General features: G+C 39.4%; 1 protein-coding gene, 1 non-coding gene and 1 pseudogene across 11 annotated transcripts; all 3 read right to left on the bottom strand.

Moving 5' to 3' along the window:
- Positions 1-24067: 24067 nt before the first annotated feature.
- Positions 24068-39318, bottom strand: TMCO5A (transmembrane and coiled-coil domains 5A). 10 transcript variants are annotated; one of them, XM_027571411.1, is made up of 12 exons: positions 39251-39318; positions 38593-38679; positions 37286-37435; positions 36728-36866; positions 36312-36362; positions 35529-35600; positions 31868-31924; positions 31420-31479; positions 30929-30993; positions 29758-29815; positions 27926-27966; positions 24068-24282 (listed from the first exon to the last, which is right to left on the bottom strand). In XM_027571411.1, the coding sequence occupies exons 2-12, from the start codon at positions 38622-38624 to the stop codon at positions 24084-24086; spliced, it is 924 nt and encodes a 307-aa protein (XP_027427212.1). In that variant the 5' UTR covers positions 38625-38679; positions 39251-39318; the 3' UTR covers positions 24068-24083. The 10 variants fall into 10 exon arrangements, with proteins under 10 accessions (XP_027427212.1, XP_035584048.1, XP_027427210.1 ...); XM_035728155.1 differs by having other exon boundaries at positions 36743-36866; XM_027571409.1 differs by having other exon boundaries at positions 38635-38679; positions 39251-39316.
- Positions 27245-27346, bottom strand: LOC113910812. The gene has a single exon (XR_003516296.1). It is a non-coding gene; the product is annotated as a small nucleolar RNA U13 (small nucleolar RNA).
- Positions 39319-59140: 19822 nt separating the features above from the next.
- LOC113909717 lies at positions 59141-59865 on the bottom strand (annotated as a pseudogene).
- Positions 59866-72089: the final 12224 nt, after the last annotated feature.

Below are 72089 nucleotides of genomic sequence, written 5' to 3'. Positions count from 1 at the left end.
GCAGGTCAGAGGGGGTAATTACATACAATGGCAAGTGGTACCTTGTGCTATCTCCCAAATCACAGGTGTTAGCAAGCTGCCAGCCTCTAGGGCCAGGTCTGAAAACCCTCTGGACGTGTATCGTTGTATTCATGGTTGTCATTGTTATTAGTATCAGTGTCAGGTAAGGACTGACTTACAGAGGACCATTAACAAACTTGTGTCAGTTCTCCTTTTCTAAAGTTGAGAGTGTTTTTCGGTGTTGACAGGTAACTGTGTTTTTAAATTTGTTTGTTTATACACCTGGTAATTGGTTCCATTTGGCATCTTCGGTGTTGCCTAAGCAGTATTTAGCATACTTAATGAGATTCCCCTGAGCTTTTAAAACATTTTAATGAAACATTTAGATTCCACAAGAAGAGGCAGCTGGTGCGACTTGGTCATATGATCAAGGTGGAGAGCATATTTTTGGGTTTAGAAGTCAAAAACAGATTCTTTGGTCTTCTCTGTTCAGTGGCCTGGAAGGCACCCACACTGAACCTGTCTTTCATTCAGTGACACCAGTGAAATGTTTGCTGCTCCCATCTTCTCTGACTCTAGCAGCACTTAGAAGAACCCAGTGAAGAGCCTTAGATGGCTAGTTGACCAGCTCTCCCCAGGCCATCCCAGCTCCCTCTCAGGAATAATAAGTTTCTGTGCCAGGATTGCACACATCCCACAGCCCAGCATGAGTCATTATCCGCCCTGCCCCCCGCCCCCCCCCCAAGTCAGTAAAGATTGAATCAGTGAGTTGAAAAGAATGGTGATTTGGTTCCATTTATTCCCCCTGGGAAGCAGGGTGGGAATGAGGATTAGGACAAACTATTTTAGATGCTTATTTGCAGAATTAATGTATAGTCCCCTTAGACAAGTGGTGTGTTGACCACAGTGTACAGCTTTGTCATTAAGGAGAGGAAAATGGACTGTTTTCCTTTTTGGGCAATTTTTTTGAGGCTAGCACCACCATGTGGATAAAGTAGATAAAGCTTGCATAACAGGCCAGCCTTATGCCTCTGAAAATTTGATTTTGGTATCTTGCCTGTCTTTGCCTTTCTTTGTTTCTTTCTTTCTTGAAGTGTAGTTGACATAGTTATATTAGTTTCAGGCGCACAACAGTGATTCAACATTTATCTATATTACGAAGTGGTCACTATGATCAATCTAGCTACTAGCTGTTGCCCATTTCTTATATCTTTTCTGAGTCATCATAGAGCAGAATAGTGATAAAAATATTTTTGGTAGCAGTGTCCTACTCTGCTGGGCTCCTAAGGATCTTGTGCTTCTACAAAATGACTGAACTGCAGGCAGGAAGATGACAGTGGGAGATTCACAGAGTAGCTCTGTATCGGGCAGAATGTAAATTAGAGACCTTGTTTTCGATTAGCCACTGGACTTTCAAGTGGAAGTTTCTGATTTGGACTCAGAAACACTGGAGCCATTACTGAGGCAATTTTCTGATCTGGATTGCTTAAGAGATACAGGCTGAATCAGAGGAAAGGAAGAGAAGTAAAATCTGCTTGTAGGATGTAAAATAATTTTACTAAACCACATTGTTTGCCTCCTGTAGGGTGGGAAAATGAGGTGGAGTTTTTTTGGGCTTTTGGAAAGAAGAGAATAATGTGGACACTCTCCATTGACTATGGCTTTGAGTCTTAAGAACATGGTGGAGGAGTGGCAAAGATAGGAGACAGAACTTTACTTCCATAGTGTGTACTTCCATGCTTCCTTTCCTGTGTAGCAGGCATCAAGATCCCTGGAGAGGGGCAAGGCTTGCTTCTCCTTAAGGAGACTGGTTCTTCATTTCTAAATTGACTGTTATGTGTATGTTGGGAGTAGGCTTTCATAGGTGGAGTTGGGGAAGGCTGTTGCTTATAAAGATTTAGCACCGTTTAGCACCTCATAGACCACTTTTCTAGCCCTATTCTTTCCTTTGCATTGTCCTCTGACCTCGAAAGGAGAAAATTTTACCAGCACTTAGAAGATGAAGCTGTGGTTGTAGAAATTGGAGGAGTCAAAAACAAATCAGGGTGTGCTAACATTTCCCATCTTTGATGAGCTACTAAAGTGATAGGAAAATGTATAGGACAGTTCTTGCCACCCATCACTTAGTGTTGCCTTTACACATCACTTTATACCCCTTCCCATAACCGGCCTGGCTCCTACAACTGTGGATATTAATGTGTCTGGGATTTCAGATTGAAAGAGTTTCTTGTGGTTGAATATGGCATGCTGATGCCAATCTGGAAGGAGTTTCTAGGGTTGAGTTGTGGAACTTTCCTCTGTAGAGGGCCTTTTATCAAACTTAAGTGTGACAGGAAAATAGGTGACCTAGCTGATCTGTGAAATGCAGATTTTGAATTAGATTAGGATTAGAGCAGAGATAAATAGAAAAAAGAAAAATAGAGAATACCAATAAAAGCAAAAGTTAGTTCTTCAAAAAGGTCAACAACATTGACAAACTTTTAGCTAAATAACCAAAAAAAAAAAAAAAAGAAGAAGAAGAACTGAATAACTAAAATCAGAAATGAAAGTGGGGACATTACTACTGATGCTACAGAAAAAAAAAGATTTTAAGAGAGTGCTATGAACAGTTGTATGGCAACAAATTGGATAGCCTAGATGAAATGGATAAATCCTAGAAACACAAAAATCTGCCAAATCCAGGTCATGAAAGAGTAGGAACCTATGAAGGGAGACTGAATCAGTAATTAAAAATCTCCCAACAAAGAAAAGCCCTGGACTTGATGGCTTCACTAGTTAGTTTTTACAAACATGTAAGGAAGCACTAACATTAATCTTTATCAAATTTTTCCAAAAAATTAAAGAGGAAGGAATGCTTTCTAACTCATGTTATGAGGCCAACATTTCCCAGATGTCAAAGCCAAACAAAATACTATAAGAGAGGAAAACTATAGATCAATTTCCTTTATGAACATTGATGTAAAAATTCTCAAGAAAATACTGGCAAATCAAATTTAGCAACATACTAAAAGAATTATGCACCATGACCAAATGGGACTTATTCCTGGAATGCAAACATGATTCAACATATGAAAATTGACCATCATGATACAGTACATTAACAGGATGAAGGAAAAAACCTCATAATCATCTCAATTGATACAGAAAAAAATATTTGACAAAATTCAACATCCTGTCATGGTAAAAACATTAAAAAAACTAGGAATAGAAGGAAACTACAAAATGAAAGCCATATATGAAAAACCTACAGCAAGCATCATACTGTGAGGTAAGAGAATGAAGGTTTTTCCTCTGAAAATCAGAAATGAGGCAAGAATGTGGCTTTTACCATTTCCATTCAATATAGTACTGAAAATTTTAGCCACAGCAATTAGACATGAAAAGAAATAAAAGGTATTCAAACGGGAAAGGAAGAAGTAAAATGATCTCTGTTCACAGATTATATGATTTTATATATAGAAAACTCTAAAGATATCACACACACACACACACACACACACACACACACACACACATCCCTGTTAGAACTAATAAATTTAGCAAAATAGAAGGGTACAAAATCAACACACAATAATCAGTTGCATTTCTAGACATTAAAATGAACAGTTTGGAAGGAAAGTTAGGAAGCCATTTACAATAGCTTCAAAATACTTCAAATCAGCTTAACAAAGGAGGCAAAAGACTTACACAATGAAAACTACAAAACATTGCTGAAAGAAATTAAAGAAGATATAAAGGAACGGGAAGACTTTTTGTGTTCATGAATTGAAAGACTTAATTTTATTAAGATTCCAGTGTTACCCAAAGGGAGCTACAACTTCAATGCAATCCCTACCAAAATCCCAATGATTTTTTTTTTTTCAGAAATACAAAAACCCATCCTAAAATTCATACGGAATCTCAAGGGACAATGGATAGCCAAAACAATCTTGCAAAAGAAGAACAGAGTTGGAGATCTCAGACTTCCTGATGTCAAAACTTACTACAAAGCTATGGTGATCAAAACAGTGTGATACTGGCATATAGACAGGCATATAGACCAATGGGTCTGAATGGAGAACCCAGAAATAAACCCTTGCATATATATTCAAATGATTTATAAAAGATATCAAGACCATTCAATGGGAAAAGTTCAGTCTTTTCAACAAATGGTGCTGGGAAAACGGGATACCCACATGCAAAATGTGAAGTTGGATCTTTACCTAACATGATATACAAAAATTAACTCAAAATGGATGAAAGACCTAAATGTAAGAGTTAAAACTATAAAACTTTTAGAAGAAAATATAGTACAAAATCTTCACAACATTGGATTTGCAATGATTTCTTAGATATGATACCAAATGCACTGGAAACAAAAGAAAAAAACCAAATTGGACTTAAGGAAAATTTAAAAAAATTGTGCATCAAAGACACTATTAACAGTATTAACAGACACTATTAACAAAGACACTATTAACAGAACAGAAAAAAATATTTGTCATGTTTGTCAGTCACATATCTGATAAAGGATTAATATCCAGAATATAGAGAACTTCTAAAACTCGACATAAAAGCAAACAGCCTGATCCAAAAATAGGCAAAAGAGTTAAATAGATGTTTTCCAAAAGAAGATATACAAATGGTCAATAAACACATGAAAAGATGCTCAACATAGCTAATTTTTAGGGAAATACACATTAAAACAAAAAAATACCACCTTGCAACAATTAGGATGGCTACTATATAAAAAAATACTAACAGAAAATAAGAGTTGGAAAGGATGTGAAAAAATTGGAAGCAGGCACTCTTGGAATCTAAAAGGGTACAGTGGCTGTGGAAAACATTATGGTGGTTCCTTAGAATCAAAAATAGAATTACTATATGATCCAGCTATTCCACTTCTGGGTATATATGCAAAAGAATTGAAATCAGGGTCTTGAAAAAATATTTGTACACCCATATTCATAGCAGCATTGTTCACCATAGATAAAATGTGGAAGCAAACCAAGTGTCCATTGACAGATGGATTAGCAAAATGTGGTATATGCATACAATAGAATATTATTTAGCCTTAAAAAAGGAGGTATTTTGACAAATGTTACAACATGGAAGAACTTTGAGAGCATTATGCTAAATGAAATAAGCCAGTCACAAAAAGACAAATACCATATGATTCCAGTTATATGAGGTAACTAAATGTTTTATTTTTGATAACTGGGTTTCTGTGATTCTCTGAGTTCTGCCATCTAATACTAGTTATCTATATAAACTAAGGCTAATCAATTAACTTCTCTGGGACTCAGTTATCTTCGTTGCTTTTTCTAGCCCCCAAACTCTACAAATTTTGGAAGCTAAAAGATTATAAAGGCATATTACCTTTTTTTTTTAAAAGATTTTATTTATTTATTTGACAGAGAGAGACACAGCGAGAGAGGGAACACAAGCAGGGGGAGTGGGAGAGGGAGAAGCAGGCTTCCCGCGGAGCAGGGAGCCCAATGCGGGGCTCGATCTCAGGACCCTGGGATCATGACCTGAGCTGAAGGCAGACGCTTAACCAACTGAGCCACCCAGGCACCCCAGGCATATTACTTTTTTATTGATTGGTTCTTTGATTAAAAAAAGCTCCAACCAACACATGTTCTTGCTACAGAGAATATAGTAAAATTTTGTTTAACTTTGGGAAGGTTAATATGAATTAGTGAGAAACTGAGTTTCAGGTTGTATTTTGTTTTATTTATTTTCTTAAAAAATTAAAAATCCCTACACCCAGTATGAGGCTCAAACTTACAACCCCGAGATCAAGAGTCGCATGCTCTACCAACTGAGCCAGTCAGGTGCCTCTCAGGACATATTTTATTTTATATTATTTTTTTTATTTTTAAAAGATTTTATTTATTTATTTGACAGAGAGATAGAGAGCACAAGTAGGCAGCGTGGCAGACAGAAGGAGAGGGAGAAGCAGGCTCTCTGCAGAGCAGGGAGCCCGATGCGGGGGGCTCGATCCCAGGACCCTGAGATCATGACCTGAGCCGAAGGCAGCCGCTTAATGACTGAGCCACCCAGGTGCCCCCTCAGGATATATTTTAAATAAATGCAATCTCAAAAACAGTTTGATATTAGAGGGGTGTAAATGGGGTAGCTGGATTGAGGCCATGTTTCAGTTAATAGATAAGAATGAGCAAGTCAAAACTTCAGTCAGTACACATCTGAATGAACATAGATTCTGAGTTAAGGATACCCAAGGTAATATGGGTTATTATTCTGCCTTGAAATTCATGTTTTTTCACGAGTCCTCTGTGATGTCTGTATAGGTGAAAAAGTCAACCTACTTGATTATTTTCATAAAAATAGAATGAAAAGGAATTTTTAAATTTCTAAAAAATATTTACCCTGGTAGAGTACACATTTCCTATATGTATCCACCGAATTTTAAAAATTTAGTATATTGAGGGCGCCTGGGTGGCTCAGTCGTTAAGCGTCTGCCTTCGGCTCAGGTCATGATCCCGGGGTCCTGGGATCGAGTCCCACATCGGGCTCCCTGCTCGGCGGGAAGTCTGCTTCTCCCTCTCCCACACCCCCTGCTTGTGTTCCTGCTCTCGCTATCTCTCTCTCTGTCAAATAAATAAATAAAAATCTTTAAAAAAAAAAATTTAGTATATTGCTAGAACTCCAATAGAAACTTACAAACATTATGTACTTTGGATGAAAGAAGATGGAAAAAAAAATACAACTTGGTTCATTTGCATTAAAGTGTTTTTTTATAAGAACATGGAACCCAGTAATAAAAACCAGGGAAAATCATTCTAATTTTAGAAGAAAAATTAAAACTACCTTTTCCTACAACCTCACAATTAAAATCTGGTGGAATTCTATCCCTTTCACTTGGTTTGCCTTCTCTATGGTGGGAAAGTGATGGGGGGGGAGCATTTTCTGACTATTTTTTAAGTCTCCCCTCTCTCCCCGTGCCCCATGCTCTGCTGACTACCATTCTGCTCTTTGTTATTGAGTTCAATTTTTTTCTTTTCTTACTTTTTTTTTTTTAAAGATTCTACATATATGTAAGATTATACAGTATTTGTCTTTCTGTGTCTGGCTCATTTAACTTAGCATAGTGCCCTCCAGAGTCATCCATGTTATCTCACATAGGCAGGATTTCCTTTTTTTCTTAAGAGTGAATAGTATTTCACTGCATACACACACACACACACACACACACACACACACACACACACACACACCACATTTTCTTGATCCATTCGTCAATGGATATTTAGGTTGTTTCTCTATATTGCCTATTGTAAATAATGCTGCAGTGATCATGGGAAGTTCAGATACCTATTTCAAATGGTGGTTTTATTTCCTTGACTATATACCCATAAGTGGTGTTGCTGGATCATATGGTAGTTCTAGTTTTTGTTTGTTTGTTTTGTTTGTTTGTTTGTTTGTTTTTTGAAGAATCTCCACACTGTTTTCCATGATGGCTGTATGAGTTTATATTCCCATCAATAGTGTAGAAGTGTTCCATTTTCTCCACATTTGACCAATACTAATCTTTTAATGTTTTGGTAATAGCCATCCTAATAGGTATGAGGTGATAACTTTTTATGGTTTTGATTTTCATTTTCCTGATGATAATTGATGCTGAGCATCTTTTTATATACTTGTTAGCCATTTGTATGTTTTCTTTGGAGGAATGTCTATTCAGGTCCTTTTTTTTTAAAAAAAAGAAAAAAATTTATTTATTTATTTGACAGAAAGAGACACACAAAGAAAGGGAACACAAGCAGGGGGAGTGGGAGAGGGAGAAGCAGGCTACCCGCAGAGCAGGGAGCCTGATGTGGGGCTTGATCCTAGGACCCTGGGATCATGACCTGAGCTGAAGGCAGAGGCTTAACTGACTGAACCGCCCCGGCATCCCTAACAGTTGGTTTTTGAAAAGGTAAAAGTTGACAAACCTTTAGCTAGACTAAGAAAAGAAAAGACTCAAATATTGTCAGAAATGAAAGAAAGGATATTAAAACTGACACCACAGAATCACAAAGGATGTTAAGAAACTACTATGAACAGTTATATGCCAATAAGTTGGATAACAGAAAAAAATGGATAAATTCCTAGAAATACACAGTCTACTAAGACTAAGTCATGAAGAGATAGAAAATCTGAACAGTCTAATAAGGAAGGAAATTGAAACAGTAATCAAAACTCTCCCAACAAAGAAATGTCCAGGACCTGATGGCTTCAGTGGTGTTTTCTACCAAGCATTTAAAGAAGAATTTATACCAATCCATCTTAAACTCTTGCAAAAAATTGAAGAGTGAACACTGACTCATTTTACAAGACCAGCATTATTGTGATACAAAAGCCAGACAAGGACACTATAAAAAAACAAAATTAGAGGCCAAATCCCTGGTGAACATAGAAGCAAAAATCCTTGACAAAATACTAGCAGACCAAATTCAACAGGACTTTAAAAGGATCATACACCATGATCAACTGGGATTTATCAAGGGAAGCAGGTTTGTTTCAACATATGCAAATCAGTAAGTGTAATATGCCACATTAGCAAAATGAAAGATAAAAACCATATAGTCTCAATAGATGCAGAAAAAGCATCAACAAAATTCAACATTCATGATAAAAAACTCTCAGCTAAGTGCGTACATAGGGAATATATCTCAATATAATAAAGGCCATGTAGGACAAACCCACAGCTAACATTATACTCAATGGTGATGAGCCGAAAGCTTTTCTAAGATTAGGAACAAGACAAACATGCCCAGTTTTACTACTTTTATTCACCATAGTACTGAAAGTCCTAGCCAGAACAGTTAGGCAGGAAAAAGGAATAAAGGTATCCAAATCAGAAAGATTTAAGTAACATTGTCTCTGTTTGCAGGGGATATGATCTTAAATATAGAAAACCCTAAAGACTCTACCAAGAACATGTTAAAACTATTAAGTTCAGTAAAATAGCAGGATACAAAATCAACATACAGGGTGCCTGGGTGGCTCAGTTGGTTAAGTGACTGCCTTTGGCTCAGGTCATGATCCTGGAGTCCCTGGATCGAGGCCTGCATCGAGCTCCCTGCTCGGCGGGGAGTCTGCTTCTCCCTCTGACCCTCCCCCCTCTCATGTGCTCTCTCTTTCATTCTCTCTCTCTCTCAAATAGATAAATAAAATCTTTAAAAAAAATCAACATACAAAAATCAGTTGTGTTTCTATGCATAACAATGAATTATCCAAAAAAAAAAAAAGAAATTAAGAATATAATCCAATTACAATAGCATCAAAAAAATAAAATACTTTGGAATAAATTTAACCAAAGAGGTGAAAGACTTGTATACTAACAACTATAAAATACCAATGAAAGAAACTGAAGCAGACACAGATAAATGGAAATATATCCTGTGTTTATGGTTTGGAATAATTAATATTCAAAGCAATCTATAGATTCAGTGCATTTGCTATCAAAATTCCAGTGGCATTTATTACAGAAATAGAAAAAATAATCCTAAAATTTGTTTGGAACCACATAGGATACCAAATAGCTCAAGGAACCTTGGTCAAGAAGAACAAAGCTGAAGACATCACACTTCCTGATTTCAAGCTATGTTACAAAGCTGCGTTAATCAAAACAGCATGGTATTGACATAAAAGCAGACATAGATCATTGCAGCAGAATAAAAGAACCCAGAATTGATCCCATACATATATGGTCAGCTAATTTTCAACAAAGATCCCAAGACTGCACAATGAAAGTCTCTTCAAAACATGGTGTTGGAAAACTGGATATCCACAGGCAAAAGAATGAAATTGGATCCTTATTGTATACTATATAAAAAAACTCCCAACAACTAAAAATTAATAGACTGAAAAAACTCAAATATAAGACCTGAAGCCATAAAACTTCTAGAAGAAAACATATGGGAAGAACTCCTTGACATTGGCCTCTTTGGAGAGAACTACGAGGAAAGAAGAGATGTAGAAGTTTCTTCTATAATCTAGGTGCCACCTGGAGCCACCCACTCTTTGACACTAGCTAAGATTGGCTTTCCTGCCATCTTCCATATTCCATGTAGTACTGGTTTTTGTCCTTTTCCTGAGGATTTCTGCAAATCTTTTCTTTCTTTCTTTTTTCTATTTTATTATGTTATGTTAATCACCATACATTACATCATTAGTTTTTGCTGTAGTGTTCCATGATTCATTGTTTGCATATAACACCCAGTTCTCCATTCAATACATGCCTTCTTTAATACCCACCACCAGGCTAACCCATCCCCCACCCTCTCCCCTGTAGAACCCTCAGTTTGTTTTTCAGAGTCCATAGTCTCTCATGGTTTGTCTCCCCTCTGACTTCCCCCCCTTCATTTTACCCTTCCTACTATCTTTTCTCTGTTTCTCTCTCTCTTTTTTTTTTAACATATAATGTATTATTTGTTTCAGAGGTACAGGTCTGTGATTCATCAGTCTTACACAATTCACAGTGCTCACCATAGCACATACACTCCCCAACGTTTATCACCCAGCCACCCCATCCCTCCCACCTCCCACCCCCACCACTCCAGCAACCCTGTTTGTTTCATGAGATTAAGAATTCCTCATACCAGTGAGATCATATGATACATGTCTTTCTCTGATTGACTTATTTCGCTTAGCATAATACCCTCTAGTTCCAACCATGTCGTTGCAAATGGCAAGATTTCATTTTTTGATGGCTACATAATATTCCAGTGTGTGTGTGTGTGTGTGTGTGTGTGTGTGTGTGTGTGTGTGTGTGTATCACATCTCCTTAACCATTCATCTGTTGATGGACATCTTGGCTCTTTCTGTAGTTTGGCTATTGTGGACATTGCTGCTATAAACATTGGGGTACACATACCCCTTCGGATCCCTACATTTGTATCTTTGGGGTAAATACCCAGTAGTGCAATTTCTGGGTCATATGGTAGCTCTATTTTCAACTTTTTGAGGAACCTCCATACCGTTTTCCAGAGTGGCCGCACCAGCTTGCATTCCCACCAACAGTGTAGGAGGGTTCCCCTTTCTCCATATCCTCGCCAACATCTGTCGTTTCCTGACTTGTTAATTTTAGCCATTCTGACGGGTGTGAGGTGGTATCTCATTGAGGTTTTGATTTGGATTTCCCTGATGCCAAGCGATGTTGAGCACTTTTTCAAGTGTCTGTTGGCCATTTGGATGTCTTCTTTGGAAAAATGTCTGTTCATGTCTTCTGCCCATTTCTTGATTGGATCATTTGTTCTTTGGGTGTTGAGTTTGATAAGTTCTTTATAGGTTTTGGATACTAACACTTTATCTGATATGTCATTTGCAAATATCTTCTCCCATTCTCTCAGTTGTCTTTTGGTTTTGTTGACTGTTTCCTTTGCTGCGCAAAATCTTGGAATCTTGATGAAGTCCTAGTAGTTCATTTTTGCCCTTCCTTCCCTTGCAGTTGGTGCTGTGTCTGGGAAGAAATTGCTGTGGCTGAGGTTGAAGAGAATGCTGCCTCTGTTCCCCTCTAGGATTTTGATGGGCTCCTGTCTCATTAGGTCTTTCAACCATTTTGAGTCTATTTTTGTGTGTGGTGTAAGGAAATGGTCCAGTTTCGTTCTTCTGCATGTGGCTGTCCAATTTTTCCAACACCATTTGTTGAAGAGACTGTCTTTTCCAATTGACATTCTTTCCTGCTTTGTCGAAGATTAGTTGACCATAGACTTGAGGGTCCATTTCTGGGCTCTCTGTTCTGTTCCATTGATCTATGTGTCTGTTTTTGTGCCAGTACCATACGGTCTTGATGATTACAGCTTTGTAATAGAGCTTGAAGCCTGGAATTGTGATGCCACCAGCTTTGTTTTTCTTTCTCAACATTCCTCTGGCTATTCGGCATCTTTTCTGGTTCCATACAAATTTTAGGATTATTTGCTCCATTTCTTTGAAAAAAGTTGATGGTATTTTGATAGGAATTGCATTAAATGTGTAGATTGCTCTAGGTAAGCATTGACATCTTCACGATATTTGCTTTTCCAATCCATGAGCATGGAACGTTTTTCCATTTCATTGTGTCTTCCTCAGTTTCTTTCATGAGTATCTTACAGTTTTCTGAGTACAGATTCTTTGCCTCTTTGGTTAGATTTATTCCTAGGTATCTTCTGGTTTTGGGTGCAATTGTAAATGGGATCGACTCTTTAATTTCTCTTCTGTCCTGTTGTTGGTGTATAGAAATGCAACTGATTTCTGTGCATTGTTTTTATATTCTGCCACTTTACTGAATTCCTCTGTGAGTTCTAACAGTTTTGGGGTGAAGTCTTTTGGGTTTTCTACATAAAGTATCATATCGTCTGCAAAGAGTGACAGTTTGACTTCTTTGCCAATTCGGATGCCTTTTATTTCTTTTTGTTGTCTGATTCCTGTGCCTAGGACTTCTAGTACTATGTTGAATAGCAGTGGTGATAGCGGACATCCCTGCCATGTTCCTGACCTTAGGGGGAAAGCTTTCAGTTTTTCCCCATTGAGAATGATATTCACTGTGGGTTTTTCATAGATGGCTTTTATGATATTGAGGTGTGTATCCTCTATCCCTACACTCTGAAGAGTTTTAATCAAGAAAGGATGCTATACTTTGTCAAATGCTTTTTCTGCATCTTTTGAGAGGATCATATGGTTCTTGTTCTTTCTTTTATTAATGTATTGTATCACATTGATTGATTTGCAGATGTTAAACCAACCTTGCAGCCCAGGGATAAATCCCACTTATTCGTGGTGAATGATCCTTTTCATGTACTGTTGGATCCTATTGGCTGGTATTTTGGTGAGAATTTTTGCATCCATGTTCATCAGGGATATTGGACTGTAATTCTTCTTTTTGATGGGGTCTTTGTCTGATTTTGGGATCAAGGTAATACTGGCCTCATAAAATGAGTTTGGAAGTTTTCCTTCCATTTCTATTTTTTGGAACAGTTTCAGAAGAATCGGTATTAATTCTTCTTTAAATGTTTGGTAGAATTCCCCTGGGGAGCCATCTGGCCCTGGGCTCTTGTTTGTTGGGAGAATTTTTTTTTTTTTTACTTTAAAAAAATTTTTTTTGTTGTTATGTTAATCACCATACATTACATCATTAATTTTTGATGTAGTGTTCCATGATTCATTGTGTATAACACCCAGTGCTCCATGCAGAGCGTGCCCTCTTTAATACCCATCACCAGGCTATGTTGGGAGATTTTTGATTACTGCCTCAATTTCCTTAGTGGTTATAGGTCTGTTCAGGTTTTCTATTTTCCTGGTTCAGTTTTGGTAGTTTATACGTCTCTAGGAATGCATCCATTTCTTCCAGATTATCTAATTTGCTGGCATATAGTTGCTCATAATATGTTCTTATAATTGTTTGTATTTCTTTGGCGTTGGTTGTGATCTCTCCTCTTTCATTCGTGATTTATTTGGGTCATTTTTCTTTTCTTTTTGATAAGTCTGGCCAGTGGTTTATCAATCTTATCTTTCAAAGAATTAGCTCCTAGTTTCGTTGATCTGTTCTACTGTTCTTTTGGTTTCTATTACATTGATTTCTGCTCTGATCTTTATTATTTCTCTTCTCCTGCTGGGTTTAGGCTTTATTTGCTGTTCTTTCTCCAGCTCCTTTAGGTGTAGGGTTAGGTTGTGTATTTGAGAACTTTCTTGTTTCTTGAGAAAGGCCTGTATTGCTATATACTTTCCTCTTAGGACTGCCTTTGCTGCATCCCAAAGATTTTGAACATTTGTGTTTTCATTTTCATTTGTTTCCATGAATTTCTTTAATTCTTCTTTAATTTCCTGGTTGACCCATTTGTTCTTTAGTAGGATGCTCTTTAGCCTCCATGTATTTGAGTTTTTTCCGACTTTCCTCTTGTGATTGCATTCTAGTTTCAAAGCATTGTGGTCTGAAAATATGCAGGGAATGATCCCAATCTTTTGGTACCGGTTGAGACCTGATTTGTGACCTAGGATGTGATCAATTCTGGAGAATGTTCCATGGGCACTAGAGAATAATGTGTATTCTGTTGCTTTGGGATGGAATGTTCTGAATATGTCTGTGAAGTCCATTTGGTCCAGCGTGTCATTTAAAGTCTTTATTTCCTTGTTGATGTTTTGTTTAGATGATCTGTCCATTTCAGTGAGGGGGGTGTTAAAGTCCCCTATTATTATTGTATTGTTGTCGATGTATTTCTTTGATTTTGTTATTAACTGGCTTATATAATTGGCTGCCCCATGTTAGGGGCATAGATGTTTACAATTGTTAGATCTTCTTGTTGGATAGACCCTTTAAGTAGGATATAGTGTCCTTTCTCATCTCTTATTATAGTCTTTGGTTTAAAATCTAATTTGTCTCATATAAGGATTGACACCCCAGCTTCTTTTGGTGTCCATTAGCATGGTAAATTATTTTCCACCCCCTCACTTTCAATCTGGGGGTGTCTTTGGGTCTAAAATGAGTCTCTTGCAGACAGCATATCAATGGGTCTTGTTTTTTAATCCAATCTGATAACCCTGTGTCTTTTGATTGGGGCATTTAGCCCATTTACATTCAGGGTAACAATTGAAAGATATGAATTTAGTTCCATTGTATTGCCTGTAAAGTGACTGTTACTGTATATTGTCTCTGTTCCTTCCTGGTGTATGTTACTTTTAGGCTCTCTCTTTGCTTAGAGGACCCCTTTCAATATTTCTTGTAGGGCTGGTTTCGTGTTTGCAAATTCTTTTAGTTTCTGTTTGTCCTGGAAGCTTTTTATCTCTCCTTCTATTTTCAATGACAGCCTAGCTGGATATAGTATTCTTGGCTGCATATTTTTCTCGTTCAGTGCTCTAAATGTATCATGCCAGTCCTTTCTGGCCTGCCAGGTCTCTGTGGATAGGTCTGTTGCCAGTCTAATGTTTCTACCATTGTAGGTTACAGATATCTTGTCCCGAGCTGCTTTCAGGATTCTCTCTTTGTCTCTGAGACTTGTAAGTTTTACTATTAGATGTCAGGATGTTGACGTATTTTTATTGATTTTGAGGGGGCTTCTCTGTGCCTCCTGGATTTTGATGCCTGTTTCCTTTCCCAAATTAGGGAAATTCTCTGCTATACTGGCCCTCTCTTTCTTCTTCTTCTGGGATCCTATTCTAATATTGTTTTGTCTTAAGGTATCACTTATCTCTCGAATTCTGCCCTTGTGATCCAGTAGTTGTTTATCTCTCTTTTTCTCAGCTTCTTTATTCTCCATCATTTGGTCTTCTATATTACTAATTCTCTCTTCTGCCTCATTTATCCTAACAATTAGAGGCCCCATTTTTGAATTCACCTCTTCAATAACCTTTTTGATTTTGACTTGGTTAGATTTTAGTTCTTTTATTTCTCCAGAAAGGGTTTCTCTAATATCTTTCATGCTTTTTTCAAGCCCAGCTAGTATCTTTATAATCGTCATTCTGAACTCTAGTTCTGACATCTTACTAATGTCTGTATTGATTAGGTCCCCAGCAGTTGGTACTGCTTCTTGTTCTTTTTTTTTGAGGTGAGTTTTTCCATCTTATCATTTTGTCCAGAGGAGAACAAATGAATGAGAGAACAAAATGCTAACACAGTAACAATGACCCCAGAAAAATATACACTAAACAAATCAGAAGAGACCTGAAACCAGGGAAAAGAAAGGGAAAGAAAGAAAAAAGAAAAAAAGAAAAAAAGAATATGATCAAATATGATCAGGCTGTTGAATAGATCAGTGCCACACACTAGATTTTGGGCATATTTTGGTCTGTTAGAAACTGCCTCCCATAATTTTAAAGGAAGAAAAACTTATATATGTACAAAAATAAGGATAAATACAATGAAGGGAAGGAATATGACTGTAAAGATGAAAATTATAAAAGATTTTATAAAAGGAATTGGTAAGATAAGTTGGTTGAAAAAAGAAAAAAGGGAAATTAAAAAAAAGGGAGAGAATGTGATCATGCAGGAGACTAGAACAAAGCCATATACTAGAGATTTAGGGTATATTTTGATCTGTTAGAAGAAACTGTATCCCAAAATTTTAAAGACAGAACAACTTATATATATATCAAAAAGAGGGTTAACTACAATGAAGGGATAGAATATGACTCTAAAAATGAAAAAAAAAATTTTTTTAAAAAAAGGATTGATAAGGGCACCTGGGTGGCTCAGTTGGTTAAGCGACTGCCTTCAGCTCAGGTCATGATCCTGGAGTCCTGGGATCGAGTCCCGCATCGTGCTCCCTGCTCAGCGGGGAGTCTGCTTCTCCCTCTGACCCTCTTCCCTCTCATGCTCTCTATCTCTCATTCTCTCTCTCTCAAATAAATAAATAAAATCTTTAAAAAAAGGGATTGATAAGATGTTGGTTGAAAAAGGGAAAAAGAAAAATTCAAAAAAAATAGAAAAAGAAAAAAAAGAAAATTAAAAAAATTAACTTTGAAAGACTAAAGCATCATGGGAAAAAAAGCCATGAATTCTATGTGCTGTATCCCCCTTTGCTGTTCTCATCTATCGGTAAACTTGGTCTTGGCTGGATGTTCTTGCTGATCTTCTGGGGGAGGGGCCTGTTGCCGTGGTTCTCAGATGTCTTTCCCGGAGGTGGAATTGCCCCGCCCTTGCCCTGTCCTGGCTAAGTAATCTGCTAGGGTTTGCTCTTGGGAGCGTTTGTTCCCTGCAAGCTTTCTGTACAGATTTGGAGGACGAGAGTAAAAATGGCGGCCTCCCAATCTCTGCCCTGGAGGAACCGAGAACTCAGGGCCCCACTCCTCAGTGCACCCCCAGAGAAAAGCAGTCAGTCACTTCCGTCTCCCCGGTCTCCGGCCGCACCTCTGTGCTCACGTGGCCTGTGACTGAGCATTTCTATCTCTGGCACACGACCACGTGTGGAGTCTCCAAACCCAGCAGATCCCTGTGGTGCGCTCCTGCACTGCTCCTCCCCGGGGAGGAAGGGGAGTCTCTCCAGATCTGCCGCTTTTTGGGTCCCTGCTGGAAGAGCAGTGGCCCAACTGTACCACGGATCTCGGTTTATGGCAACTCCAAGCTGAGAGCCCACTCCTCAGCTCCGTCTTTGCAGCCGGCTTCCCGGCTCTGATACCTGGGAGCTCTGCCGCACTCAGGCACCCCCAGTCTTTCTGTGACCCCAAGGGTCTTGAGACCACACTGTCCCAGAGAGGGTTCCACCCCCCGCTTAGCCACTGAAGCGATGTCCCTCAGCGGAGCAGCTTTCTCAAAGTTCCGATTTTGTCTCTGCTGCTCTATCACTTGCCGGAAGTGGCCACCGGAGGCCCACTCCCCCACCGTCTATCTTCCTGAATATCGCCTCGGATTCACTTCTCTGCATGTCCTACCTTCCAGAAAGTGGTCGCTTTTCTGTTCAGAGAGTTGCTGCTATTCTTTTGTGGTAGATTTTAATGGTGACTGAAGTAAGCACGTGGGAGCATACACTGCTGCACCACTTAGGAGATCATCTAAAATTGAATATTAGCTTTTCTGGTCTTCTGAAAGTTTCATGTCCATTTTCATGAACTTGGAGTTCAGGGTATCTTCATGTTATTCAGCTTTCTCTCCTTCTTCCAGGTGTGACAAAAATTCCTTGTATTTTATTATTATAAAGAGCATTTCAGCTCTAGCACTTATCACTCCCCCACAATTCACACTTTGCATAACTCAAGATTTATTAAGATGCTCTGCTAAAAAAAGGTTCATGTATTTCAAGTGTTACCCTTTCTTTTCTCCACTTCCCTATTAGGTTTTATAGGAGCAGGGAGAGAAATATGGAGGCTGATTTCCCCAGAGTTAAGAATTATGACTTTACCTTAGAAAACAGGAGGGTACAGTTGATTTTGTTTTTAAATAACAATTGCAATAGAATCTCCATTACATTAGTGCCCCACTGTGAAGAGTTGGGAAATGCTAGTTTACTAGAAGGGCCACTGAAGGAAGACTCAAGAGACTAAGTTCTTATCCTGGTTCTGTCATTAACTAGTTGTGTGATTTGAGGGAAAGTACCCCACTGAGCCTGAAAGAGCAGTCTCTAAATTCCCTGCCAATTCTATGAATCTGTGAGTTGGCTGAGAGTCTCCCTGGTGCCTAATTCTTCTATAATTGTAACCATGGTTGGGATATCTCCCTTGACAGGTGGGTGGACATCCTACCACTCTGGACCATGCCCCACCCTTGGCCAGCCGTCTGGGTCAGTGTCTGCTGTCAGAAACAATAGAAGTTTTATAGGTTAAGCTTGGAACACAAGCACAGATTCTGATTTTTTCAACTCAGAACTTCAGTTGTTTGCTGTCAGAACTGGCTTCCTTATTTGTGTACCTGGCATAATATGTACCTTGGAAAATCGTGTTTAATACAATAGTTCAAGTGAAACGTGGTTAAGTGCCTGACATATAATATGCCCTCAGTAAATGGAATTTAATTAATTTATTTTTTAAGATTTTATTCACTTATTTAGAGAGAGAAAGAGAGCATGCAAGTGGGGAGAGGGGCAGAGGGAGAGAGAGAGAGAATCTCAAGCAGACTCCACACTGAGCATGGAGCCCAACACAGGGCCCGATCTCACGACCCTGAGATCATGACCTAAACCTAAATCGAGAGTTGTCCGCTTAACCGGCTGAGCCATCCAGGCACCCTAGGAAATGGAAGTATGATCATTAACATTATATCTGTTACAAACGGGCCGGGTATCTTGGCAGACTATTTCTGGGTTTGCTGATACATCTTAGTGTATGTGGTAGAATGTACTCAGGTTACTGTACAGATTAACTCCCAAACTTTGGTTTTGCTGAGTGGTAAATATAATCTGAGAGGGAGAGCCAAATGGCTCTGAGCAGCACCTTTTTTTTTTTTTTTTAAAGGTGTGTGAAGGAAGATGAAGGTAGATTGTTTGAAGAGTTGGGAGGGGGGAAGATTTTGAAAATGAAAAATAAGCATGACCAAAGGGGAATTTGATTCAGTTTCTGAAGAGTGATGAGCAACATGCATCCTTTATCTCTGTCTCCATTAATCTTTTTTTTTAATTAAAGTAGAACTAACACACAGTGTTATAATGGTTTCAGATGTACAATATACTGATTCACCAATTCTGTGACTTACTCAGTGCTTATCACAAGTGTGCTCTTAATGCCCTTTATGTATTTCACCCATCCATGAATCTTAAATTTATATATTTTATAACACTCCTAGAAGTAGCCCTGTGGAATGAGATCTATTTTAGGGATTTATCAAAGTGTGGAATCCTGCTTCATGGTAGGCAGAGACTTGTAAGGAAATTCTTTCACTCAAGACACACATTCTGAAGATTTTAGGCAGATTATAATTGTAGGTAGTGATTCAGTCCTTGGGATAGGGTACTATATCGTCTCTGCTCTTGATGTTCAAACATGGCTTTGGCCTATGAACCTGTGAAAAATGGGATAGATAGGCCATTTATCCTGGACCTTCCGCTGTCTGGTCTCACCCAGTAGGGATATACTTTTCCTATGCAAAGAAATGGCTTCTGAGAGCCTGCATACTGTGGAACAGTGCCCTCTGCTGTTCCTGAGGGAACTGTGCAGCCACAATGAAGACCTGAGGGAAGGGCACCACTCCAGAGCCAAAGCAAGCTGCTCTGTTTTCTGCAACGATTAGGACACTGACACAGCCAGTTTCGGCTGTAAATATTCAGCAGGAGAAGCAATAGCAGCTTTCCTCCCCTGTACTTGTTTCTAGGCAGGCTCTGACCCCACATTACATATGAATGCCCCCCTCCCATTTTCACTGCAAACACAGAATGGTTTCTATTAGTTTTATTCTTTAATAGAAAGAACTTCTAAAACAGTGATTTTAACCGTTGAACCTTGCCTTTGAAACACCTCTACTTCCCAGTATTATAAAGAAGTCGATACCACTTTAAGAAAGCATAGGTGGTAGCTGTGATGAAATAAAGGCATATAGCATATAAACCAGCAGTTCATGGTCAAAAGTTTATACCAGTAGGGGGGTCATTATATTTTTCTTTCTTCCTTTCTTTTTTCTTCCTCCTTCCCTTTTCTTCCTCTCCCTTCCCTCCTCCTCCTCCTCCTTTTTAATAAAATTGTCTAAAATGCCACAGAATCTTCTACAGCAATGACATTACACGATGAAAACTGTTTTGCTGAATTTCTCTACCTTCTGGGAACAATTTTTGTTTGTTTGTTTGTTTTGGCTGGTTCTCTTTACCCTCTGAGCAGATACTCGTGCTCTGAACCCTCTTAGCTACTATCTTTTGGGTACAACCCCAAACAACACAGTCAACATTTACCTTTACTTAACAAACAGGGAAATTCTGTGGATTTCAAGCTGGCATTAGGGATTCATGTCCTCTATAATAACTTTTGAGCTGTTTTTTCAGCGTCATTCCACTTGGCTACAGCAAAGAAAATACAGTGAACAATGAAATATGCATAAAAAAAGTTTAAAAAAATTTTAAGATAAATGACTCTGAAACCACAATGTGGGAGAGTACTGTTTTTTCATGATTCTGAGTTTCAAATTCATGAGTTTAGAAGGTGTGAATTTCTTGCTTTATCACGGGGTAGGACACTAGTAAATGGGAGCTGGCCCACCTTATCTTTCCCTTCTGCCAAGAGTGAAATCCAGTTTAATGTGGTATCAGCCAACCAGTGTGAATAAACTGCTAGATTCCACTGGATCCCAGAATTCCAGTGCCATTCAGTGTAGGAATAAGTGGTGCATGCAAAGTAGATCTTTATTGACATGGTGGAAGGTATTTCCATTTAGGGTGGTGGGTAAATGACTCAGAGTTATTTGTACTGTCAGATTACAGGTGTTTTGTATTTTTTTTAAAGATTTTATTTATTGATTTGACAGAGAGAGACACAGCGAGAGAGGGAACACAAGCAGGGGGAGTGGGAGAGGGAGAAGCAGGCTTCCCGCGGAGCAGGGAGCCCGATGCGGGGCTCGATCCCAGGACCCTGGGATCATGACCTGAGCCAAAGGCAGATGCTTAACGACTGAGCCACCCAGGCGCCCCAGGTGTTTTGTATTTTACTTTAATAATTGCCAGGAGAAAAGGGTTTGGTTTTTTCTGGAGCCTGGGATTAAGAACTAATTTACCCATTATAGGTACCTTGTCAAGAAAGAGAGTTGCTCAATTTTATGGTATTTCTATTTGGTTACTTCTATTTAAAGTACCTATCTAGAGTAGAAGATGCTTTTAGTCTTTCAGTAGAGAAGGACTTTGCTGACACATGGTCAGCTAACTTAGTGCTCGGCCTGACATTCTTCCTCTCAGGCTAGCATAATCCTTGGATCTGATGTCACCTTCTATTGGACATAGGCATGGGAATTATCTCCTCTTTTTTTTTTTTTTTTTTCTATTGTGGGACTCAAAATGTATGCATGCGATCTGTTTCTTCTTTCCACCTTCCCAAAGACAAATGCTACGTGGTCTTTATCTTTATATCCCCAACACTACACAGTACTAGGGATTTAACTTCTTTTTCTTCCTTTTCTCTTACTTTCCCTCTGCTCTCAAATCTTGAGCAATATGAACTCATCATTTTGAGGAACAATTATTTTGGAACGTAGATGTATAGAGATGTTGCCCAAACAGACCAGTTGATACCAAGTTAGAAAACACAGGTTTGACCATAGAAAAGAATGGCAGGTTGAACACTGACTTTCAGTAAATGAATGCTTCTCTTCTCTAGGGAGAGAAGTTCCATAAAAGCCTGAAAAGTGCCTGGAAGGGAAGATGTGCTCCTTGGAGCCTCCCTTAGAGGGTTTCATTGGGCCCTTGCATCCTGAGGGTTGAGTCTTCAGGACAGCTCCCTGACCTCCCAGAGTGTGGGTGTCCTGAGAGTAGGCAGACTTCCCAGACCAAAGGACTTCCTTGGGAGGCAAGGGTGAGGCTGGCAAAAACTGTACTCAATCTTGAGCCTTTAGAAACTGACCCTGGGACAGAGGGCTCAGTATAGGAATGGAAGGAGAAGTGTACCTTGAACTCTGGCACTGAGACCTCAAGCATAGGGCACCTTATTGAACTTAACACTGAAGAATGGGACCTACTTCCTTCAGCAAAATACACTCTGCCGGGCCTTAGACTGCACATAAGGCAATCATATGTCCTGGTCTGTTGAGGCGGTCCTGTTTGATTTCTCTTGTCCTGGCATAATTATTAATAGTTTCCTTTTCTATTATCACATGTCTCAGTTTGGATGATAAATTATTTGTTCAACCTGTGCAGGACTAGTTTTCAATAGTGCCATTGTGTGGCCTCAAGAGGTAATGAACTAAGGGGTCTTTATGTTTGTTCCCTGCTGGTGTGGAAGCCAGAATGAGCCCTTGCTGCTCTTGGATTTCAGAGCTGTCAAGGCTAAGGATAATTTAGGAGGGTCAGGAAGCTTCAAGAGGGAGTTTGAATATATCTTGTTAATAAGGCATGTGGATGCTTTAGTAATTAAGTGGAAAAATAAGAGGTTTGACCGTATGTAGGTTACCCCAAGTTTGTAAAGCATTTATATTAATCATATGCTATTTAGTTTAGAATCCTTGTTTTAGCCCTACAAATCTGATTTTTTTTTTAAGATTTTATTTATTTATTTGACAGAGAGAGACACAGCGAGAGAGGGAACACAAGCAGGGGAGTGGGAGAAGGAGAAGCAGGCCTCCCGCCAAGCAGGGAACCTGATGCGGGGCTCAATCCTAGGACCCCAGGACCATGACCCAAGCCGAAGGCAGATGCTTAACAACTAAGCCACCCAGGCGCCCCCAAATCTGATTCTTTACATGGTTCTTTTACTGAGTTTTTTTTGCAGTAGTTTTTCAGTATCTAATCTATGATCTTGAAAAGTTAAATTTTTTACTGGCAGGAAGACCTATGAATTGAACTATAACTTTAAGAGTTTATTTAATTGAAAAAGTTGGATGTTGGGGTGCCTGGGTAGTCAGTTAGGCATCGGATTCTTGGTTTTGGCTCAAGTCATGATCTCAGGGTCATGAGATTGAGCCCTGTGTCGGGCTCTGTGGTCAGTGTAGTCTCCTCCAGATTCTCTCTCTCCTCTCCCTCTGCCCCTCCCCTGCTTGTGCGTGTGCACATGCTCTTTCTTTCTTTCTCAAACAAATAAGTAAATCTTAAAAAAAAAAAGAAAGATGGAAAAGATTGGATGTTTATGTGTAAGGCTAAAACTAGTGATTAAGTGGACATCTGCTTTTGCCTGCCCAGTATCTCTTTTCCTTTCTTTGCGAACTGAGCCCCTTCTTCTCAGGGAAACTCATTCCATGTAGTTTAGGTGGGGTTAACTCCCTTATCTCTTTTCTTCTTATCAACCTCCCCAAGAGGTTGGAAATATGATTCATGGATTCATGCTTGACTAATCAGAGTACTCCCATTCTTTTGGCTGCATTGAGTGTTGGGCAGGGGTAGACACTTGGCCTCAACTAAGGCAGTTTCTCTGAAGTTTCCTGCTGGAACTGTTGAAAAGACTGTTTCATTTAGCCAAGGCTGCTAATCTTGTACTATGGGACTTAGGCTTTTGGCAGTATCTTGCCACTGAAAGGAGAATGCCATTTCAAAGAGAGTGGTGAAACCCCATTAATCTTGCTTTTAGACTTCTGAATCCAGCCATGCTGGGAATCCCAGACTTTTAGTTGCACAAAGCAATATTCCACCCCCCTGCCTTTTTTTTCTTTTTGCTGTGAATTTATAAATTAGTTTAAGTTAAGGTCATTTGTAACCAAATAATTCTAATATAAGTAGTGAGCAATCTTCTGCATTGTAGACAGGGATCCAGTCTTTCAGATTTTAAAGATTTTCTAGAAGAATTGGTCAACTCTAACTTTGCTTAGTATCTATGACATTATTCTAAAAATGGTCTAGTTTGTTTACTACCTGGGACTATTTAGCTTATCCTGTAGTCATAGAAATCTATTGACAGAGCTTTTTCCTGGGCAAGGTCAGTCTTGGAAAGACAACATGGAAAGAGAAGGTAATCAAGTAGACGGACCTCGAGGAAAAAACTGAAGAAAACCTTTTCCCTCTGCGAATTCTGCCATCTCTTAGTCTACAGACTCAGACACCACTTGCCTTTTTTTGCTCAAGGATATTTCTTGGGGATCAGTGGGGTAACATGTCCTCTGTCTCAAGTGTGAGAGATGGAAAGAGGAAGCATCTTAGCTTCCACAGGATGTCCCTGCTCAATATCTTGGGCAGTATGTTGATAAGGAGATCTGGATTTATAAAACTTATATGGAAAAACAAGTAGCCCAGCAGTCTGATGAAAAATAGGTTGGTGAAAAAGACATATTGAAAAATCCTGAAAAGAAAAGGTCAAGAAACTGTTAACCAGAGGTTAGAAAACCAGAAACAAAATAAAACTTATAACTAAATGCATGTCTTGCTCCTTCTTGATATTCAAATGTCTCCCATTAATTGTTGTCTCTATTACCGACAATGCCTTGTAAAGCAGCTCCCTCCCATATGCTGGCTTGCCTCTTACTCTCTCTTTCATTACCATGTTTTATTTTCTTTTTGCATTTATCACTATCTGAAATTATCTTGTTCTTTTATCTTTTGTTTTATTTTTGTTTCCAGCTTGTTTTCCAAAGCATTTACAATAATATCTAACCATCAGCAGGGTATGTGTTTCTGTGAGTCCATATTTTTTCCAACACTCGATAGCATCAGATTTAAAAAATTTTGCCAAATGGGTGTAAAGTAATGGTCTTAATTTGTATTTCCCTGGTGAACAATGATGCTGAACATCTGTTCTGTTCACAGATCTTATGTGTTTCCTCTTGCCCATATATCTATTAGGTTGTTTGGGGTAGTCTTATTGATTTGTAGAAGTTCTTTATATGTTCTTGATATCAGTCCTTTCCCATTGTATGTACTATGAATATCTTCTCTCTACTTTATAACTTTCACTTGCTCTAAGGTGTTAAAGAACAAAAGTTATTAATTTTAATAAAGTCTAGTTTATCTTTAATTAGAATCAATGCTTTTTGTCTTATTTAAAGAACTGTTCCCTACACCAAGGCCTAAAAGATGCTCCTGTTTTCTACTAACAGTTTATGGTAATTTAAAATATGTCCACACATTCTTTGGTATCACGCACTTCAAGAGACTCTTCTCCCTTAGAGTGTGGCCAGGACTTAATGACTTGGTTCTAAAGAATAGAGTATCATGGAAGTGACAGTGCGTGGCTTCCTGGATTACGTACTAAAGGCCTTGCAGTTTGCTCCTTACTCTCAGGAGGAAGCCAGCTGTCATGCTGTGAGGATACACAAGCAGCCCTGTGGCGAGCTCCATGTGAGGAGGAGCTGAAATCTCCTGCCAACAAGCTGCAAAATTTGCCAGATGTACGAGTAAGATACCATGGAAATAGATCCTCCAGCCCAGCCAAGCCTTCCACTGACTCTAACTTTGGCCAGCATCTTAATTGCAACCGGGTAACAGACCATGAACTAGAACCACCCAGCTGAGTGGCTCACAGATTCCTAATCCACAGAAACTGTGAGATAAATGTTTGTTGCTTGAAGCCACTAAGTTTTGGGACCATTTTTTATTTGGCAGTAGATAACTGATGCCAAATTTTCAAGATTTTTTTTTTTTTGACATTTGGTCCTTAACACATCTGGCCTCGCTTTTTAAATATGCTGTATAGTAGTGATCCAATCTCATTTTTTTTTCTCACCTGGATAACCGTTTTTTTTTACCCCCTACCATTTTTATTGAACAGTTTTTCCTTTCCTCTCTGATATACAATCACTGTTACATGTCACATATCAAAGTTCTATATATGCACTGTTTCTCTTTCATGGTTGATTTTCTTGTTCCTGTGACAGTATCACACTACTGTAATTACTGCAACTTCATAGAAAGTCCTGATATCTGGAAGGGCATATTCCCCCTCCTTGCTCTTCTTTAAAATTGTCCAGGTTATTTTTGACTCTATTCTTCTATATATAGTATATTTCAGAATAATTGTATTAAATGTAATGAAAACCTTTTGTGCAGTTTGGTTGGAACTGAAGTGAGTCATTTGAAGAGAATTGGTATATTTATGATATTATGGCTTTCTATCCATGATCATGGTATTTCTCTTCTTTCATTCATGTTATTTTTAATGTTTCCTAACTTCTACAAATTCCCCTATGGTGGTCCTGATTTCTTTTCTAACTGATGAATTATTTTGGCCTTGTGGTTTTACTATGATTTGCACAAGCAAATCTCTACTTTTTCCTTTCCTGTATTACCCTTATCCAGCTGTGCTGGGCTGCCACCTGCTGTAGAACAAATTCACTACCTACCTCCACCTACCAGTGAAAAACAGCCCCTTCCCCACTGGTTCTCTTAAGTTTTTCTCTAGAATTGATCTTGGTGACAGGAGGCAGGGTCTGTTATAGTACAGCATCTTGGTCAGAATTAGAATCAGAAACCCTTTACAAACCTCTTCCTAGTATTCTCCTTAAAGCTAAATACAGTATTCATGAGAAAGTTCTGGGATGACATTTCTGGGATGACATTCCCAGAGAAAATCTTAGGAATAATCCAGCTTTCTTATCTCTTGAGTCAGTGCCCAATATACCAGTGCCCCATAGGATATTGGAGCAAAGCAAGAGGAGAGATCTTTGTAGTTTGATATGATGAGCTAGACTTTTAGGATGTTGTCAGGTTCTCTTCAGGATACCAACTCTCTTTCAAGGCAGGCAGTTCTTATCCTGGGAACCCACATGGTCAGTTCCGTGTGAGGCACTGGTGTCAAATTATAGGCTAAGGCAGCCTGGGAATTCTAGGGAAATTCTGCTAGCTGTTCTGGGAACATTGTATTTTGGGATATCCAAATATGTAACACTCCACTTATCTGGTATAAAGGGGTATCCCCCATAAGCAGGTTTTCCAGACAATTGGAGGTGACATTTAAGCTTCAATAATTTTATATTAACCATTTCTATGGAACTCTTTCTAAATCATATTTCATACCACTTTGAATATATGTTTCTCTATGCCTTCTTAAACAAATTATATTGAACATAATTTGACCTTTTCTTGGAAATGCAGGGGCTTCATTGAATCCCAATTTTATTTTGCTATCACAGCGATTCCCTCAGGACTAATATCCACTTGGTTGTTTGAATCTTGAGCTCTTATTCAGTTCAACAGGTATTTTTGAGCAATTATTATGGGCTGGGTACTGTTGGGTACAATCTCTTTCACAATCATTTTCTGTCTTATTTGCTGTTAGGCGAATATGTGCATTTACAAGTTCTCTACTATTTCTAATGTAACATGTTGACATCGTAACAATATTTGAGGGAGGCACATCTGACACAATAGTGTGAAAACCCTATTCATCATCTTATGAACAACAAAAGGATCCTCCCATTCATAATCTACTGATGTTATTGGAGAACAAGATCCATCAAGCTAATTCAAATTGTTAAAGGGAAGAGGGAGTAAGTATCAGTTTGCCACATTTCTCTTAGGTGATAAAATTCCTATTTCTGATTACTACTAGGCTATTCACTTCTAAGATTGGAAAGTTGAGATTAGGAATTGCCTTTGGGGGCACCTGGGTGGTTCAGTCATTGGGCGTCTGCCTTTGGCTTGGGTCGTGATCCCGGGGTCCTGGGATCGAGCCCCACATCAGACTCTCTGCTCGGCCGGAAGCCTGCTTCTCCCTCTCCCACTCCTCCTGCTTGTGTTCCCTCTCTCGCTGTGTCTCTCTCTGTGTGATTTTTAAATAAAAATCTCAAAAAAAAAAAGGAATTGCCTTTGGACAAGGAAGTCATACGTTAGAACTGAGAAACATAGTCATCGATGACACTAGTTTTTTGACTTCACTCTGTGTGTGTGTATGTATACAAGGGTCTCCTTGTCTAGACTTTGTTATCTGCCAGGATGGCTAAGTGGAACTCCCAGTTTTCCAGGAAGTTTACTCAAAGATGACTACTTACCTTTTGCAGAACCATGTTCCCTTCTTTTGGAGAGAATGATCCTGGGAGAAGAAAGGACATGGATAAATAAGCAATTTCTGGAAGCTATCGTCACTGTCAAATAATATTCAGTGAGCCATTAATGTTATATTTAGATAATATCTTACAATTTTTTATATGCATAAACAGATGGAATTTTTAAAGACAACCATATATATATATATGTGCGTCTTTGTGTATGTGTGTGTGTAATTTTGTATCACTTTTTTATATGTTGATAGGAATAATTGAAGCTGCAAAAAGGTAAGGTATGTCATACAGCTAATGAATGGCAGAGCCAGGCTTGGAACCTGGGTCCTTCAAATATGCATTCAGGGCTCTTTCAACTATGCTCTTACCTCCTACTTAACCAGTAACCCTTAAAGAAGTTTATAGGTTATGAAAATCACACAAATATATTCTAAGAAAAGTTTTTAAAAACTATAAAAAATGTAAAGAAGAGGATATATCCTGGATTTCTGTGGCATCTCTTCCAGAATATTTTCTGTTATTTCATTTTCCTTTTAGCTTCCTTGTGAGATAAAAAATGGAGGAATTACAGTCACATTTTAAAATTGTGAAAATGACACTCACAGAATTATAATTAGAAAGAAACTTTCTGGGTTACAAATTTGGTTCTATAACTTGAGTGAGTTTAAGCAGCACATCAACTGGTCAGTTGCTCAGGCAGACTCTGTAAAGATTGCTCAAACATCATAGGTCATCGAACCATCATGGGACTTTGGTAATCTTGATGAAGACAAGTCTGCTAGAAGGAATACTTTGATGAGTCACTCGGGGATAGACGGTGGGATATATCAGGGAGCATGCCATGCTTGGTTCTAGAGAGGTGGGGTCCAATTAATTTCAAGAGTTTTGTTGTTGTTGTTTTTGTTTGTTGTATAATATGCAAGGCTGGGACCAGAATGACTTGTATAATATGGAAGGTTGGGACCAGAGTGACCCATGACTTCCCAATGGGAACCATGGTCACTGTGAACGTGGCCTAATATATATCCAAACATCTGGATGACCCCAAGGACAATGGTTGATTGTTGATATTTGCTTTTTAGGGAGAGATGACTTATTTTTTTCTGACATTATGAAGACCATGTATCTCAATGATAAAATTTCTGGTGAATGTCAATTTTGGCTCTAAAGGCAATAAAAATTACAAAATTAAAGTCTTACAAAAGTTTATCTTTTTGCCCTATGTACTTGCTGCCCCAAGACACCAAGCAGGCCAAGAGACCTGGTGCTCTACATCCAATTCTGTATCCTTTATATATACTAATGACATCATGGTGTTAAATATGAACAGACACTGAAGCTGTATCATAAAGAAGTAATGACTTCTCATGTTTTAACTCATGGGCCAAACTGATTAGATGTGATAGATGCCCTGGTTCTCTGTGTAGTGAGAGATTTGGGACCATGTTGGGATCACCAGGAAAGAGCATTGTGATTCTGGGAGATGGGAGGAGTGGTATATGTGTCCTGTATTGGCCTTCTCTCCATACAGCGTACCCTCAGTTAATGTTCCTTCTTGCTTCCATCCTGACCTCTGTGAGGTCTTAAGCTAGTTCCTTTGAGAACACATCATTTGCATGGCACCGAGAGAGGAAAAACCGTTGTTCCATAGCATCTTCTTTGTTTGTGTGTTTAGGGTTGGAATGCTTTAGAATTATGTCTGGTACTATTCTTGGAAAATGCACATGGAAAGATTGGTATGTGTTTGGTGGCTGATAGTGTTTTGGAAACTCCCTTGAAGGCAATGACACTGAGAGAAGCTGAAGGTGGAGTGAAATGCTTACCTTGTTATTTTGGCTGTTAGACTCTTTTCTTACAGAATTCATGCTCAAGACTTTTGATCTAGGGGAAAAAGAACCAAGATAGGGACGGAATAAAGTACATGTAAATATTTATACTACATCACAGTTATTGAAAAACAGTTTTATATTCTAAAGCTATACTGTCCACTATTATAGCCAGTGACTATATGTAACTGTTTACATTTAATGACAATAAAATAATCAGTTCCTTAGTCACAATAGTCATCTTTCAGGTACTCAATAGGTGGCTAGTGGCTACATATTGGATAGCACAGAAAGTTCCATTGGGCAGCCCCATTCTAAAATCTTGGCTTAACAGTGAAGCCATATTTAATGTTCAGGATGGATCTCACGAGAGTTGAAGGTGTCCTTTAATGGGGCAAGGACCTCCAAGTCCTGGTATCCTTGGCCTCCAGGCCACAGTGTGGACTGAGTCTACTTAGAGGCTATGTGCAGTTTAGGTCTTTTTTTCTTGATCCTAAGATTCTAAAATATTTAATAAATGGAAATACTTCCCAACTGATTTAAGATTTAACTTCTAAAGAGGGTCAGGAAATGCAAGTGAGGTTTTTTGGCTTTAGTTTCTCACTATTTAGACTCTTTTGATAAATTCAGGATAATTTTTTGGAGGGGGGCTTTTCTCTATTATTTCTAATTTTTAATGTTCATAGTTTCATATAGTATATAGTTTGGTTTCATAATATGATAGCCCTAGTTTGTATCTAGAGGTTAGTTTCATGTCTATTCCATATGGTTGAGTTTCTATATATTTTGGGGAAGTGAGGATGATATTAATTTTAGTTCTTTTTTGTAAAATTTAAGGAATGCCCTTTTTATCAAGGTGCCAGACCACTAAACCCTTTTTAAAGCACACGTTCCTGCCCTTAATATAAACCCAAATAACTGGTAATGTGATAAAATTATGAAGGAAGGTGTATGTCTGCAGTCTTTTAAGAAAGATGGGAGGACTTGAATTTTAAAATGGGTGTGGTTTAGTAGGGATCTAATAGCTCGCTAAAAGAGGGGAACATTATATGGTGTTGGGGCTCACTCAGTTCCAAATAGGAATTGGTCAGAGAAAAGTTTGCTCTGACCCAGGCTGAGATGGAGTTACCACTATAACCAGGATATTCCTTTGTTTGCCAAAGCTCACACTTCTCTCTCAAGGAACCGTGTCTCTAGTTCTTCTTCTATTTTCCTCAAAGTTTCCTGGTACTTCTTCACAGAGAAATAAAAGAAACCACAGTTACTAGCCAGAAGCTTTATGCTCTTTCTAATCATAATAAGCATGTATTACACTACATTGTCATGTGAATAGTTGGTATTCCCACTGCCATTTTGTCTCCTTTCCCAGTCCCCCAGCCTTCCACTACTCCAGATCTCTCACTGCACGTCACCACTGGGCAGGTGCCTGCAGTTATTGGGATTATAAATAGGAAAAAGTGCTCATTATTAATTTAAGAGCACAGAGCTTGGGAGACTAGGGCACTAATAGAATGATTCTGGTGGTAGAGTGTCGTCCTCCCTAAAGGCCTTTGTAATGCCACCTTGAAGAATTAAAACTGTTGTTCTTTGAAAAGCCTGGTTTCATTTCATCCTATACCTTAACAAACCCATTGTTATCCCTTTACTGAGGAACTGTACCTTTATGCAGAGGGCCTGATCTTCACAGAGCTGGGCCACAAATGCATAATCTTCCATTACCTGGGAAGCCAAAATTCAGTTTTAGAATATGCTTAGTAAATTGCTATAAGAACAGCAGTGTACTTGCTTCCTCTTAGGCCCCAGGCCCTAAATGTGCTTTTCTAATTGTTCTAAATATGTATTTGCTGTACATACTAACTCATATCTTTTTTTAAGGATAAACAAGCTGTATTTTATAGTCCCAATGAGAATTATTTGGGACAGTTGGGAGAAAAATAGATACTAATTTATTGAAGATATAGATGGAAGGTATCCTATAAAAAATGTTAAAGAGAAGGTGATCTGGGGGACTGTATTCACACAGTCTAATACATTCCTTTAATTTGTGTGACCAAGGATCAAGATTTCCTTCCTTTGGGAGGAGTAACATTGAAGTTATTGTCATTACCTTGGCTAGCTGTTTCTCTTGGTCTGCACAGGAAGCTTCCAGCTGTTGTAACTTGGCCTATAGAAAGGGAAGGAGACTGGTAACTCAGCCAGGCAAAAGCAGGATTCCATTCTGAAATGGGATCTTAAGGGTTATCTTACAGGTGGTTCAAGTACCTCAGGACCAATTTCAGATGTCTTTTATGGAGGGGAGTCAAACTTGAGGTGAGATGACTCTTGAGTTGAATTTAAATGATAAATATTAGCCAAATGGAGATCTGGAAGAAATATTTCCCATGCAGAGTTTCCAGCAAGGACCAAGACTGTGAAATAGCACAAATTTGGTGTGTATGAAGAAGTTATGTGGCAGGAACATAGGGGAGATTGGTAAGAATGAGATGGGGTGGGGAAAGGTAGCCACATATGAGATTATGTAGGGCCTTATAGCTTCTAGAGAGTTTGATTCTTTATTCTTTTTTTTTTTTAAGATTTTATTTGTTTATTTGACAGAGAGAAAGAGAGAGAGAGCACAAGCAGGGGGAGTGGCAGGCAGAGGGAGATGGAGAAGCAGGCTCCCCAAGGAGCAAGGAGCCCGATGCGGGGCTCGATCCCAGGACCCTGGGATCACGACCTGAGCCAAAGGCAGTCGCTTAACCAACTGAGCCACCCAGATGCCCCTTGATTCTTTATTCTAATTGCAGTGAGAAGCCAGGTGAGAGCTTGAAGTTGTAAAGACACAATCTGGTTTGTGTTCTTTCTAAAGAAGAGTTTTTTCCTATGTGTGGAAGGTATATTGTTTAGGGGTAAGTGTAAAAGCAAGAGGACTAGTTAGGAGTCTACTTTAGCCTCCAGGTGAAGGTTTAGGGTGGCTTGCAAAAGGGTGGTAGTTATAGTACTAGTAGATAGAGAGGAGTAGATGCATTTAGGATATATCTTTATAGGCAGAGGGGACATATTGCAGTCTTTCCTCCCTTCCCTTTTCAGTTCTATTATTCCCACTCTCATCTAGCTACCATTATTTCATGTTTGGACTCTTCTAACAGTTCCTTTCCCCTCCAGGCGATTACATCTAGGGCCAAAGAGCCGAACGTGCTAAGGGCTGTATTTTATTTATTTTAAACAGAAAATTTTTATTTTATTTTTTCAAAATTTTATTTAAATTCTGGTTAGTTAACATACAGTGCAATATTGGTTTCAGGAGTAGAATTTAGTGATTCATCACTTACATACAACATCCAGTGCCCATCATAACAAGTGTCTTCCTTAATGCCCATCCCCCATCTAGCCCATCCGCCACCTACTTCCCTTCATCAGCCCTCAGTTTGTTTTCTGTTTTTTTTTAAAGATTTGATTTATTTATTTAATTGACAGAGAGAGAGAGAGAGAGACAGTGAGAGAGGGAACACAAGCGGGGGGAGTGGAAGAGGGAGAAGCAGGCTTCCCACTGAGCAGGGAGCCCGATGCGGGGCTCGACCCCAGGACCCTGGAATCATGACCTGAGCCGAAGTCAGTTGCTTAACCAAATGAGCCACCCAGACACCCCTTGTTCTCTATTGTTAAGAGTCTCTTATGGTTTGTTTCTCTCTCTCTTTCTTCCCCCCCTCCCATATGTTCCTCTGTTTTGTTTCTTAAATTCCACATATGAGTGAAATCATATGGTATTTATTTTTCTCTGACTTATTTCACTTGCTAAGGGCTGTATTTTAAATATTTATTTATTTTAGAGAGAGAGAGAGAGTGAGGGAACATAGGGGGAGGGGCAGAGAGAGAGAGAGAGAATCCTCAAGCAGATTACACGCTCAGCCTGGAGTCTGACATGGGGCTTGATCCTAGGACACTGAGATCATGACCTGAGCTGAAACCAAGGGTCAGATGCTTACCTGACTGAACCACCAAGCACCCCTAAGGACTGTATTTTAAGGACAGTGGTCTGAGTCACAAGGAGTTGAGGCAGGCATCCTATTAAACTACTGATCACCAGCATGCAAGAGGAACAGAAGCAACAGAGATGATGTATATTTCATAGAATTAGAGATACCACCTGAGAATTCTACAAAATAGGTGGGCAGAAGGGAGTAATTCAAAGGGTTGATAATACTCTGGAACTCTTTAGGGCTGGGCTGAGTGCTGCCAGGAAAATAATGACCAATGTTGTACTAGGAACTCTCTATCTAGAGTCTGTCGGAATCAGCTCACCTGACGTGGCCAGCATAGCCAGACTTAAAGTGTCACCACTAGTTTCTGGCAGGCTTTCTGTTAGCAAAACTTGTTTTGGGCAGAAGAAGGAAGAAAATCAATCTCCTGATTGCTGCAGTTTTATGGCAAGGATAGTCAAGGAGCTTCACATTCCTTTCTAGTCTAGTTCGAATTTATTCCTGAGATACAAACAGGCTTCCAGATTTCTTTCTTTCCAAATAAGTTTCCTGGATGGGCATGCCCAAGCAAGCTTACTTGATGGCTTTGGACTTCCTCTTTTTTTATGGCTATCAACACTAATTTGGCCAACTGAACATAGGGCAGTAATGCTCTCTTCTTTCATTTTCTGTTTTTAGTGTGTCCATATCTTCAGAGGCTTCATGCACACAGTGTGGGCTTCAGTATTGGCTTAAATGTGGGTTTAAGAAGCAAGAGAGATTAAGAAATAGGGACAATCTGTTTAAAAGCCCATTATATATTATACTTTTAAGTAGTGAAACATAATTTTTATCTTTACAGAGACTGAAAAAGTCTCTCTTTATTTGTTCTTATATGAAATATATAAAAATAACTATCAATTTAAGAAAAAGAAGCAAGGGGGCACCTGGCTGGCTCAGTCAAAAGAGCATGCAACTCTTGATCTCAGGGTCATGAGTTTGAATCCCACGTTGGATATAGAGATTACTAAATCATCATCATCATCATCATCATCATCATTTTTAAAAAAAGAAGCAAAAGAGAAATTAGGTAAGGCAAGGTCAAAGAGATAATCCTACAGAAATGATCAAGTAAGAACTTTGCTCTCTGAATAAAAAAGTCTAAATCTTATATCTTTGATCAGATGGGTTGTGGTTGTGCTCAGGTTCTTAACTCTGGAACACAGTTAGGGAAATGCTAAGCACTATATGATGCACTTAGGAGAGGTCACTATATACTTGAAGGACCAATTGAATGAATCCTTTTCTGGATTGGAGTCAATGGCAGGGTGTGTAAATTACCTAGCACACAGTAGATTTACAAATCTAAACTCTGCCTCTGTGAATTCATACATATGCTTCAGCCAGACTTTTAAATAATCACCTTAAAATTGTTTTAGAACTTCCCCCAAATAGTATTTTGTATACATAATTTCATTCAGTTTTCAAACCGAGGCTGGGAGGGACTGATTAAATTGCCCACCTTCATATATCATTCTAAGTACCTCTGGGGCCAGGATTTAAATGAGGGACTTCAACTGCCTCTAACGTTAATAGGCATTTGTGCATTTGTGTTCTGCTCTTTTTGATGGAGAGAGAACAAAATATATGGCTTCAGAGTGAAATTCCTTTACTAGGGGCAGAGGAGAATTCAGCACTTAGCAGCTGAGGCTTAAGCCTGGCATGGCTGAAACTACGAAGAATTTGTCCCAACTTTGATAATGTTTCCACTTGAAGGCTTGTTTCCTGGTCATGCAGCCGAAACCCATTTGAGATTGCTTTTTTGTTTACCTTTGACTCTTCTGGGGATCCCTTTGTATTGTCTTGTTCACACTTGGTTGCCTTATATGATTTTCTTGTAAGCTATGGGTTCAAATAGAAAAAATACATTTCAAATAAAAAAAATATCAAATTAAAAAATATGGAAGATAAAGACATTCTCTGGTGTGTGGAGCCAGGAACTTGGCCTTGATTAAAGCTGCTAGGAGATGGTCCCTTGGTGGATACTTGGTATCTTTGGGAACATCTTTATTCTACCTCATCTTCTCATTAGTTTTGACCACCAAAACTAGAGTTCGCTCGAAGCAGGAGTACTTCCCTGAACCCCCTAATCCATGCTGGATTACTCAGGGCTGCAGGCATGGGTCAGAAAGGAGAGTAATCATAAAGAAGTCCACTGTGTTTTGACCAGGAGTTGAGGTAGAGGGAATACCTGGACAAAGAAGAGGGAACTTTTTGGCATTAAGTATTTGTAAAAGTCTCTAGTGCAAGTAAAATTAACCTCTCACCATGAGGGTCCCAGTCAATTCCTTCAACAGAGTGTCTGTTGGAATCCATTTCTTTGTGATCGAATGAAGAACCCATGGGATCACTGAATACCTGGAATACCCTACGCACTCTTTTCACCTGACACTTGCAGGCAAAATCCATGGCATTTAGGTCATGAGGTTCAGCCTCAGGAGAGTGGAGCAGGAGTAGTACCCATCCCCAGCACAGGCCTCCTTTTCCCTCCCTTGCCTCTTTGATAACTGGGGCTGCTTGGGGACACCCAGGCACACAAGAGCCCCATCCCACCTTTCTTTGAAGTTCTGCTATACTGTGGACCAGAGTTTCATTCTTCCTATCCTGTTGAGAGAAAGAAGCAGAGTGTAAGTGTGCATCTGCCCGCCATCATCTGCTTTTATTCAGTTGATTGTTCTCCATTTCATCCCAGCGATGTTTTCCTGCAGTAACTGTACCTTCCTGCATATTGTCAGGTAAAGGACCTGTGGTCTGTTCTCCGTATGGACACACCAACTTACCAGGGATCACCACATGCAGGGCTTCCTGGTAATATTAAATATTACCGGAGAAACCCTACCCTTCACACATCCCCTTCCCATGCAAGAACACATTCTGCCATTACTTTGGAATTGGCTATTCTTTGTATGTAAAAATAGACTCTTTTATCTGACAGTGCTGAGGAATAAAACCTATCAAATGGCTCTTCCCTCCTTCTTGCTTACGAGTCTAGCCGTTTCTTCTTCCAGCTCCTGCAAGGCTTTTTCCCTCTCCATTGCGGTGCAATTCTCCTTCTCCCACTCCTCATCTTCAGCCAAGTCTCTGGTCTGAGTGATCTCATTTTCCAGCCTGGATAACATAAGCACACACTATGAGGAATGACAGCCTTCAAACTGATAAAACGCATGTCAGTTTTAAGGGTATTTTGATGATAAATACAAATCTGAAGTTGGAAATCCTTTCTTTCCTGGATCCTTAGGGTAAGAATCACTTTAAAGATAAGACAAGCAAGATTCCCATGATTCCCATGTCAGACACCCCAGTGTTCTTTCAGCTCAGGTAAGTATCACTCATTCTCTTAGGATTCTTTTTGAAACTTGCTATATTTCAGGATTTGAGCCACAGACAAACACCAAAGAATGAAGAAGAATTTTTTTTGTTACGTAAGATACAGGTCGCCAGAGTAAGCTGGAAAATTCAATTTTGTTTCTTTTCCTCCACCCGGTTCTTTGGATTACAGACATCCCCCATGAAGCCCCAACACTCACCTCTGAATCTCGTTTTCTTTCTCGTGGATTTTGAGAAGAAGTTCCTGATTTGCTTCATCTATTCTCTGCATATCCCTTTCAAGGTCCACGTTCAAACTGTTAATGTTCCTCTTTGACTGGACCAATCTTAAGATTTCCACTTTCTCTGACCTATAAACTCAGCCCCCCAAATGAACAAGGGCCAGTTATCTTAAGATCAATAACCTTTGTACCAAAGAGGATATCTAGAAGACATGTAACTCATTAGCCTGGCTATTTCTGGGCGTGCACTTTTCCTTTTTCATTTTTATGAAATTGCATTTCTTAATTATGTTCTACAATTTGTTTCAGTAATTTTTTTTTAAGATTTTATTTATTCATGAGAGAGAGGGAGAGAGAGAGAGAGGCAGAGGGAGGGAGAAGCAGGCTCCCCACTGAGTAGGGAGCCCGATGCGGGACTCGATCCCAGGACCCTGGGATCATGACCTGAGCCCAAAGCAGATGCTTAACCATCTGAGCTGCCCAGGCACCCTGTTTCAGTAATTCTTAACTCATTCAGCAAGGGAGGTTTTACCCAGCCTTTCTTGTCCAAAGTGCTCAGCATAATAGTGCACCTCCACTTTGGTTCCAGGAGAAGTTTTGCTTCCTTAAATAGCCTTTTGCATTGGAGAGAATGGTTTCTCAAATTGTTCACAAAACCTGCTCATGCGATACACTTTTATCACGTACTTTTATTCAGGTAGCTGGTACCTGATTTATGGTTGGACCCTGCTTTATGCAGAGCCACAAGAAGTTTCCACCACCAGTTAGGACTTCAGTCTTTTCCCACCTCCCACATCTGAAAACTTCTCCACTGCCTGCTAGAAAGCTTGAGAATCTACTATGGGAGTCACTCCATTGAGCACACACAGAAGTAATCCAGGCATTCACTTTCAAGAGTGCAGACATTTTTTTGAAGTAAATTTAAATGAAATAATGGTAACTTAATGCTAGTGTAGTCTAGAAAGTTATCTGGCACACGAGAACCTCTCAATAAATTTTTCATTTTCTTGTGTGCCACTTAATTAATTGGTTTCTCTCTAAAATGATTAACTGGAAATAAGATAGTGAGGCAGAAGGACTTTTGTTTTGAGTAGGCATGAGGGATGATTTTGGAAAAGTCCTACCTTGGAAGGGCTGGCTTGGATGGGGGATTTGCAATGGCTATCACTTCAGGAGGGCATGGGGCCCTTGGGGTGGAGTGCAGTGAAGGATGGATGGATAGGAGCTGAAGGAAAGGGGGAGACTAGAAGGTGAAGAAAGGAATCAACAGCAGACATGCTTCATACCTTGGTCCTTGGATGTGGCTTTGCATAATCATGACTACTTACTCATAATCTAGCTGATTGTTCTTGTGTTCTTCCATTGTAGATTCCCTAAAATACCAGCAGAGATGTATCTAATGAGTTGGGGAAATAGGTCCATTTATAAAACACAGTAACTACCTGAGAGTCCCAAAAGATAGGAATAAAGTTAACTGGTTTCCTTCCTCCCACTTCTACATTTTGGACATAACAAAACTTAGCCTTCTGGTTCTTTTGCCCATGATATGATTATGTCTCAGTAAGGATACAGTGAAGATAGAGTGTTAATGCTGGAAAATTCAATATATATCCTGCTAGCCATATACTGAGATGATTCACCAACACAAAATCCTTTGAAAATGTTTACATGGCAATAGGAATCAACAGAGGTTATCAATTGTTCTTAAATCTCTTTTTTTTTTCCCCCTCTATGCCCAGCTGCTTCTCTTAAGACCCCATGGGCATGGATACATGTGCATAACTGCCCAGAAAAATAATCTCTCTGCTTTCTCGCCTGGCTTCTGCAAGGATCTCCAGATATTAAGATCTCTAGTATTAAATAGGACTCAGAAAAAATAAGCAGGAGTAAATAATTTGGCTTATTCTGATACTTAGTTGCCTCCTTTTCTCCAATAAACTCTACCTCCCTTCTGATGTCTTCTTGATTCTGCCCTAGTCTGTTAGCTTCTGAAAAGTTTAATCTTTCCCCACTGGAACCATCCAATAGAATCTCAGAACCTTCCATCTGGTCATGAGTCTGCTATTGACATAGGTTGGGTGGGGCAGTATGTCACAGTAGGGTGGGTGGCAGTGGTTTCTCATCATTTGTGCCAAGTTCAGAGCCTAGATGGATACATGTTTCATGGCCAACTCTTCCCTTTGGTGGTGGTAGTTTCAGTGGATCAGAGTTCTAGGCAGTTTGAAGGTATAGCCTCTGTCTTTATTTCTCTGGCAGATTGAGCACTTTCCCTGCCCAAGTATGACTTATGTGGGAGCTCTGGGTCCTAACACCAGCAGCCCAATCCCATAAAGTAGCCAACTAACTACTCATTCACTCAACAAACACTGAAACTTTGTAGGAGCACCTGTTTTTGCCAGGCACTGTTCTAAGTACTAGGGAGACATAGTGAACAAAATAGCCCAAAGCCCCTGCCTTTATGGAGTTTACATTCTAGGGTGTGTATGTCAGAGGGATGGGAAGGGGTAACACAAGCAACAAAATAAATGAGTAAATTTATCTTATCTGGTATGTACATTTTGGCCAGATTCTGCACAATTTGTAACTTTTTGCATGTGCAAATCATGGAAACCTGGAAGTTTCAGATCTTGACTTAATAAGGACTGCATTGAGTTGATTTGTGGGCCAGAGTGACTTCTTAACATACTGTAGTTTCTAACAAACTATTTGTAAAATTAATGGCCTCTGATGACCCCCATTACCATCTCCCTTCTTCCTGAAAGAAGGCATTTCATTGCTTTATGAAGCTGTACACAGAAGAGTAATTAAGTAACAATTCAGGCCAATGGCCTCTCCTAGGAATTAATGGTAGGGAGAGTTCATTAACCCCAGCTGGTTATAGCTTCTCCAGGAAATGCCCTGGACCAAGGTTATCGTAGCGATTAATGTATTGGATAGAGACTTTAACTGGGATAAAAATAAAGCTCTATCTATCTCCTTCCTGGGGAGCTTTTCTCCTTGAGGGGCTACCAAAGGCAAGCCCGTAGGAGCAGCAGAACCCCAAGCTTGGGGCCTTGTATGGGATGAAGACAACAGATTGCCATTAGTGAGAACTGCTAAATCAAGGTAAAAACAGGGCCTTGGGGGCAAATTAATTTGGTCCTTGATATAAGCCTTCCTGCTATTTGGGAGGTGGCTTTTGATTAACACCCAGTACAGCTTTGGGACGGCTGTTTCCACCTTGTTAACTTTTCCATGCCATACCCTACCTTGCACAAAAGAGTCATGGAGGGATGCAGATTTTGCTGCATTGCTGCCAGGGATGCAGTGGCCTTTATGTGGAAGTCTGCTGTGCAAACAGCCTCTTTTCACAGGCTGGACATTTGGGTTCTTTTTGCTGGGGCTTCCCCCTTCTGCACAAGGGCCCTGGTCAGGTACATGGGTCCCTGATAGGCTGCCTGGGCCCTGATCCTTTCTGCTGCCTCATGGGGATGGAGACCTATTTCTTCTGCTCACTTCACTTGTCCTCACTTTACTTGGGCAAAATCAACTCAGGTATTTTTATAAATGAGCCTGGTTTTGAGGTTCATAGCCAGGCAAGGCTCTAGAACCTCATTTTAGATCAGTTTTCAAATACAGAATCAAGTACACTATTTTCCTTATGTCCTTACTTGTTTTTAGCGACTATTTCTGTACAGTGTTTAGGCTCATAAAATCTTTGAATTTCCTTTCAGAAGTCTTCTCAGAATAGCTTTCTCAAAAGCAGAAACTTGAACTAAACTGAAATGTGAAGCAAAAAAAAAAAAAAAAAAAAGAGAGAGAGAGAAAGAGACAATGTACCAGTAATTAATGTCATTATTTAATATCCAGTAAACTATGGTAGTTTAAATTGACAAAAAGTTACATATTTTCTTTTAAAACTGAATCTTTCTAAATTTATTGCATCATTGCTATTAAACAGCAGTAAGGAACTAAAAATGAAAGTTCATCAAGGATCTCACTTCAGGGGCGCCTAAGTGGCTCAGTCATTAAGCGTCTGCCTTTGGCTCAGGTCATGATCCCAGGGTCCTGGGATCGAGCCCTACATCGGGCTCCCTGCCCCGTGGGAAGCCTGCTTCTCCCTCTCCCACTCCCCCTGCTTGTGTTCCCTCTCTCGCTGTGTCTCTCTCTCTGTCAGATAAATAAATAAAATCTTTTAAAAAAAGATCTCACTTCAGCAAAAACCCTGTATTTTTTCCAAGTTTTTTTTTTTTTTTTTTGCCTGTTAAACAGGCATCTTTTATAGTTATCATAGAATAGATATACTGTGGTATTTTGCCTTTTCACTTAATATTTTTTATGAACTTCTGCCAGGTTGCTACATACTTTCTATAATTATAATTTTTTTTTATTTTTTTAAAAAGATTTTATTTATTTGAGAAAGAGAATGAGAGAGAGAGCGCACATGAGAGGGAGGAGGGTCAGAGGGAAAAGCAGACTCCCTGCTGAGCAGGGAGCCCGACGCGGGACTCGATCCTGGGACTCCTGGATCATGCGCTGAGCCAAAGGCAGTCGCTTAACCAACTGAGCCACCCAGGCGCCCCTATAATTATAATTTTAGTCACTTCACAAAATTCTGCTCAGTTGGTAATATTCATAATCTGCTTCATCATATGCTTCTCACCGCACTATGTATCTTTTTGCATACCTATCTTCTCTTGAAGGTCAGATGGTACCTATGTTAACTTTTTAGAGCTGCCATAACAAAGTACTACCACAGACTGGGTGGCTTAAACAACGGAAATTTATTTTCTCACCATTCTGGAGGCTCTGAGTCCTGAACAGAGTGTTGGCAGGGGTGTTTCTCCTGAGGCCTCCTTCCTTGGCTTAGATGGTTGTGTTTTCTGTGTGTCCTCACATAGTCATCACTCTGTGTGTGTCTGTGTCCTCATCTCCTCTTCTTATAAGGACCCCAGTCATATAGGATTAGGGCTTACCCTAATGACCTCATTTAAAGTTAATTACCACTTTAAAGACCCTATCTCCAAATAAAGTCACATTCTGAGATATTAGGTATTTAGACTTCAACATATGACTATTGGAAGAGGGGGCACAAGTCAATCTACTCAACAAATGTTTAACTGTGACCAAATTTATGAACATTCAGGTTGTTCTCCCTTCCCCTAAATAACAGCACTTGAAAGAAATATATATATATATATATATATATATATATATATATATATATGTATGTATAGTCATTATTTTTCAGGTATAACCAGAATATCAAAGTATACACTTATATTTTTACCAGTTTTGAATGTCTGTTCATTAGTGTATCAGTCAACTGCTTTTTATTTTACAGATGAAGAAAATAAAGGCAGGAGAGATTAAATGTCTTGTTGGGATTAGAAACAGATTTTAAAAATCTGCCAAACCTGAGACCACATCTCTCAACATTTTCTGGTTCATTCTTCTGTAAGCGTAGGAAAAGTATAATAGGAAGAGGGCATTTCCTCGATTGTAACACAGGGCTGGTATTAGGGACCAGCAGGTATTCAGGGTGTCTCACCTGTAAGTGACATAATTTTTGTTTTCAGTGAGGTCATTTCAGAAGTAACCATGCTTAATCTCTGCTTTAATAACTCTTTGCTTTATTTTAAATTTGCTTCTGTAGCTTTAATTTAAAAAGTTTGCAGTTAGGAAGTGATCATCAAATGGAGGGTTCCTAAAAGGGATAACTAGGGCCTCTGCAAGCTAACATTTTGTAAAAATGTTACACTGAAATCTAGTGTAATTTTATACTCCCTTCTCAGTTCTTCTGTGTTCTTTCTCCTGTGTACTGGGAATACCTTGAACTTGCCAGTTGGTCCCCTTTGATCATTACAGAGAAGTCTTTCATACATTGAGGTGTTAGGATGCCTTTAACTTAACAGAAGTAATATTATGCTGGAATATTTATACTATGAATGACTTATGTTTAGCTTAGCTTTGGCTATATAAGTCATCATTCATTTATTTAGCAGACATTTTTCTGAGTACCTAGGTAGATAACAGGATGTCCCAAAGATGACTCAAGTACTCAGTTTCATGAGGCACTACAATGTGATAAATGTTGTGGTGGAGGCAGCTAAAAATTGCGTTGGGATTCAAGTGGGGAGCATCTCACTTTATGAGTGAGGGAAGCTTCAAAGGGGAGGTGCCTTTTGGATTGAGTCCAAAAGGAAGGTTGTAACTTTATAGAGAATAGGAAAAGATCCTCTAAGAGGAGTGAACAACAGGTTCAAAGGCACAGTGAATGGTGAAAATTCACTTTAGTTTTTGTCTAAAGTAGCACATCCCAATGTGTGGTACATGAACAATTCGTTTTGTAACTGATAGTTTTAGGTGGGTGGGACATGGAGGTAACATTTTTTATTTTAAAAATTAATTTTAAATAGTGATAAATAGTAAAGCTACAAGTAGTACGTTAAAACTTGATTTAGAACCATTGCTTTGAATGAGAATAAATTTATTGGAGTAAAAACGGTACTTCGTTTAAAGAAAAGTATTAGGTAGACAGTTGTTCCGGGGGAAGATGAATTGGGGATTAGTGCTCTAAGAGCGTATGTGGCCTGGTGGGAAAGGGACGGTGAGGTCAGCTGAGGAGCCCTGCATACTTGTGCTCAGGATGCCAGGTTTCATCTTGAGGTACCCCAGGGGGTATTAGAGACTTCAGGGAGAAGAGTGACATGGTCACTGTATTTGAAAAAGGTAATTCTGGAGCAGTGAAGGATGGATGGGAGGAAGAAGCCCCCAGTGCTGTCCATACTGTGCATTATGATCAGACATCTCAGGGGAGATATTTTACTTTATGTTTCCATTTGTAATGGAAGCTCAGGTTTTTATCATGCATTTTTTTCCCCACTGGAAATTGTATATTGGAGTTCTTTTCCCTTTATATTACTTTCTTTTGGGTTTATAAAGGCAATATTAAATCTTCTTGGTGAACGATGTCTTGTCACATCTGTAACGAGAGGGTTTTTGTCCCTAACTCCTCCACTTTAACTTATGTAGCCATTGCTTTGAATATCTACAATCTATAGATGGTTTGGCCTCTCCTTGTTCTTTCAAATTGTTTTCACGGGGGCTAATTCTTCCCGTAAATGGAAATATGGCAATCCCATGACATTTTCTGGTTGCTTTCAGTCACATAATGATGTTCCAGTTCAGTAATCAAAGGATCCAATACCAAGTCATAATAAAAACTCTGCCCTTGGTGTGGAGTGGAGGTTTCTTTCCTCTGGCAGCTGAGGCCTACTGTGGGTAGAAAGATTGTACTGGGAATGGGCTTGTTGACTTATCTCTTTCCATAGGGAGCACATATACCTCTCCTTTCCACGAGGCTGGCTATAAGTCAGACCAGGTAAAAGAGGAAAGGGGACTTTAAAGTCCTTACTTGACTGATTTTGTTGTGCTGGATCATAGGACCCACAGGAGTTTAGACCTGATGCTTTCTCTCGTAGATGCTCTTTAGTTGTTGGAGGTAGCCTAACCACTCTCATGACATAACTGGAAACTAACTCTGATGGGGACAATTGCGTGCATGTCTAATCCATTCATTTGTTTGCATCTCCCTCGGCCACTAAGACTTTTGTCATCTTGCCAGCTTCTCTTTGCTGGTCACTTGCCCTCCTGGGTGGTCAGGACTGGCTATATAATTTGTAGAACATAGTGAACTGAGTTCACTCTGTATAGAACTCTGAGAATGCAGGGTGCTCTCTCAAAAATTATTAAGAATTTTTAAGTCAGTGACAGCAGAACACGTCCACAAAGATGGCCTTGCAAGTGGCTCTCATGAATGAGACCTGAGGCAATCCTGTGCAGGCAGACACACGTCACGTATTCTTTGTCTAAAGAGGTTCTGGAACACAGGCCAGCTCCCACTTGTTTACTGTACTGTCAAAGCAGTTGACTAACCTGTATCATGCCCTTAGATTTTCTAGATGACAGTCTGACAGTGGTCTCCAGTATTCCCTGTGCATTCGAGGACCTGTAGGAAGATCTCCTAATGGGCTTCCAAAAACCCCTTTCTTGTATTAATTTCCTATTGTTGATAAAATAAATCCCCACAAACATCGTGGCTTAACACAATACAAATGTATTGTGCAGTCCTGGAGGTCAGAAGTCTGACATGGTGCTCAATGGGTAAAATCAAGGTGTTGGCAAGGCTACTTTCCTCTGGAGGCTCTAGGAAAGAATCTCTTTTCTTGCCTTTTCCTGCTTCCAAAGGTCACCTGCATTCCTAGGCTCATGGCTCCTTCTTTCTTCCTAAAAGCCAGAGGTGTAGAATCTTGAAATCTCTCTGATTCTCTGACCTTTGCTTCTGTGGTCACATTGTCTGCTCTCACTCTGACCTTCCTGCCTCCCTCTTACAAGGTCCCTGATGATAACTTCTGGTCCATCCCAAATAACTCAGGATAATATCCCCATTTCAAGATCCTTAAACATGGGGCGCCTGGGTGGCTCAGTCGTTGAATGTCTGCCTTTGGCTCAGGTCCTGATCCCAGGGTCCTGTGATCGAGCCTCACATTGGGCTCCCTGCTCTGCGGGAAGCCTGCTTCTCCCTCTCCCACTCCCCCTGCTTGTGTTCCCTCTCTCGCTGTCTCTCTCTCTCTCAAATAAATAAATAAATAAAATCTTATTAAAAAAAAAAGATCCTTAAACACATCTGCAAAGACCAGTTGTCATGTGAAGTAACATACCCACCGAGGATGGGGACATGGACGTGTTTGGGGCAGGGGTCATCATTCAGCCTATCTCACTTATCTTGAGCAAAGGGAGAAGCAGCCCTCCCATCCTTCCCTTTGAATTCACATCTCACTAGGATAGGGAGGGTCTATACCCCATTGTGTGTATAGGCACAGCACAGCACTCTGAAGAAGTCTTTCCTCCAATCTTAGCTCTACACTAATTCTAAAAAAAGTTGGTGAGGAGTTTAAGAATCATCTAAGAAGTTCTCCAAATAAACTATTTATACTCAAGTCCTTATCTCAGGGTCTGTTTCAAATTCATCCCTTGTCTTATGCTTTCCTGATTTTACTGTTAAAATATTTCAGTACCCATTAGTATATCAACTTTGGTCCTTACAGAAAGTGTTATGATAGCATTTAAATAGGAAAACAATAATAGATCATTCCATTTTTTTGAGTTAAGTGATGCATTTCCCTCTGATGAAAAGTTAATTTAGAAAGTTCTGGGAAGTGATTATTTTCTTCTATGCCCTGCTTTGAGTCCTGATACCTTGCAGTTTCCACACTTACATGATTTAGAGTAAAATCTTCAAATGTTATTTCAAAGGCAAGGTTTTTTATTTTTTTTTTCCTTCCTTTTCAAAATGGGATATTCGAGTAGATAGCTATGTGTAACCTGTTTGACTTTTTCCTCCACAGCCTGACAGCTCCAAGATTCAGTTCTGTGCCAGGCTGCAGGACAACTTCCCTCACTGATCGTAGGAATCTAACTCATGTAGAATCTAGCCAGCCCTGCCTGTTTTCTCTGACTCTGTACTCCCAGCCTAGTACTTGAGCTAGTACATCATTCCCATGACCAGTGTCCTATTTTATTCCTCAGTTTCAGGGTCTGGAATTCTGTCACAAGCCTCCCTGGGAACACAGTACTGATTTATCCTGCAATTAGACTATTTTTGCTAGAACCTGATACATGGATCTCTGACCCTAAATTCTTCCTCAAAGCTGGGCCCATCAGTGCTTCCACAATTTTCCAAGGTTCTGCCTGCCCAAATCCCCATGTCTCTATGGTCTGCCTGCTTACTGGAATATGCCCCTGTTACCATTGGTTGGGTTTCCTTGGTTCTAATCACCTGCCTTGTCCCCCTCCTTTGTCTCTGTACCAGCTCTCTAGATCTCAAATGCTTTTTGTACAACCATCCTCTGCTTTGCTGCCAAATCAGAATCTTAATAGCTGTCCCTTCCAGGAGTTGTGTTTTACTCCTGCTTCAGCAGCTTCTCTTCATGTGGAATATTCTGCTGTGGATGGAATGCTTATTGTAATAATATTAATGTATAAATTGGGGTATTTTTTATGAAAGTGAAAAGTGAGATTTTATAATTAGGTTATATTTTGAAAATTCTATGCATGAGGTATAGTTTGGTGACACTTAAACACATAAAGCATTTTTTGGAGCTGTTTCACAGATAACAGAGTGTTCTCAAAGACCGAGTTATGCTGTAATTCAGGAGAGAGGGTGCTCAATTTTAAATTTGATCTCTTTCTTCCAATACTCATTGATTTTTGTTTGGGTCCTTGTAATTTTAATAGACCTCTTTCCTGTAAAAATGTAAATAAAGATAAAGGTGAATGTTTTCTTAAGCTGATTTTAGTTTTGAACAAAACATCTCTGAGAGGTCAAATTCAAGATAATTTCAGAATTCTAAACAGGTTTTATAACCTCTATTGGCAAGAGATCTGTATTTGTAGAATCCATAAAGCTTTTAAGGTATAGTTGATATTGAAACAATAATGACCCTGGAACAGGATATTTCCTGGAGATTAATGACCAGCTGGGAGGGGTTGATGGCCTGAGGTGTAGTTGAGGGCCATTAACCTCAGACAGTCATTAAAGCCCAGGAAATGTCCTATGTCTAGGTCGTTATTGTTATTATAAATTGAAAATGGAAAAAAGAAACAGGCATACAAATGATCTGAAGGGCGCCTCCATTTCCAATGGTTTGAACAGGGAGCGTTCTGGGAGAATTTATTCCCCCGTCCATTAGCCAACAAATCTGTCTGAATCCTGTGTCACATTGCCCTTCAAGTGATAGGTCTTTGTGCTGGAAATCCCTGAATTCCCCAGACAGAACAGTTCCCTTGTTGTAGCTACCTTTGCTCAGAGTGACTGGATTAAACAAATAGTAATGGTAAATAGCTTCGCTACTGCTCTTTTTTTTTTTAGTTTTAATTTTTTTAAATTTAGTTTTATTATGTCATGTTAATCACCATACATTACATCATTAGTTTTTGATGTAGTGTTCCATGATTCACTCTTTGCATATAACACCCAGTGCTCCATTCAGTACGTGCCTTCTTTAATACCCATCACCAGGCTAACCCATCCCTCCCCCCTCCACCTCTAGAACCCTCAGTTTGTTTCTCAGAGTCCATAGTCTCTCATGGTTCGTCTCCCCCTCCGATTTCCCCCCCTTCATTTTTCCCTTCCTGCTATCTTCTTCTTCTTCTTCTTTTTTTTTTTTTACATATAATGTACTATTTGTTTCAGAGGTACAGATCTGTGATTCAACAGTCTTGCACAATTCACAGCGCTCACCATAGCACATACCCTCCCCAATGTCTATCACTCAGCCACCCCATCCCTCCCACCCCCCACCACTCCAGCAACCCTCAGTTTGTTTCCTGAGATTAAGAATTCCTCATATCAGTGAGGTCATATGATACATGTCTTTCTCTGATTGACTTATTCGCTCAGCATAATACCCTCCAGTTCCAGCCACGTTGTTGCAAATGGCAAGATTTCATTCCTTTTGATGGCTGCATAATATTCCATTGTATAAATGTACCACATCTTCTTTATCCATTCATCTGTCAATGGACATCTTGGCACTTTCCATAGTTTGGCTATTGCGGACATTGCTGCTATAAACCTCGGGGTGCACGTACCCCTTCAGATCCCTACATTTGTATCTTTGGGGTAAATGCTCTTAATTGTACCCTACATTGCCATCTACTTGCTTCCCGTGGGATCAGCTGTTTTCTTCTCTATTTAGCTGCAGTAAACTTCCCACAGCTAAATTTTAAGCCCTTGAATATGTTGTCTGTGCTTATTTCCCAGGTTGTTGTGGGGGGGGGACGTGCATGTTATTTGCTTTGCCATTGTGCTGTCTTTAGTCAAGCTACCTATGGCATCCCAGCCCAATTCCTTATTTAATTTCCAAAAAGTACTATAATTCAGAGATATTTTCAATTCCCAACTAAGACGCCATGCTTAGTTTTAAATGCAGTAAATTTCAGCTTTTATACTAATCCTGTAGTGGCAAATTCACCTTCCTCCTTTTTTTTTTCAAACAAAATATTCAAAATGGAGAAGTTATAGCTTTAGAGTTTCCACTTAGGCTTCATAACAAATAGTTGGATATGAAATATTCAGCTGGAATATTCTGAAATAACTTGCCAAATTTATTTTATTCGTTGGCTATAAGAAATTTCATGTAAGATTTATCCCTCCCCCCCCGCAAAAAAAAAAAAAAAAAAAATCAGAGCAGTATGACCTAAGGATCATCAGGCTACCATTTCATTTAGTCAGTAGTCACAGTGTCTGAGCCATGTGTTGGATCAGCTCAAATTCATCACCGATGACTGTAAAAAGAAAAAAAAAAAAAAAAAAGGAAAAGAAGGAAAGAAAAACTCAAAATATTTCCCTTGATAACATTGGTCAGGAATATCAGCTTTATAGAAGAATAGCATTCACTGTATAGTGCTAGGCTGCCAGTATTGTTAGGAATTTTATAAATATATGGTCCATTTTCAGAAGGTTCTTCTTTTCCCTATAGTGGTACCTGAAATTCCTGTTGCTTATGACTTTGGTCTAAGATATTGAAAGTCCAAGTTAAAATAGAAATGCTAAGTTTTCAGCCATTGATATTTACCTTAATTTTAAGTTCTTAAATCTTCCAGACCACAAGTAAACTGTGGATTCAATATACTCAAAATAGTAAGATTAATAAATAATAAAGGGAAGTATTTATAAACATATTCTTTTTTCAAATCCCTATCCATGCAATTTATGAAATTCCTTTTCTTAGCAGGATCTTCAGAGTAATTCACATTCTTTTTGATGTTCCTAAAAGTCTTTCTATTTCACCATTCCTTCTCATTTTAACATGTTTTTATCAAACTTTTTTTTTTTTTTGTGCTAGTCTGTGCTCTGTTGCTTTCTAGAATCTCTTTATGCTGACATTTCTGGTGAGGTGGGCTTACATTCATGCAGGCTGCAGAATTTGTTGTTGCCTTATGGTGGCACAACTCATGAAATGAATGTCACCCTATAATGTTGTTAGTGTTAGTCTGGTGAGGTGTGGAGTGTGGAAGAACACTCTTTCCACCAGCTACAACTGTTTTTTTTTTTTTTTCCCCTTCCTATAACAATAATCTGACTTTGAGTTTTTATTTTCGTAGTCTGCCTGTTGATTTCCTAATTTATCTTAATTTAATAATTCTTCTTCCCACCCCTTTGACTCCTATATTGCCCCTTCTAGTGGAATTTGGTGCAAGTTATTATGGGAATGGGTTGGGAGATATTACAAATGATGTTGTCCATGGTGACCTATAAAATCACCCCCTGGCCCTCTACTGAACTAGGCATCTTGAATCTCCCTTTGGGATGAAGTCCCTCCATATTTCACACTGCTGTAAATTTCCAGGGCCCTCTCTCTGAGTGGTTACACAACCACATTTCTACTCCATCAGTCATTGCTTATTGATGAAGGCCCTGCAATCATCCTGAGTAGTCTACACAGAAGCACTCTGCCATATGTGAACTCTTGCATTGCATGGGGTAGACTAGAGACCCTTTGAGGACTCTGAATTCAGATTGTTTTTTCAAGTATTTTTATTGTGCTTCTGTAAGGGATACCAAAAGGTGTAAATATCCTGAGTGTGCAACCACAATATAATCTAGGCAAGGGAGAGAAAATGAGACAACATATCGGGCTGCCCTTATTCAAAAAGAAGATGAAGGCATGGGAATATAGAACTATATTTGTTGAAGACTTTCAATTTATTTGGGTATACGCTTCTAATTTACTGCTCTTCTTCACTGTATTATGATGTAATTATGTATTATAGTACTTCATTGTAAATAATTAATAACAGGTACCTTAGTAATATGTTGGCTAGGTTGCAGAAGGTTTCAGTCACTTTTAATTATTAAAATAGTTTTTTTTTTAATTTTAATATTAAATTCAAAGCATTTTCCCCCTTCATTCTACACAGAATTGACTTCTTATTCTAGCTTCTGGCCAGGAGTTTTTCTATCATGTTTAGGCAAGGTAGATGGAAAGGTACAAGAGTAAATGCTTCCTATTTAACTGCCTGTGGTGAGGCTGAGTTCTCTGACTGGTTAGTTGTCCTCATTGTCCTCATTTGTTTGGTTCAAGGTAATCATTACTGCCTTTTGGCGGCAGGCATGTAGTTGCTGGGGTCTCCCATATTAGGTTCTTCGGAGGGTTTCCAAAGTCCTTCCCTTCCTTTTTTTTTTTTTTAAGATTTTATTTATTTGAGAGAGAGAATAGAGAGAGAGAGAGCACATGAGAGGAGGGAGGGTCAGAGGGAGAAGCAGACTCCCTGCTGAGCAGGGAGCCCGATGCGGGACTCGATCTATGACATGTCAAATAATGGGTCAGATAGCTTCACAGCTGCCTCTTCTCCCACCATGTTCTCCAATTCTCTTTCTATGGTTCAAGCAGCCCAGGTGTGCTGGCCAAACAGACTGCCAACTGGAAAATAAACTGCCCAACTTCCCTTCCTATAGACACCTCCTGTTCCTAATATGGATTGCTTCTGAACAACTTTCCGTGGTTTTAGGTAACAAGATAATCTACTTCCCTTCTCCCTCTTGGAATGGTGTCTCTTCAAAAGGCTATTCTCCTCACTACCCTCTATGTTCTCTTTTTACATTGTCCAGGGAGTGGTGGTAATGCTTGGTAGTAAGGCTTGTTCTAAACTGAAGTCTGTTAGCCCTGTAGGGATATTCTGCATATCAGAATATGGGGGTCTTAGCTTGTGTTAGTCTTCAGCTTGGTCTTAGATACAGTTTTGGGGAACCTAGAAAATTCCCAGTTGATAACCTACTTCAATCCAGAGGAAAAAGAAAAGGGGGAGAATATGAAATAAAATCACTATTGCTGTTTCTATCCTAAAAGAATGAAATTAGAGTCATATAACTAAAGGTAAGTGGACTGAAATTAATATGAACCATTTGGGGGAAATTTGCTGGCCCAGAAAGGGTGCGGCTTGCCAGATATCCTACAAGGAGTCTAGAGGGATGAGACTCCTTTCAAGGACAGCTGGTGCAATATCAATAGTTAACAGAGAAAACAAAAGTCACATTCTGCTCCTGTTGGCTCTGAGAACTTGATCTCCCTCCCTCTACCCTGGAAAGGGTAGAACTGAAAATATGAAAATAGAATTAAGTTTCAAGGGAGTAGGGGAAACAGAGAACACTGATGTGCTTTGAGCTCAGGTCTTCAGGCCCTGACACATTACACTCCAGGATGCCAGAACCAACAAATGTGATTTCTGATTACTTTTTGGTCATCACTAAGAGTGCTTAGTTTTTTTCTGTTGTTGTTTTGTTGTTGTTGTTTCACTTTTTTTCTTGAAAGTACAATGAGAGTTTACAGAGAAAATGCACCCCTCCCCCCCAAAAAAAATCAAATGGAGAAAAAAAAGAAAACGAAGGAAAAAGGATTTTGAAAACGATAGCCTAGTGATTTTGATGTTATTGTAAGCATAATTTTTGACTGGACTAGTAAGTGGATGGTTTATGAACAGTTATCAAGAGAGAGTAATCCCTGAAAGCAACATGGGTTCGAGAAGAACATTACCTGGACTAATCAGATCTCTTTTCCCTTTTTTAGACTAGTAATTCAGAGTAAAGCTGAAATATAATGTATTCTAAATTCCATAGGGCTTCTTACATTCTCTCATTGCATTCTCAAAGATATAATGGGGAAATGTGGGCAGATTGTTGTTTGCATAGGTGGGTTCATAGCTGTTTGAGAGGAAGCTCATTCACTCAACAAATAATTTTGAATCCTTGTTGTATTCTAGGCAATGTGTGTAACCCTCAGGATAAGAGACTAGAGAATTGATACTGCTTAGATGTCTGCTGTGTGTACTTATGCTAGGTGCCTTGTCCATGGGATCTCTTTTACTTGTCTGAGAGGTGGGCATCATTATATCTATATTACAGGTGAGGAAACTGGGGTTCACAGTTGTTGTCCAAGATCATAATACTAGTACGATGTGTAGCCAAGATTCAAACTTTGATCTACTTCATGGTAAAACCATGATCTTCCCATGACATGATTTTCATTGCTCCAGAGGATAAAAGTAGTTACCAAGAGTTGAGTCAGCATAGTAAATTGAGCATCAGATGCTGAGTCACTATAAAGAGGAACTCTCCATCACCTGGAGCTCTGAGGCCTCTGAGCTCTGTGCCTGCCCAGTGCACTCTCACTGCAGGTTTTCAATGAGAGAAGGAATGACTCTCTGTCCTAGATCACACGATGTGATAGCTGTGTTAGGGGAAATGTTGATGCATGGCACCTCTGAAATCCTTTCCAATTAGAGTAGCCTTTGAGTCTGTGACAGTCTACACCTACTAAGAGTCCCTATATTTCTGAGAAAATGGGTTTGTTTATTGCCTTTTTGACTTAGTGATATAATGAAAATATTTTACTATGCTTTTAAGACTCTTCATAAATGTCATTTTTAAAGACATGATTTTTGAAGTTTCTTATATGTAATGTTTTATCTTTACTTCAGATTATTCCTTAGGATAGATTCCTAAGAGTGGAATTATTGTAACTAAGTGTTGGAGCCTTTAAGTGTATGTGTGTTTGTGTGTATTTATATATATGTCTTTTTTAAAAATTTTATTTTATTATGTTATGTTAATCACCATACATTACATCATTAGTTTTTGATGTAGTGTTCCATGATTCATTTTTTGCGTATAACCAGTGATCCATTCAATATGTGCCCTCTTTAATACCCATCACCAGACTAACCCATCCCTCCACCCTCCTCCCCTCTAGAACCCTCAGTTTGTTTCTCAGAGTCCATAGTCTCTCATGGTTCATCTCCCCCTTCGATTTCCCCCTCTTCATTTTTCCCTTCCTACTTTTTTTTTTTTTTAACCTGTAATGTATTATTTGTCTCAGAGGTACAGGTCTGTGATTCATCAGTCTTACACAATTCACAGCGCTCACCGTAGCATATACTCTCCCCAATGTCCATCACCCAGTTACCCGATCCCTCCCACCCCCCACCACTCCAGTAACCCTCAGTTTCCTGAATTTAAGAATTCCTCATATCAGTTGAGATCGTATGATACATGTCTTTCTCTGATTGACTTATTTCGCTTAGCATAATACCCTCTAGTTCCATCCACGTTGTTGCAAAAGGCAAGATTTCATTTTTTTTGATGGCTGCATGATATTCCATTGTAGATATATACCACATCTTCTTTATCCACTCATCTGTTGATGGACATCTTGGCTCTTTTCATAGTTTGGCTATTGTGGACACTGCTGCTATAAACATCGGGATGCACGTACCCCTTCAGATCACTACATTTGTATCTTTGGGGTAAATACCCAGGAGTGCAATTGCTGGGTCGTACGGTAGCTCTATTTTCAACTTTTTGAGGAACCTCCATACTGTTTTCCAGAGTGGCTACACCAGCTTGCATTCCCACCAACAGTGTAGGAGGGTTCTCCTTTCTCTGCGTCCTCACCAACATCTGTTGTTTCCTGACTTGTTAATTTTAGCCATTCTGACTGGTGTGACTCATTGATGTTTTGATTTGTATTTCCCTGATGCCGAGTGATGTTGAGCACTTTTTCATTGTGTCTGTTGGCCATTTGGATGTCTTCTTTGGAAACATGTCTGTTCATGTCTTCTGCCCATTTCTTGATTGGATTATTTGTTCTTTGGGTGTTGAGTTTGGTAAGTTCTTTATAGATTTTGGATACTAGCCCTTTATCTGATGTGTCATTTGCAAATATCTTCTCCCATTCTGTCCATTGTCTTTTGGTTTTGTTGACTCTTTCCTTTGCTGTGCAAAAGCTTTTTACCTTGATGAAATCCCAATAGTTCATTTTTGCCCTTGCTTCCCTTGCCTTTGATGATGTTTCTAGGAAGAAGTTGCTGTGGCTGAGGTTGAAGAGATTGCTGCCAGTGTTCTCCTCTAGGATTTTGATGGACTACTGTCTCACATTTAGGTCTTTCATCCATTTTGAGTCTATTTTTGTGTGTGGTGTAAGGAGATGGTCCAGTTTCATTCTTCTGCATGTGGCTGTCCAATTTTCCCAGCACCATTTGTTGAAGAGACTGTCTTTTTTCCATTGGACATTCTTTCCTGCTTTGTCGAAGATTAGTTGACCATAGAGTTGAGGGTCCATTTCTGGGCTCTCTATTCTGTTCCATTGATCTATGTGTCTCTTTTTGTGCCAGTACCATACTCATGGATTGGAATAACAAATATTGTGAAGATGTCAATGCTATCTAGAGCAATCTACACATTTAATACAGTCCCTATCAAAATACCATCAACTTTTTTCAAAGAAATGGAACAAATAATCCTAAAATTTGTATGGAACCAGGAAAGACCCCGAATAGCCAGAGGAATGTTGAAAAAGAAAAGCAAAGCTGGTGGCATCACAATTCCAGACTTCAAGCTCTATTACAAAGCTGTAATCATCAAGACAGTATATATGTCTTTCTTCAGTCTCTCCTTGCCCTCTGTGTTGGGGCCAGTTTCAGATTTTATTCAGGAAGCTCCTGAGGTTTTCAACCAACAGAAGTATCTGTGCAGAATTATATTCCCACAAGCAGGGCTTGAGAGTGCTTCTCTTATCTCATCTTTGCTTCTGTGTTGGATGATTATCACAATTTTGGGTAAATATTTAGGTGAAAAATGGTATCTAAAATATGCTTCAGTTTTATTTTTTGATTATTAATGTGATATATTTAAAATTTTTCACATTAGCCATTTTATCTAACTCTTATTAAATTATTCATTTTTTATGAGGTAAAATACCAATTTATATAAGTAATTTATATACTTATAAAAATTTATGTACTTATCACATATATATGAGAAACCTCACCAAAAATGGGAATTGGGTAGGGAAAGAAACTTTAAAAGATCAGCACACTGTCAGCCCATAGACTGTAGAGTTCTCAGCCAGATAGGGTGGCCAATGTGCCCCAACCCCCGCCTTTTTCCCCCAAAAAGCAAAGTTTCAAAATAGTATAAAATTTAAAAACCATTCTGTGCATAAGCTATTCAAGATTTCTCTAGCACTAACTGATACAAAGCATGATGAGATGGCATTTTTTTTTTCCTTTTTTTTTTATTGTTATGTTAATCACCATATATTACATCATTAGTTTTTGGTGCAGTGTTCCATGATTCATTGTTTGTTCATAACACCCAGTGCTCCATGCAGAACGTGCCCTCCTCAATACCCATCACCAGGCTAACCCATCCCCCTACCCCCCTCCCCTCTAGAACCCTCAGTTTGTTTTTCAGAGTCCATCATCTCTCATGGTTCGTCTCCCCCTCTGACATACTCCCCTTTTCTTCCTCTCCTGTTATCTTCTTCTTTTTCTTTTTTCTTAAAATATGTTGCGTTATTTGTTTCCGAAGTACAGATCTGTGATTCAACAGTCTTGCACAATTCACAGCGCTCACCATAGCACATACCCTCCCCAATATCTATCACCCAGCCACCCCATCCCTCACACCCCCAACCACTCCAGTAACACTCAGTTTCTTTCCTGAGATTAAGAATTCCTCATATCAGTGAGGTCATGTGATACATGTCTTTCTCTGATTGACTTATTTCACTCAGCATAACACCCTCCAGTTCCATCCACGTCGTTGCAAATGGCAAGATCTCATTCCTTTTGATGGCTGCATAATATTCCATTGTGTATATATACCACATCTTCTTTATCCATTCATCTGTCGATGGGCATCTTGGCTCTTTCCACAGTTTGGCTATGGTGGACATTGCTGCTATAAACATTGGGGTACACGTACCCCTTCGGGTCCCTACATTTGTATCTTTGTGGTAAATACCCAGTAGTGCAATTGCTGGATCGAACGGTAGCTCTAATTTCAACTGTTTGAGGAACCTCCATACTGTTTTCCAGAGGGGTTGCACCAGCTTGCATTCCCACCAACAGTGTAGGAGGGTTCCCCTTTCTCCACATCCCCGCCAACATCTGTCATTCCCTGACTTGTTAATTTTAGCCATTCTGACGGGTGTGAGGTGGTATCTCATTGAGGTTTTGATTTGGATTTCCCTGATGCCAAGCGATGTTGAGCACTTTTTCATGTGCCTGTTGGCCATTTGGATGTCTTCTTTGGAGAAATGTCTGTTCATGTCTTCTGCCCATTTCTTGATTGGATTATTTGTTCTTTGGGTGTTGAGTTTGATAAGTTCTTTATAGATTTTGGATACTAGCCCTTTATCTGATATGTCATTTGCGAATATTTTCTCCCATTCTGTCGGTTTTCTTTTGGTTTTGTGGACTGTTTCTTTTGCTGTGCAGAAGCTTTTTATCTTGATGAAATCCCAATAGTTCATTTTTGCCCTGGCTTCCCGTGCCTTTGGCGATGTTTCTAGGAAGAAGTTGCTGCGGCTAAGGTCAAAAAGGTTGCTACCTGTGTTCTCCTTTAGGATTTGGATGGACTCCTGTCTCACGTTTAGGTCTTTCAACCATTTGGAGTCTATTTTTGTGTGTGGTGTAAGGAAATGGTCCAGTTTCATTCTTCTGCATGTGGCTGTCCAATTTTCCCAACACCATTTGTTGAAGAGACTGTCTTTTTGCCATTGGACATTCTTTCCTGCTTTGTCAAAAATAAGTTGACCATAGAGTTGAGGGTCCATTTCTGGGCTCTCGATTCTGTTCCATTGATCTATGTGTCTGTTTTTGTGTGAGATGGCATTTTTAGAGACAGCAGCTTCAGACCCTGAAAAGGGTGATAAGGTGAGTTTATTTCATGTGACTAAATCAGTGGCAAACACAATTTTCTTTTTTCTTTCAAGGAGGCAGGAAAGCATGTAAATGGTCACCTCAACATAAGGGGGACATGATGAACCATTCCGTGAGTGGTTGGGTAAGGGGTAAAGAAAGGACAAGGAATTGGTCTCAGATAGAGGTCTCACTATCTTATTGTTTGGTCACTTCTGATGAAAAAAATTAAAAGTAAGTTTTTCAAAGCTAGGCTGAAAACCTGAGCCATACTCTTTTTTGGCTAACTCCTTCTGGAATCACCTTTCTAATTTAGCTGGTACATTGAACAGAGCAGTGATGTTTCCCAGAATGGGTCTCCTTCTGGGCTCTGGCTCTCAATAAGGCAGGCCCCTTTTGCTTTCCCTCCTCTGTGGAGAGGGCAGTATGCAGTAAGCTGAAAAGTGACTTTCCAAATGTGAGGAAGGGGTTAGACTGCTGCTTCAGAACTGCGGAATTATTTATAATGTTTTACAAATGGTCACTACATCAACAGCAATGAAAAAGGTAATTATAAAGTGTGTACATCACAACATACTTTTTAAAGAAAAGATTTATTTATTTATTTGAGAGAGAGTGAGAGAGAATGCCGGAGGGAGGGGCAGAGAGAAAGAGAGAATCTCAAGCAGACTCCCCACAGATCACGAGTCCATCATGGGACTCATGGGGCTTGATCTCACTATCCTGAGATCGTGACCCTGAGATCATGACCCTGAGATCATGACCTGAGCCGAAATCAAGAGTTGGACACTTAACTGACTGAGCCACCCAGGCGCCCCCATTGCAACATACTTTTAAGGACACTTCACATTGTGCTCACATTCCCTTAAATATTATTCCCAAAGGAGCTCAGCCTCAAGCCTGACTGCAATCTCTGGGGAGAGGCAGACACTAGTGAAAAAGACACAGGGGTTGGGGTGGGGAAAGTGGCAAAAGGAGAAAGCAGCCTTTCAGTTAAAGATCAGCCATCAGTTTCAAGGCCAGCTTTGGGCAGGCTGGCCTCAGGCTGGAGCTGGTGTCGGGGGAAGAGCAGGGTGCGACTGGGGTGCTCTACATACCATTCAGGTCAGGCAGGAGCTGGTCTGGCATCCTTTGTGTGCAGAGATGCTCCTTTTTGGTGCATTTCATCTTATCTTCCAAATCATCAATTATCTTCTCTAGCTTGGCTACCAATCTCTCAGCAAACTCGGCATAGGTCTTTGCCTGCTTGAGTTTATCAGTAAGAATCTGTATCTCTTCTGCATATTTGTCTCCCTTTTGAGAGTACTTTTCTTCTGCAGCACTCAGACACTTTGGGTTCTGGTCCATCAGTCTTATCTGCTCATCCACCTCCTCGCAATGGAGTCTGCCAGCTCAGCTCGGTCCTCTGTGCATTCCAGGTCCCCCTCAGTAATCACCAACTTCTGAACCACCCCTTCGTACTTCTCATCTGCTTGTTCTGCAGTGTGCTCAGCTTGCTTGAATTGGATTTCCTGGAGTTCCATCTTTTCTTCATCTCTTAAGGCGCAGTTTTCAGTAATCTTTATACTTCTCTTACTCTCATCAGCAGCTTTCTCGGCTTCCTCCAGCTTTTGCAGGGCATGGTCCAGCTCTTCTTCAACCAGCTAGATTCTCTGGTTCCAGGAGGCCACCTCAGCCTCAGCCTGCTCCTGGGCCCGCCTGTCCGCCTCCACTTCCTGCTGTAGGTGTTCGGCCCTCTCCTTTGCATCATTGGCTTGCTGCTGCAGAACCTGCATGTTGTACTTCACTGCCTCGATGGTGGTGATACCGGGCATGGTGCCCTCCTGGCTCCTGCCAATGCTTGGCTTCCTGCCTCCTCCGCTCAGAGCTGCAGCCGCTTCTCTGTAATGCTTTTTGGTTATATGAAACAGAAAGCCACTTCAAACTAGCTTAACAAAAAATGGGAATTTCCTGACTCACTGATGGCTCCCGAGAACTACCTTATGTAGTGCTGAGTTCAGGGACTTGATATCATCATCCAGACTCAGACTGTCCATCTCTCAGCTTGGATGTCCTCTGGACTGATGCAATTCAGGCAGATCTTTCCTCTTGGTGACAAAATGACCATGCAGAGATCCAGTCTTCTTAATCACTCAGTGAAGGAGGTGTCTCTTTTCCAGTCATTGTAGTACAGTCTCTCAAATGAGTCTCACGGGCTGGACACAGCCATGTGCTCATTCCTGACACAGTCAGTCTGCCCAGGAATATAGAATGTGGGAATGGCCATATTTACCTTGTTCATCCACTTTTGGAGGGATAGAGACACTCAAAAAAGCCAAGAGGGAGCACATTGTTAGCCCAAAGGAAAATTAAGGTTCTGCTACAAAAAAATTAGATGTCTGTTACAGTTTTAATTTTGCTCAAGGTGTTTTCTCATATAAAGACAAAATATTATGTGGTCAAATTTAAGTTTTCCTATAATTTCTTATCTAACTTTAAAGCTTAAAAAGTCACAGAATCAATAAAATTACTTTCTATTTCCTTCAATTTTTTATGGTTTATATTTTTGCACTTATCTTTTTTATTTTTTAAAGATTTTATTTGAGACAGAGGGTGAGCATGCAGAGCAGGGGGAGGGAGAGGCAGAGGGAGAAGCAGACTCCCCACTGAGCAGGGAGCCCGATGCAGGACTTAATCCCAGGACCCTGAGTTCATGACCTGAGCTGAAGGCAGACGCTTAACTGACTGAGCCATCAAGGTGCCCCTGCACTTATCTTTTAATTAACCTAGAATTAAATAGACTTAAAAGCCAAATAAGTTACTAAATATTTCAGTAAGATTTATTGCTAAAACTGATTTATCAACATTTATAATATATAAATTTTAATGAACACTTTTCTATTTCTAAGTCATTTATTGACTTTTTTCTGTTTTTTGAGACTTATTTATTTTTCTTATTATGTTAATCACCATACATTACATCATTAGTTTTTGATGTAGTGTTCCATGATTCATTGTTTGCATATAACACCCAGGGCTCCATGCAGTCCGTGCCCTCTTTAATACCCATCACCAGGCTAACCCATCCCCCCACCCTCCCCTCTAGAACCCTCAGTTTATTTCTCAGAGTCCATAGTCTCTCATGGTTTGTCTCCCCCTCCGATTAACCCCCCTTCATTCTTCCCTTCCTGGTATCTTCTTCTTCTTCTTCTTTTTTTTTTAGAACAAAATTATTGTTTTTCTAAATTTTTTATTGTTATGTTAATCACCATACATTACATCATTAGTTTTTGATGTAGTGTTCCATGATTCATTGTTTGTGCATAAAACCCAGTGCTCCACGCAGAACGTGCCCTCTTTAATACCCATCACCAGGCCAACCCATCCCCCCACCCCCTCCCCTCTAGAACCCTGTTTGTTTTTCAGAGTCCATCGTCTCTCATGGTTCATCTCCCCCTCCGACTTACTCCCCTTCATTCTTCCCCTCCTGCTATCTTCTTCTTTTTTTTTCTTAACATATATTGCATTATTTGTTTCAGAGGTACAGATTTGTGATTCAACAGCCTTGCACAATTCACAGCGCTCACCATAGCACATACCCTCCCCAATGTCTATCACCCAGCCAACCCTTCCCTCCCACCCCCCACCACTCCAGCAACCCTCAGTTTGTTTCCTGAGATTAAGAACTCCTCATATCAGTGAGATCATATGACACATGTCTTTCTGATTGACTTATTTCACTCAGCATAACACCCTCCAGTTCCATCCACGTCGTTGCAAATGGCAAGATCTCATTCCTTTTGATGGCTGCATAATATTCCATTGTGTATATACACCACATCTTCTTTATCCATTCATTAAGATTTATTTTTAAGTAATCTCTACACCCAGTGTGGAGCTTGAACTTACAACCCCAAGATCAAGAGTTGCATGCTCTACCAACTGAACCAACCATTTGCCCCTTTTCTGTCTATTCTTATGCCAGCACTATAGCATTGTAGTTATTGTAGCTATGTAATATGCTTTGACATTTGGTGGGACAAATAAACGGCAGGTAGCTTAAATGAAAGGGGGATAGAAAGACCTGGAGTCACGAGTTTTACCTATTACAGTAGAGCCTGTTTTTACCCAGAAGAGGCTGCCTGTACAGTGGGCTCTCTTGGAGCTGAGGTTAAGGAGTAATTAAAAGGAAGAAGAGAATGAAAAGGTGGGGACATAGGGCCATGGAATCCAAAAATCACTACTGCTTTAAAATATGGCAGTGGCTGTGTATTACAAAAGATGTGGTCTTCTCTAATTGGAGCTCAAGGCAAATTATTATGTAGGCAGTTTCTTTTTAGCACTTTTTTTTTTTTTCATTTTTCGTTCTCACTTGCTTTTGGCATCTCCAGGTTAGGCTATTGATGCCACTCGTGCTTCAGAGAGTGAGTGACACCAGTTAGATGTTAGTGCTTTTTGAGCTTGCAGCTTCCAGGACTATGCCAGGGAGAGAGGTGGCACCTAACACTGAGAAATGACCTGTCACAGTCACGCTGAAGTCTGTCATGAGGGCTGCTGGAGACCCGCTGGAGACCCGCTGGAGACCCGCTGGAGACCTGCTGCCTCCTAATATCATCACCTAAACAATGTCCTTTTTATCCCCCTTAAGGCTTTTCTGTCTCTACTACAGCTCAGAAGGGAATCTTAGAAGGGGTATTATGCCTCTTGCTTAGCCATCAAATGTTTATTAAACTGTTAGTATTTACTAGGTATTGCTTGGGAATTTTAATATAAATAAAATATCCCCCTTTTTAAGGAGTTCATTTTCAGATCCAGTAGTTCTTAGTTCCTTACATTTGTCTTCCCAAAGTTTAGGCTCCCACTCTGAGGCCCTAAGGCGCTTGACATTGCCCTCCATATTTAAACAGATTCTATAACCTTTAGGGTTCCCACTTATGCCCACTTTGTGGCAGGAATGACTCCCCCCGGCCCCCTTACCTCCTTCTGTTATCCCAGGCCTGACTTTGTTTTTAAGCATGCAGTATTAGAGCCTTTTTTTATTTTTCCTCCTGATAGAATACTGTCTTAAACTCAGTGAGCTCCTTTTGCTAAAGTTGATGTGACAAGATTTTCTTACCCTGGACATCTTAAATCTGGACTCTTCAAAGCCTGAGCTTTACCTTACATAGCTCTGTTGTTGAATTCTTGGAGTTTGGGGTACTTATGATTACATTTTACTCTATTCCTATGAAATGCTGTTGTTGACAGGGACATTCTGGTGGGTCAGATGAACCTGTAGCTGTGTCAAAACCATTTCACTCTCAAGAAGGCACAGTGGCTCTGGGTGCTTCTCAGTGGCCAGGGATATGCTTCTTTCTTCATTGATCCTGTTCAGTGACAAGATCCTGTCTTTTGGGGTGAAAAATATCCATGTGATGATATGTTCTAATTTATCATTCAGTGATCATATTAGCTATGTTGCCTCTTGCATTCCATCATCTGGGCCCCCCTGAGCTCTGAGGCTATTACCCTTCTCAGGAAGGCGCTGACTTACTCATCAAGGGGGACTACTTCCTCTCCATACCGCTCTGTCTCCCTGGAAGCCTTCCAACAGGACATCAGCGTTTACAAATTGATTTGCACTACCTTGGCCAGAATGTAATTCTAATTCCAATTTCTTCTCCTGCAGGCCTTCTACAAAATTCCAACTATTCCTGTCTGAGTTTCCCTTTCTTCCTGTCCAATAGTTGCTCTTCAGTTTTGTTTATTTGCTGATTTTTTTGACAAAAATCTTCCTTTTTACCAAGCTTATTTATCCTTCAAAGCCCTATTTATTTTCCAGTTCTTCCAAGAAGCCTACCTGAATACTCAAACTGACTTCAAAGTCACAATCAATTATATAATACTAACTTGGTACTTAATTATTTATTGAACATCTTGCATCACAGGGTAAGAGCATAGGCCTTAGAGACAGTTCTGCTGTTTTCGAACTGCTTGAATTTGGGCAAGTTATTTACCACTTCTGGGCTTCAGTTTCTTCATTGGTGAAACAGGGCTAAGAATGACCTTTCTTGGTATTGTTAGAGTCCATTTAGTGTTCTATATGTTGTAGATGATCAAGAAGTGAAGAGGAAGTGCTTGCAGCTTTTTTTTTTGCCAATGATGGGTTTACTTTAGAAAATATTTCCCTGCTGCTCTAGGACAAAATTTCCCCCCTTTTTAAAAAAAAGATGTATTTATTTATTTGTCAGAGAGAGAGGGGGAGAGAGAGAGAGAGAGAGAAGGCGAGCAAGAGCATTGAACAGGGGGAAGGGCAGGCAGACAGAGAAGCAGGCTCCCCGCTGAGCAAGGAGCCCATGCGGGACTCCATCCCAGGACCCTGGGATCATGACCTGAGCCAAAGGCAGATGCTTAACCTACTGAGCCACCCAGGTGTTCCAGGACAAAATTTCTTATCAATGTTGATTAACAGTGGTCTATAGCCAAAAATCTTACTGAACTCTTAGATTAAGGATTATGGACTAATGGATCATGATCTCAAAACTTCTGAATTAACAATATAATGAGATTAGCTCAATTAATCTCATTGGAGTTCAAAACAGGGTAATAACAATAGTCATGTACTTCCCTGACAGATATCAGAAGAGTGAATAGCACATTGACCAGAGAGTGTGGCCACATAAAAATTATATCACTTACTGCAACATTCAGAGTGACTGGCTTTTCTCATAAATGGTACTGAAATGAGTTTAAACAGCTTTTTAGGAAGTTTTCTTTATGCACTGGTTTCTCTTAGATTTTCCTAGCAATCTTCTTGGTCATGTTTAATCATAGACATTTAATGAGGATTGACTTAGTAGCAGGGGTTGTTTCCAGAGAACTTGTTTTAATGTTGTTTCAGGAGAGTTACTGGCGGGCCCTAATTTGACTTATTGCATAGGTCAAGGCATTTCCTTTCATGCCCTCTTATTCTCCCTCTTATGAAGCCTCTCTGCTTAGCTCGTAATTTCTAGTTCGAGTTCTGTCACAAGTGAACTGTGGGATCTTAGGACCTTACTTTCTAAACAAAGGGATGAATTAGATGATTCTCAACAATTCTGAAAGTTAGCATATTTCCTTTAACATCACCACCAATTGTGTGTGTGTGGTGGAAGAAACAATATATTAACTGTATATAGGTTTTATGCATGATTTTTTATAATAAACAGTACATGTAATTTTATGCCATCTTCATAACTACCACAGTCAAAATTTGTGGTTAAGCCTTTTACACTGCAGCATTCAAGTTTTCTTAGCCACTGGCCTTTATAAATGTCTTACTGGTATAGTACTCTTCTTTCTTTTAACCCCATCCTTTTTAGGACTTAGAGCATAACCTTGTCGAGAGTTCTAGGGCTTTGTTTGCATTTTCATTTCCTTTTTGGTTAAATTCATATGTATGTATATATGTGAAACATTACATATATAACATGATATATATTCAATACATAATATATTACATATATGCAATGTATAATCCAATTAAGAGAACAATTACATTTAATATAATATATGTAAATTATACTTTATATATGTAACTTTTCCTTAATTGAATTATATATTGACTATAATCTATATTGAATATATGTAATTTTATCCTTAATTGAATTGTATATTGAAAGTCAACTGGAAGATTTTTGTCAGATAAATGTTCTAGCTTGAAGGCCAGTCTCCATAACACATAGAACCATCATTCCAACTTCTACTAATTTGAAGAATTTTGAATTATTCTGAGTGATTCAGTAGCTTCTATTGCCTCTGATCTCATTGCCTGTGTGAAATCCATTTCTGTAAACTGAACACAATTTTAAAAATTAATGCTTTAGTGTGTGTGTGTGTGTGTGTGTGTGTGTGTGTGTGTGTGTGTGTAATCTTTTGGAGATATTTTAAGCCAAAGGTTGGAATCCAAATCAAGTTAAAAATTCAACCCTATTAGTTCCAACAATAAAAATAACACAACTGATGTGGTTGAATGGTTGGTTACCTTCAGATGTTACCAGTTTGCACATGTGCAGGCAATAATGACTATTGGCACTTCACAACTTTTTCTGCTGCCTAGAGGTTGTCAGATATTTTTTAGGTATCTCTTCTGTGGATCTCAATTTCAGAAATGTTACAATGGAAAAATTATATCTTGGGAACAAGATAGTATGGTGTATAATTGTCAACCAAGTATAACTTACTTTCTCTTGCTGCCCTGCTCCCAAATGCATGTTAGTATTATTTATATTGGTTTACCATAAATATGGTCCTTAAAAGATTTAAGGGTTTGAAAGCCACAAATACTGATGATGCTGGGTGTGCCACCAGATTGGTTGAAAAGCTTGGTGAGAGTTTTGGTAGCCTCTCATTCCTCAGGGGAGCCTTTCTGTTTAGGTGTCAGAAGCTTTCCTCTTGATTCAGGAAGCCCATTGTCCTGCCCAGGGAGAGAAATTCAATTGGTAGGGCACTTTATAGATCTCTCTTTATCCTCCTGGACAGAGAAGAGAAAGCTCAACACCTGACACTTGGAGAGCTTAAGCCTCTGAATGAAAAATTGCCATGAATTTGAATGAAGATAAGAGAGAAGGGGACAGTGAAAGATGTTCCAGTGGTGAGGGATCATCGGTGTTGGCGGCTGCCCATCTCTCTTATCTCACCTAATAGCGGGTGCCTGCCAATGTTTATTTGTCCATTGCCATTCACCAGCTGCTCCTCTACCATGTTGTTTTCCTTCCCAGATGGCAACATGATGTTCCACGATAAAACTGACACAAAAAACAATGCAAAATTTGTCTAAGAGAGGTTCAGCAAGCATGAGAAAAACATCTGATATCTCTCAGAGCCCGCCAAGTTCGCAGCTTACAGTGCCAGAGTAATTATGGGATGATTTGAACAGAGGCAATGCATGGGGAAGCCACTTCCAAATGTATCAGGTAGGTTTCCAGAAGAGGCAAAACATTCAGCTCTCTCGTTCCTCTGGCACCCTGACAGAATCAATGAGTGCTGCCTGTGGCTCCCAGAAGCCTCGTACATTATGGAATCTGTGCTTTACCCCATGCTGCCTAATTAATGGCCCACTATTTTAAAAACTCTTTTATTCAATTAGACTCTGCTTTCAATAAGATAAACACTCTTGCTATCAAAATCCTGGGAAACCAACATTTATAGGCTGCCTTCTCGCCAAAGCATCTGTTTTCTGTTGCCCTTGGTCTTTTATTTTGTCCAGTCTTCATTTGGCTGTTTGATTCTGTAAAAATTGCGAATTTTGGGGAATAATATGAAAGGAGAGAGTTTCTCTGCCATCTTGTTACTCTGAGGGCTGTTTCCCCCTTAGCCTCTACATAAGAACACAAACTAAAGAGAATCATTTTATTATTATAGATTACAAAGAGCCACAGATGTTATTTAAAATGGGGGCATTGACTGCGTTTCTTATTCCTCACTATTACTCAAAGTACTGCCTTTTTTATGGGTTAACATTACTACATTTTTTGTCAGATCAGATTTTTAGGAGAAATACTAAAGAGTTCTTTCTTCTTTAATTTGATCACATGCCTCTTCATTTGATGCAGAATTATCTGCTAGGGATAATTGCATTCATGTCTGTTTGGCTAGATTTTTTCATAGTTATTATAGTTTATTTGACTTACTTAGAGATAATACTGAGAAAAAGAGTTTTTAAAAATTCTATCTAGCATTCAAGGAATCTGCCCCAAACTGGTTTTACTGTGGAACGGTTGGTTTTAAAATATTGTTAGTGAAAATAAAGAATAGAAAATGCCCAAAAATCTTTGGTGAAAAGTATTATTGTAGTGAATTAATTCATTCTTTCTGACTTATGAGTGGTATACTATATTGCTTTAAATTTAAAATTTAAAAACAGATTTTACATTTATTTAGTCTGGGAAGGAAGTTTTATTGTAGGTAGTATCTAACAGGAAAACTGGTTCAAGAAATGTTGACACATTCCCACATATAGGGAAAGGCTGTTGAAAGGGCTCAAGATTTCCTGAGTACGACCTCAGTTTAGGTGTAATTGGTGCTGTTAACATTGGCTGAGTCACTTAACCTCTTATGATCTCTATTTCCTTTTATAGAAAATGGAAATATGAGTAATAGTTACCAATTACAGATGTTGCAAGGATCACATCGATTGACAGATGCAGGAGTTTTAGAAGTTGTAAAGCATGGTGCAGGTATTAGGTGGTTTCAGTGACGTGTTTCTCTGTTTAGCTGTATCTTCAGAAAGTTGTCCTTTTTCTTAGACTATAACTTTCCTTCAGTAGAGGATTTCTTTTTCTTTAATTTTATAATTTGTTCTTGCAGTCTCAGAAATCCTGGAGGATAGGGCAGTGTAGATTTTGTGACTGTTGTGAATGTTTGACCTTCTAAGGGCGAGGAAAGATCTGAATATATTAACTTTTGAGGCCATGCTCTAATTCGGTTTTGTAGGAAACAATGTCATTTGACATTTCAGCCTTTTTGCAGGACAGATTGTTGGGTATTTTCCAAGACAGCAAGAGTTGAACTTGAACTTTTTCTTCTACTTGACCATCTATATACAGGTAGAACTAATATAATGTCCATATTCTAGTTTGTATTCATGTTGGATCAAAATGAGTCCAAGGAACAGAGTAAGGGTCACATTGAGAACTCTCAGAATATTGAGAGGTTGATTTAACTAATCGGTGCCTATTGGAGTTCATGTTCATCTAGAATAGAGCAGGAGTTCTTAATCCTGGCTTAAAATCACCTGTATATCATTTGTACCTGTTTGGTTTCAATTCTTCGTGACTACCGTGGCTTACTTAATTATCTATGATGAAGTAAGGAAATTAACACTGATAGCCAGCAGAAATCCATGTCCAAACACTCTGACTTAAATGGTTTGGTGTGGCTTTTCATTATCAAATATTTTTAAGCTCCCCAGGTGATTCTAAGGTACAGTTAGGCTGAGAACCACACATTTAGAAGTGGCAATAAATGATCTACCAGTAGGTACACACATACTGCTTTGGTATTTGGCTAGGTTAGGTTCAGCTAGGCATGATATTTGAGTGATCACTTGAACTAAGATTCCATGATAATGTAAAAAGCATGTTTTTGAATTATGAATATTGACAGTAAAATTTTACATTTTCCTACTCATTAATTTATTTAGTTTTTTATATTAAACTTCATGTTTCCACATGAAATACTAAACATGTGTCATCAGGTTTTCAACTTGGAACAATGGATAAAATAAATTTCTAAAATGGTAAATATTGACAGATATAGAACACCTATATGCAAAAGCTTTTGGGGATCAACAGGAAAAGGGGTCCAAAGACCAAAATGTTTGAGGACCACTGCTCTAATCTATTATTCTACTTTAGAGCTCTGTGTGTATCTGGAATTACCTTGTTTATTTGTGCGTGTATTTTGTGACTTTCCTAATTAGAATACAAATACACTAAGTACAGTTTATTCACTGCTGGCCTTCCAGTGCCTAGAAGTGTCTGGTACAAAATAGGTACTATGGGTTGAATTATGTACCCTAAACATTCGTATGCTTAAGTTTTCATCCCCATTATCTCAGAATGTGACCTTATTTGTAAATAAGATTGTTGCAGATGTAATTAGTTAAGATGAGCTCATACTGGAGAAAGGTAGGCCCCTAATTCAGTACGATTGGTGCCCTTATAAAAAAAGAGAAGCTTGTGCATAGACATGCACACAGGGACTGAAGTTATGCTGCTCCAAGCCACGTTACTTAGAGAAGCAAGGAGAGAGGACTGGAAGGGATCCTTCTCTAGCACCTTCACAGGGAGCAGAGCCCTGCTGACATCTTGATTTCAGACTTCTGGCCTCCAGAACTATAAGACAATAAGTTTCTGTTGTTCTAAGCTACCCATTTTTGGTACTTTGTTATGGCAGCTCTAGCAAATGAATACAGTAGATATTCAATAAAGATTGGTTAAATGCATGAATCATCTACTGCTTAACATGTACTACCACATTTTTCACAACAATCTGATCAAGTAGTGCTATTGTATTCTCTTTCTGCATGTGAGGAAACTGAGGCCAAGGTCACATCTCTCTGCCTCCTTAGCTGGAGCTTCTAAGCTCTGGACTGTGTTGTCTGACAGATATACCAAATAATGGTATATATGAAAACAGGAGCTTGCTGTGAATAGCAGCAGAATGCACAGAAAGAGTACTCAACTTGGAAGTCCAGTATCTGGAATGTCAAGCATTCGGTCTCTTACTCAATTTAAAGATTCTCTGCCATCTTCACCCTATAACACTCAGCCTGACTCAGGCTCAGAAAGCTGAGTGGGAAAAGAAGGTGTGGAGTCTATCTTTGCTTTCTGTATTCCACCTTGTCCTACTTATTTCCCAAGGTCAGGGGGAGGTGAGAGAGAAGAGGGAAAGGAGGAATAAAGGTCTTTCTTAGTGTAGTGGCCACATGACTTTGTAGCCCTCTGAGCAGTGATGGGATATTATTTTTGGTTCTTTAGAGACCCATATTATACCATTGTTCCCTGCCAAAAGAAGATGCACCCTCTGGCTGACTCCGGTCTTGGTTCTTTCTGTTGGAGTCACCTAACCCTGGATGGTGACCACTTGGGCATGGCCCTTTGATGGCAACTCCAGGCCTGCTACTTTGCTTGGCATCCATTCTAGCTCAAAGGAAACATTTGGCTCTTTTGTCCCATAAACTCTGAAAGTACAGGCTGCTCCCACTATAGCTCTCTCTTATCCTTGGCCATAAAAGGCAACAATTCCTGCAAGCTTCACACATTTGCATTCTTTCCAGACTAGAATCAGCCTCTAGGTTCTGTGTCCTCCAAACTCCAGGGGTTGTATGTTAAGCCCTTTAAGAGGTTTTCCTGAAGTTTCCCTCACTTGTCTTGAGTGGTTGTGGTGGGAAATATCCTGATACATCTGGATTTTAAAGTGAGTTTTATGATGTCACTATAGATCAAATCATGCTAGGAAAGTTATGAACAAAATACCAAAAGTACTGGGCATAATGTAAATGTCTATGTTCCAACCCATGGATCCTTCATTTTAAGCAGTTCAACTGCTCCTACTAAACATCCACTATATGCCAGGCACTGCCCTAGGATAAGAGACAGCTCCAATTCTTCTGTTCTTTCTGAAGATTTCTTTAGTTCATATTACAGTTTCAGCAACACTCTTTATTCTGGTTTCTCAGTAACTGAATAATTTGGTGCCTGCCAGACATGCCTTTACCAACCTTTGGGTCTGAAGGATATTAATCTCTTTCCAAAACATATGACTCTTTTGCCCCCTTTCCTTGTATGCGCACGCGCGCGCGCACACACACACACACACACACACACACACACACACACACACACACACACACACACACACCCCTCCTCTTATGTGCAATTTGGTATGCTTAATAAATTCTAGTGATCAAATAGGGAGTTCTTTCATCAGTAGGAAACTGTCTAATTTGTCTCTGGAAGAAAAAAAATCTTAATTATCTTTTAGAGAATTTGTTTAGTTTTAAATGATATTACAGTGTGGGTAAAGTTTTCCTTTAGGGAGGTGCAAGGCTTAATATGTTAAGAGCCTATTAAGAGCAGTGCATGATTTTTGCATTTATTCATTAGTTTATTCAACAAATATTTATTCACAACCTACTAAATATCAGTCAGCATTCTAGGCACTAGGGGTTTAACAGTGATCAAAACAGAATGAAAAAGGCAAAAATCTCCCATTGAGTTAACTCTTTATTTCAGCATCAGACTATAAACAAGATATATAAGTAAAATATCCAATGCTAGGACTTAAGGAGAATAAGGAAAGCACAGGCAGGCAAATGAACCACTAGAGGAAGGGGTGTTCAGTTTGGTTAGGTGGGCAGGGAAGGTCTAACTAAGAATCTGACTTGTAAACTGTGGGACAGTCAGCCTCTGGCCTGTTCTGGAAGAGGATGTTCAGAGATCTGGGGGTGGCAGCGGGCTTGAATTAGAGGACTAGAGAGCAACTTGTGTGGCTGGAATGGAGTGAGTAAGTGTGATAGTGGGAGGTGAGGTCAGAG

The sequence above is a fragment of the Zalophus californianus genome, chromosome 6 (genome assembly GCF_009762305.2).
Source record: "Zalophus californianus isolate mZalCal1 chromosome 6, mZalCal1.pri.v2, whole genome shotgun sequence".
NCBI classification, from domain to species: Eukaryota; Metazoa; Chordata; class Mammalia; order Carnivora; family Otariidae; genus Zalophus; species Zalophus californianus.
This window is presented reverse-complemented; position numbering and strand designations above follow the sequence as displayed.

Excerpts from the sequence above, each read along its gene's own strand:
- TMCO5A (XM_027571409.1), bottom strand. The coding sequence starts at position 38,669 with ATGGAAGAACACAAGAACAATCAGCTAGATTATGA. Across the intron at positions 36,867-37,285 it reads AAAGAAAACGAGATTCAGAG|GCTGGAAAATGAGATCACTC; the intron begins GTGAGTGTTGGG and ends TATGTTATCCAG. Across the intron at positions 24,283-27,925 it reads GGAACATGGTTCTGCAAAAG|GATTTTTCAATATGTCTTTT; the intron begins GTAAGTAGTCAT and ends TTTTCTTTTCAG.